This window comes from Muscardinus avellanarius (genome assembly GCF_963383645.1).
Source record: "Muscardinus avellanarius genome assembly, chromosome: 10".
Classification (NCBI taxonomy): domain Eukaryota; kingdom Metazoa; phylum Chordata; class Mammalia; order Rodentia; family Gliridae; genus Muscardinus; species Muscardinus avellanarius.
The window spans coordinates 58,664,439-58,735,424 of record NC_137796.1 but is presented as its reverse complement, the minus strand read 5'-3'; the positions used below and the strand labels follow the sequence as shown (position 1 = coordinate 58,735,424).

At 48.5% G+C, this 70,986-nt stretch overlaps 1 protein-coding gene across 3 annotated transcripts; it reads left to right on the top strand.

Annotated features, from left to right (window-relative positions):
- Positions 1-16,405: 16,405 nt before the first annotated feature.
- On the top strand, positions 16,406-65,360 carry ZC3H4 (zinc finger CCCH-type containing 4; the record flags this gene model as incomplete). Of its 3 annotated transcripts, XM_080704268.1 has the most annotated exons (14): positions 16,406-16,566; positions 36,919-37,138; positions 37,425-37,535; positions 41,601-41,823; positions 44,515-44,666; positions 47,742-47,838; positions 47,922-48,061; positions 49,495-49,602; positions 51,034-51,172; positions 51,836-51,945; positions 56,251-56,603; positions 56,773-57,116; positions 62,132-62,383; positions 63,844-65,360. In XM_080704268.1, 14 exons carry the CDS (start codon positions 16,406-16,408, stop codon positions 65,358-65,360), a joined length of 3,927 nt encoding a protein of 1,308 aa, XP_080560394.1. The 3 variants fall into 3 exon arrangements, with proteins under 3 accessions (XP_080560394.1, XP_080560395.1, XP_080560396.1); XM_080704269.1 differs by lacking the exon at positions 62,132-62,383; XM_080704270.1 differs by lacking the exons at positions 16,406-16,566; positions 62,132-62,383 and adding an exon at positions 18,023-18,060.
- Positions 65,361-70,986: the final 5,626 nt, after the last annotated feature.

The following is a 70,986-nucleotide window of genomic DNA, read 5'->3' as shown; positions in this document are numbered from 1 at the left end:
TTATTTATTTTGCAGTACTGGTTATGTAACCCAGGGGCATTCTACCTCCAAGCTACACCCCAGTCCTAATTTTTTTTTTCTTTTTTGCAGTACTAGATATCGAACCCTGGGGCATTCTACCTCTGAGCTACAACCCCAGACCTATTTTTTATTCTTTATTTTGAAACAGGGTCTCATTAAGTTGCAAAGGACCTCACTAAGTAGGTGAGGCCGTCTGTGAACCATGATCCTCCTGTCTCAACTTCCCAAATGCTGGGATTATAAATCTGTACCACCACACCTGGCTCCCAGTCCTATTTTTTGTTCTTTATTTTGAAACAGGGTCTCACTGAGTTCTGAAGAGACTTGCTAAGTAGCTTGTTGCAACCTATCCAGGCGAGAGTAACTGTTGTCCACAGCCAATTATTAGTCCATCAAGCCACACTTTCTTACAGGTTCAAACCTGGACCCAAGCACCTCTGGCACAGCAGAAATGTCATGGGCCCTGATCGCCATTTGGGGGGAATTTTTATACAATTGTATAAATATCTTGGAAGTCATTCTGTACATCATTGATGACGCTTTTTGGTGGTACTGGGGGTGGAACCCAGAGGCTTTCTACCTCCGGGCTATACTCCTAAACCTTTTTTATTTTTTATTTTTTTTATTTGGAAACAGGGTCTCACTAAGTTACTGGAAGCCTCCCAAGCGCAGGGATTACAAGCGTGCGCCACCACGCCCGGCTTCATTGATGATGCCTTTTGAATTTACAGCTTCCATCCAATAAGGTAACTTGTACAGTTTTTAAGATAACAGGGTAGCAGTTGGGGGTTTAGCTAGGGCAGATGTCCTTAGCTAGGGCTTTTAAGATAACAGAGTAGGGGTAGGGGGTTTCTTATCTATGGTATTCGACCCTGATTCCAGCAGATGCTCTTAGGTAGGGTGGATGCTCTTAGCTAGGGCAGATGCCCTTAGCTTTTCCAGGAATTCTCCTGTGAGCCTTTTCCCACCTAGATGCCTGCCCTGCAACTGATAGGGAGACTTAAGGTTTAAACTTATTTAGGACTATTTAACTTAAAAAAATACTCTTGTAACTATTTATTTTATTATTAATTACCACAAACTTATTATTTAAGATTTTGACTATTATTGACTTATAATTATTACATACAATATTATTGATCAACATTATTTTTTTAGCTTGAAGAGCTTTATTTTTATTTTTTATTTTTTATTTTTTCCTTTTTCTTTTATTTTTCTATTAATTTATTTTTTAAATTGGTGCATTGTAGTCATATATCAATCACATTGGAGTATAAGACTTGAGAGGATATACAAGCACACATCATCCAATTAGCCCTCCTCCAGCCCCCATCCCATCCCCTCCCCCTCCCTCCATCCCACGCTTCTTTGGTGATTTACTTAGATACATTTGTTTATGTACCTCCTGCATTTTAAAGAGGCTCCGTCCTCCAGTATTACATACCCTCTGATTGGTCACATTAGTGGCTTCACTATAGGGCCCTTTCTATAGCTCAACCTCTTCCTGTTGCCCTTTTCCTCCTAGTTGTTGCTGATTAAGAGAAGCGTCTGATTTATATTTTCTGCAATATTTTTCTGTGCATGCTGCGTTGCAAGTACCGATCCCACTCTTGATGGTTCCAGTAGTGGCCTGGCTACTCAGTGGACTGATCCAGACCTCGCTGGCTCAAGCAGCGGCCTTGCCCATTGGGAGGCCCCAGTTCTGGTCTCGCTGGCCCCTGCACCGGTCTAACCCCTAAGCTGGCTTTGGTCCCGGCCTTGGAGGCTGCAGGAGTGAACTTGCCTCACACCAGGCTCCGATGCCAGGCTTGCTGGCCCCAGCACCAGTCTAGCCCTTCGGCAAGTTGTTATCCTGACCTCGGAGGCCCCAGTACCGGCCTTGCCTCATGGCAGGCTCCGGTGCCGGCCTCGCTGGCCCCAGCACCGGCCTAACCCCTTGGCCGGCTCCGATACTGGCCTCGGAGGTCCCAGCACCGGCCATGCCTCACGGCAGGCTGCGATGCCAGCCTCACTGGCTCCAGCACCGGCCTAACCCCTCAGGAGGCTCTTATCCTGGCCTCGGAGGCCCCAGTACTAGCCTTGCCTCATGGCAGGCTTCAATGCCAGCCTCACTGGCCCCAGCACTGGCCTAATCCCTCGGCAGGCTCCAATCCCGGCCTCGGAGGCCCCAGCACTGGTCATGCCTCACGGCAGGCTCCGATGCCAGCCTCGCTGGCCCCAGCACTGGCCTAACCCTTCGCCAGGCTCTTATCCCGGCCTCGGAGGCCCCAGCACTGGTCATGCCTCACGGCAGGCTCCGATGCCGGCCTCACTGGCCCCAGCACTGGCCTAACCCTTCGCCAGGCTCTTATCCCGGCCTCGGAGGCCCCAGCACTGGTCATGCCTCACGGCAGGCTCCGATGCCGGCCTCGCTGGCCCCAGCACCGGCCTTACCCCTCGGCAGGCTCTTATCCTGGCCTCGGAGGCCCCAGTACCGGCCTTGCCTCACGGCAGGCTCCGATGCCGGCCTTGCTGGCCCCAGCACCAGCCTAACCCCTCGGCAGGCTCTTATCCTGGCCTCGGAGGCCCCAGTACCAGCCTTGCCTCAAGGCAGGCTCCAATCCCGGTCTCGGAGGCCCCAGCACCGGCCTTGCCTCACAGCAGGCTCCGATGCCGGCCTTGCTGGCCCCAGCACCGGCCTAACTCCTCGGCAGGCTCCGATCCCGGCCTCAGAGGCCCCAGCACTGGTCATGCCTCATGGCAGGATCCAATGCCGGCCTCGCTGGCCCCAGCACCGTCCTGACCCCTCGGCAGGCTCTTATCCTAGCCTCGGAGGCCCCAGTACCAGCCTTGCCTCACGGCAGGCTCCAATGCCGGCCTCGCTGGCCCCAGCACCAGCCTGACCCCTTGGCAGGCTGTTATCCTGGCCTCGGAGGCCCCAGTACCAGCCTTGCCTCAAGGCAGGCTCCAATCCCGGCCTCGGAGGCCCCAGCACCGGCCTTGCCTCACGGCAGGCTCCGATGCCGGCCTCGCTGGCCCCAGCACTGGCCTGATCCCTCGGCAGGCTATTATCCTGGCCTCGGAGGCCCCAGTACCGGCCTTGCCTCACGGCAGGCTCCAATGCCGGCCTCGCTGGCCCTAGCACCGGCCTAACCCCTCAGCAGGTTCCGGACCCGACCTCGGAGGCCCCAGCACAAGCCTTGCCTCATGGCAGGCTCCAATGCCGGCCTCGCTGGCCCCAGCATCGGTCTAACCCCTCGGCAGGTTCCAATCCCGGCCACGGAGGCCTCAGTAGTGGCCTTGCCTCACAGCGAGCTCCGATGTCGGCCACTGGCCCCGGCGCCCGCCTAACCCCTCAGCAGGTTCTGATCACTGTCTCTGTGGTTATTATTTCAAAGGTTCCAGGTGTAATGTATCAGATCTCTGACTCCCCTGAGTATTGGCCACTGGCATTGCCACTGCCTCCACCATTTCAAATCCTTCCCAGGCTCTTTTTCCACTCTGAATGTTGTCCAGTGTTCCTAAGCATGCGTGATGGTAGCATTCGACATTTGGTGTAATTTCTCCAAAAAAAATAAGGTTGGTAAGATCCGGTTTCTGCTTCTCTTGAATACAAGTCTCCACCACCATCGCGGAGAACTCTTTCAACACCGCATTTCTCCTTGGTCTCCGCTAAACTCTCTCCTTACAGGTGATGTCTGAGATTCTTAACAATATAGAGAAATAGCAGTCCTCTTTCACGGCGAATTTTTCCATAAGTTCCAGTGCATTTAGATAAGTTTTGTCTGCATCTCCAGAGTCCTGGCATCCATAACGGCTTTCTTACCTCCTCTCCGATATTTTTCTTTATCTTTTTCTTTTCTGGGCCCGGTTTCTCCAGGGGTCTGGCATGCTACTCGCAGTTCGGCCGGGGCCCAGAGTCCCGCGACCCGGGCCCCAGCTGGCGTGCCCCGCGCCCGACCCCCGCCCAGAACCCAGCGTCTTACTGGGCCAGGTTTCTCCAGGGGTCTGGATATCGAAGGACTCACAAGAGATGTAAAATGCAAGCGAGGTTTATTGTGCTGCAGCTCTGTCCCGGCAAGCCAGGGGTCGAGACCAAGACACTAAATGGTCGAGGTTCGACCCCTCCCCACTCCACGCTCTGAATTTTATAACCCTACGAGGGAGTGGTTACACACGAGAGAGTGGTTACACATGTCAGAGCCCTCCAAAAGTTCGAGCTCGCCAACCTTAGAATACAACCAATCAGATACAAGGACAAACAAGTACAACCAATAATTTTAAAACATGCATCCACACATGTCAGAGCCTGCTCTGCCTTTCCCACCCACCTTGGCTGGGCCAGGCTTATCTCTGCACTGAAGAATCTGCCTGGAGAGCAGATTAGCCTGGCCTTGTTTGCTGATCTAGCTCAGAGATATGGGGATGGGGTCCCATTTACAAAGACCTTGGCTAGCAAGCTGGAGATTAGAGGCTTTGACCTTGTGGGTCCCCTGCCCTCGTCTTTGAATCCTGCAACCTGGGCAGCTGGGCTTATGGTCTTCATTCTATTTCCAATCCTACCTTCTATATCTTAACTCTATATTTTAATACCTTATTTCTAATCCTAATATGGAAGAAGACTTCTCTAGTTAACCTCTCATACTGGGCGGAAAGCGCTTCTTCCAGCCTGCTTTCCAGCACCCCTACATACCAAAATACAACGGGGGGGGGGGGGGGGGTAAATTGCTAAGGTACAATCATAAGCAAGACAAAAAGACCTTCTGAGACATTATAAGTCTTGTGATTAAGACCATCCCCCTGCTCTCACTGGTGGGCCTTAGGGGGCAAATTCTGGCAAGGACAGGAGTCACACCCAGAGTTTTTTGGAGGATTTGACCTTTCCTAGAATCTTCTTTAACTCTTTAGGAACCTTTCATTTCTCAGGCTTCATCCATGTCCTCCGTCAACAACCGTGTGCCACCTCGCCCGGTTCCTATTTTTATTTTTATTTATTTATTTATTTGCAGGTCTGGGTTATAGCCCCTGCCCTATTTTTTATTCTCTATTTTGAAACCGGGTCTCACTGAGTTGCAAAGGGCCTCAAAAAGTAGCTGATGTACAAGTATTGGGAACAGCCTAGGAAGATTTGGAAAACTCTGATTATTACTATACTTCATAAGAAAATAATTGATATATTTCAAAAATAGCTGTGTCAAAATGGCGGCAGGCATGGATAAAGAAAGGACTTGATTTCTGCCTAAAACAGGCAGCTATTCCAATGTAAATTAACCTAGCTCAAAATAATTAACAAGTCAATAGAGGAGAGCTAGAACTTCCTATTTCTAAAGACAGATCTACATGATAATCTAGGGAGGATGGGGCAGGGTTTGACCTTGTCCTTCATGAAAGGAGACACCTTGCCACACCTTGTTGGGGGAGGTACCTTACATGGTGAGAGAAGGTACCTTACAGGGATGTTCACTATGTCAGAATTACACAAACAAGATGGAGGTCATGGGTATAAAAAGTCTGGTCCACGTGTGATGCCTTTGGTGTATTCATTTGAGTCACCCCTCCATGCCAGTCTGGTATGAAGCTGTACCTCTGTATTTCCATCTTTTAATAAACTTCTTTATCTTCAGCAACTGTCCAAGCTATGCACATTTATTCTTAGCTTAGGACAAGAATTCACGGTTTTTCTGTTTGTGGGATTGTGTTGGGGGAATTACTTCTCCACACACACACCGGACACATTTCACCGCAACAGCTGAGGCTGTCCGCGAACCACCATCCTCCAGTCTCAACCTCCCAAATACTGGGATTACAAGCATGCGCCACCATGCCCGGCTCTTTATTTTTATTTTGTTTTTGTTTTTGTTTTTTTTGGTGGTACTGGGGTTCCTGGAAGCCCTTCTACCTCCAGGCTACACTCCCAGACCTATTTTATACTTTTTTTTAAATTTGGAAACAGGGTCTCTTAAACCACGGCTGGCTTCAAACCTGCAAGATCCTCCTGTCTCCGCCTCCCAAGCGCAGGGATGACAAGTGTGTGCCACCACACCCGGCTTATTTTTTATTTTGAAACAGGGCCTCAGTAAGTGGCTAAGGCTGTTAGCCAACTGTGATCCTCCGGTCTTACTCTTTTTCTCTTTCTTTTTTTTTTTTTTGCGGGTTTGGGGATGGAACCCAGGAGCATTTGACCTCCAAGCTACATCCCTTGCCCTATTTTTTATTCTTTATTTTGAAACAGGGTCTTACTAAGTTGTAGATGGCCTCACTAAGTAGCTGAGGTGGTCCGCGAACCGTGATCCTCTGATCTAAGCCTTCCGAATGCTGGGATTATAAGCATGGGCCAGCATGCACCACCATGCCTGGCTAGCCTTTATTTTTATTTAATTGATTAATTAATTTGTTTATTCGCGGGTCTGGGGATGGAACCCAGGGCCATTTGACCTCTGAGCTACACTCCCTGCCCTATTTTTTATTCTTTATTGTAAAACGGTCTCACTGAGTGGCAAAGGGCTTCACTAAGTAATTGAGGCTGTCTGCGAACCGCGATCCTCAGGTCTCAGCTGTACCAGAATTGGGAATGGCCTAGGAAGATTTGAGAAAGCTATGATTATTAATATATTTCAAAAATTGGGTGAGGGGCAAATCTGTGCAAGGACTTGGTTTCTGCCTAAAAGCAGGCAACTATTCCAATATAAATTAACCTAGCCAAAAGCAATTAACCAGTCAATAGGAGAGGAGAACTAGGCCTTTATCTAAAGACAGATCTACAAACTGATCTAGGGAGGATGGAGCAGGGTTTGACCTTGCCCTTCATGAAAGACACCTTGCCACACCTTGCTGGGGGAGGTACCTTACAGGGACATCCACTATGTCAGAGTCATGCAAACAAGATGGAGATCATGGGTATAAAAGTCCGGTCCATGTGTAAGCCCTTTAGTGTATTCATTTGAGTCACCCCCTCATGCCATTTTGGCATGGGGCTATATTTCTATCCTCTGTATTTCTATATTTTAATAAACTTCTTTAAATCTTCAGCAACTGTCCAAGCTATGCATATTTATTCTTAGCTTAGGACAAGAACCCACGGGTTTTCTGTTTTGGGTCGTTTTGGACTTTATGTTATGGGTTGGGGGAAAGTACCCGGGACCCTCGCAGAGGTTCCTGGGGAACAATTTCCTTAAACCATATTCTCCCAATCTGTAACATCAGCCTCTCAAATGCTGGGAGTACAAGCGTGTGCCACCACACCCAGCTGTCTTTTTTATTTTTGAAACAGAGTCTCACTGAGTTGTGAAGGGACTTGCTAAGTAGCTAATGTACCAGTATTGGAATGGCCTAGGAAGATTTGGGAAAGCTCTTATTATTAATATATTTCAAAAGAAAATAATTGGTATATTTCAAAATAGTTGTGTCAAAATGGCGGCAGACATGGGTAAAGAAAGGACTTGATTTCTGCCTAAAACAGGCAGCTATTCCAATGTAAATTAACCTAGTTCAAAGTAATTAACCAGTCAATAGGAGAGGAGCCCTTTCTCTAAAGACAGATCTACATGATTGGATAAGCTAGCTAAGATGGTAGGAGGGGTCGACCTTCATGAAAGGAGACACCTCACCACACCTTGCTAGGGGGGGGTACCTTACAGGGACGTTCACTACGTCAGAATTACGTAAACAAGATGGAGGTCATGGGTATAAAAGTCTGGTCCACGTGTAAGCCCTTTGGTGCATTCATTCGAGTCACCCCTCCATGCCAGTCTGTTACGGAGCTGTTCCTATCCTCTGTATTTCTAGCTTTCTAATAAACTTTAAATCTTCAGCAACTGTCCAACCAATGCATATTTATTCTTAGCTTAGGACAAGAATCCACCGTTTTTTCTTCTGTTTGGGGTCATTTTGGGTTTTGTTATGGGTTGGGGGTAAGTGTGTCTGGGACCCTAGCAGGGGTCCCCGGGGGATGGTTTCCACAAACCATATTCTCCCAATCCGTAACAGCTAAGGCTGTCCATTAACTGATATCTTCCTGTCTCAGCCTCCCTAATGCTTGTTGCGGTTGAAATGTGTTTGGTGTGTGTGTGTAGAAGTAATTCCCCCAGCACAACCACACAAACAGGAAAACAGAGAAAAACCATGGATTCTTGTTCTGAGCTAAGTATAAATACACATTAGCCTGAACTCTTGTTGAAGATTTAAAGAAGTTTATTAAAAGATGGAAATAGAGATTACAGGAACAGCTCCACACTAGACTGGCATGGAGGGACGACTCGAATGAGTACACCAAAGGAATTACACGTGGACTCGGGCCATTTATACCCATGACCTCCATCTTCTTTGCATGACTCTGACGTAGTGAACATCCCTGCAAGTTACCTCCCCTTAACCCTGAAAGTAGTACCTCCCCCAACCAGGTGTGGCAAGGCCTCTCCTTTAAAGAAGGGCAAGGTCAAACCCTGCCCCATCCTTCCTAGATCATCCTGTAGATCTCTTTAGAAAGCAGAAGTCCTAGCTCTCCTCTATTGACTTGGTAATTATTTTGAGCTAGTTATTTACATTGGAATAACTGCCTGTTTTAGACCGAGATCAGGTCCTTGCACAGATCTGCCCCTCACCCATGTCTGCCGCCATTTTGATACAACTATTTTTGAAATATCAATCATCTTCTTTTGAATTGTATTAATAATCAGAGCTTTCCCAAATCTTCCTAGGCCCTTCCCGAATACTGGTACAATGCTGAGATTACAACATTACAACTATGTGCCATCATGCCCAGCTTCTTTTATTTTTTTTCATTTAAAAAAAATTTTTTTTTCAGTACTGTGAGTGGAATCCATGGTGATTTTACCTCTGAGCCACATCCCCAGCCTCATTTAATTTTTATTTTAAAACTGAAGGACACAGGTTTGAGGTCACCCTCAGGAATTTAGCAAGTCTTTCAGCAATTTATCTAGAATCTCTGTCAAAATAAACAGGGCTTGGAGTATAACTTGGGGGTAGAAAGCCCCTGGATTCAATCCTCAGTGTTAAAAAAAATAAAAATAAAGAGCCAGGGTTGGTGGCTCACACTCGTAATCCCAGCACTTGGGAGGCTGAGACATGAGGATCACAGGTTCGAAGCCAGACTATGTGAGGCTCTCAGCAACTTAGTAAAACCCTGTTTCCAAATAAAGTATAAAATAACCCGGGCGTGGTGGCACACGCTTGTAATCCCAACATTTGGGGGGCTGAGACAGGAGAATCCCGGTTCGCAGACAGCCTCAGCTACTTAGTGAGGCCCTCCACAAATTAGTAAGTCCCTCTTTCAAAGTAAAGAATAAGAGCTGGCTATGGTGGTGCACACTTGTAATCCCATCCCTTGGGAGACTGAGACAGGAGGATCGCATAGGTTCAAAGTTAGCCTCAGCTACTCTGATTCTCAGCAATTTGAGACTCTGTTTCCAAATAAAGTATAAAATAGGTCTTGAAGTATAGCCTGGAGGTAGAAAAGCCACTGGGTTCCACCCCAGTATCCCCCCACAAACACACTATATATATATAATAAAGAATAAAAATGCCAGGCATGATGGTGCATGCTTATAAACCCAGCATTCAGGAGGCTGAGACAGGAGGAGCACATTTTGTAGACAGCCTCAAGTATTTAGTGAGGCCCTCTGCAACTCAGTGAGACCGTTTCAAACTAAAGAATAAAAAATTGGGCAGGGGGTGTAGCTCGGAGGTCATATGCCTCTGGGTTCCATCCCCAGACCTGCAAAAAAAAAAAAAAAAAAAAAGAATTAAAAAAAAAAAAACATAGCTAGGCATGGTGGTGCACGCTTGTAATCCCAGTATTCATGAGGCTGAGACTGGAGGATCTCAGTTCACGGACAGCCTCAGCTACTTAGTGTGGCCTTCTGCAACTCAGTGAGACCCAGTTTCAAAATAAAGAATAATAATAATAAAAAAAAGGGCACGGGGTGTAGCTCAGAGGTTGAATGCCACTGGGTTCCATCCCCAGACCCACAAAAAAAAAGAAAAGAAAATAAGAAAAAAGAGAAAGTATAAAATAGGTCTGAGAGTATAGCCTGGAGGTAGAAAAGCCCCTGGGTTCCACACCCAGTACCGCAAAAATAAATAAATAAAGTAATGATGTACATTTTATAAATTGCTATGAATCTACCATGACTTTGCTAAGCAAACCATTCCAAAAGAAATTGGGGGTGGGGATGTAGCTCAGTCATCCATTACTTCCCCAGCAGGCATGAGGCCCTGCCTACAATACTCAGCACTGAAAAAAGAAAAAAGAAAAAAAAATGCAAGAAGTAATGTCACACATTACTATAATTTAGTGTAAAGTGTCCTTTCTGTTTACGGATTGGGAGACTATGGTTTGGGGAAGCCGAACCCCGGCAACCCCTGCGAGGGTCCCGGACACTTTCCCCCAACCCATAACAAAATCCAAAACGACCCCAAAGAGAAGAAAAAAAACTGTGGATTCTTGTCCTAAGCTAAGAATAAATATGCATAGCTTGGACCATTGCTGAAGATTTAAAGGAGTTTATTAGAAAGATAGAAATACAGCCCCATGCCAAGATGGCATGAGGGGATGACTTGAATGAGTACACCAAAGGAATTACACGTGGACTCGGCCTTTTATACCCATGACCTCCATCTTGTTTGCGTGACTCTGACGTAGAGAACATCCCTTTAAGGTACCTCCCCTAGCAAGGTGTGGTGAGGTGTCTCTTTTCATGAAGGGCAAGGTCAAACCCTGCCCCATCCTCCCTCGATCATCCAGTAGATCTGTCCCTAGAAAGAGGAAGCCCTCACTCTCCTCTATTAACTTGTTAATTACTTTGAGCTAGGTTGATTTACATTGGAATGGCTGCCTGTTTTAGGCAGAAAACAAGTCCTTTCTTAACCCATGTCTGCCGCCATTTTGTCACAACTATTTTGAAATATACCAATTATTTTCTTTTGAAATATATTAATAATCAGAGCTTCCCCAAATCTTCCTAGGCCCTTCCAATACTGGTACACGTTCCATACTTTCAGAACTATCAGTAACTCTCTTTGGTGATCACTCGTATGGAATGTTATATTCCAGAAATCTGAGCATCTCTGGATACAGGAATCTCATCATTGTGACTAATGCCCCCAAAAGGCATATTCCCAAGACTCCCCCTTGGGAGGAACACTATCCTGTAGAGATCCAGTCAGCACTCCACAAAGCTGCTCATTACTTCCCTCGATAATTTCCACAATGTCCTCTAGGGGGAGACAAAATCCCCAGAGAACCAGGCATATAATGCATATGAGAAATATACTTAGTTCCCACGTAAAGTTCACAATGAAGTCCTTGTACTGTGTTTTTCTAGGCATCATTAGGCTATATATTTGTCAGCAGTGGCCCTTATGTCTCTCTCCAGTGGACAGAAGGAAAGTCCAGGTAAGAAGTGAGGAGAAAGAATAACTGAGTCCATCAAGCAAGGAACAGAAATCAATCACCCACCTGGCAGTCAGCCAGTCCAACCTAATCGTGACTTTTTTTTTTTTGCTTTTAACTTTATGCTGGGATTACAGGTGTGCACCACTACACCTGGCATTTGTAGTACTTTGTAAAATGCTGTTTTCAAATAAAAATAAAATAGGGCTGGGGATATAGATCAGAGGTAGAATGCCCCTGGGTTCAATCCCCAGTAACACACACAGAGACACACAGACACACACAGACATACAAGCACACACACAAATAATAAATAAATAATAAAAATTTAATACAAATAAAAGAAAAAAAATAGGGTTAGATAGTCGTTTGTGGCGGCACAGGCTTGTAATTCCAGGATTTGGGAGGCTGAGAGAGTAGGATTGCAGTTTGCAGACAGCCTTAGCTACTCAGTGAGACCCTGTTTCAAAATAAAGAATAAAAAATAGGGCAGGGAAGCCGGGCGTGGTGGCGGACTCTTGTAATCCCAGCATTCAGGAGGCTGAGACCTGAGGATCGTGGTTTGAAGACAGTCCTAGCTATTTAGTGAGGCCCTCCGCAAATTAGTGAGACCCTGTTTCAAAAAATAAAGAATAAGCCGGGTGTGGTGGCGCACACTTGTAATCCCAGCATTCGGGAGGCTGAGATACTGTCTGCAACCGCAATCCACCTGTCTCAGCCTCCCGAATGCTGGGATTACAAACCTGCGCCACCACACCCGGCTTGCTTATTTATTTATTTATTTATTTATTTATTTATTTATTTATTTTTGTGGGTCTGGGGATGGAACCCAGGGGCATCCAACCTCTGAGCTAAACTCCCGGCCCTATTTTTATTCTTTTTTTTTTTTTTTTTTGCAGGTCTGGGGATGGAACCCAGGGGCATTTGACCTCCGGGCTACACCCCCTGCCCTATTTTTTATTCTTTATTTTGAAACCGGGTCTCACTGAGTTGCAGAGGGCCTCACTAAGTAGCTGAGGCTGTCCGCGAACCGCGATCTTCCCGATCTCAGCCTCCCAAATGCTGGGATTACAAGCGTGCGCCACCGTCTGGCTTTGCCCTTTATTCTTTAGCTCCCAGTTTCTCTCCTGAAACACAGATTATTAAGGTCCACTAGGGAAGAAATTGATTCCATCATTAGCCACAGGCATTTGGACTGTAGAAAAAGCTCATGAACTGGGCGTGGTGGCACACACTTGTAATCCCAACATTTGGGAGGCAGAGACGGGAGGGCCGCGGTTTGCAGACAGCCTCAGCTACTACTTAGTGAGGCCCTTTGCAACTCAGTCAGACCCTGTTTCAAACATAAAAAAGACTTAAAAATAAGGCTGGGGGCGGTGTAGCTCGGAGGTAGAATGCCCATGGGTTCCATTACACACACACACACACACACACACACACACACACACACACACACACAGGCTCATGTAAGCATGGAGTGAAAATCTTTGAATGCAATAAGGCTCAATTTTTTTTTTTTTTTTTTTTTGGTGGCACTGGGGATTGAATGTAGGGACCTTTTTACTTCTTTTTCTTCTTCTTTTTTTTTTTTTTTTTGCAGGTCTTGGGATAGAACCCAGGGACATTCTACCTCAGAGCTACACCCCCTTCCCTATTTTTTATTCTTTATTTTGAATCCGGGTCTCACTGAGTTGCAGAGGACCTCACTAAGTAGCTGAGGCTGTCCGTGAACCGCGATCCTCCAGGTCTCAGCCTCCTGAATGCTGGGATTAAAAGCATGCACCACCATGCCTGGCTATTATTATTATCATTATTATCATTTTTGTGTATGTGGTACCGGGACGGAACCCAGGAGTATTCTACCTCTGAGCGACACCTCTAGCCCTGTTTTTTCTTCTTCTTTTTTTTTTTTTTTTTTTTTTCTTTTGTAGATATGGGGATGGAACCCAGGGGCATTCGACCTGTGAGCTACACCCCTTGCCCTACTTTTTTTTTTTTTTTTTTTTGCGGGTCTGGGGATGGAACCCGGGGGCATTCAACCTCCGAGCTACACCCCCTGCCCTATTTTTTATTCTTTATTTTGAAACCAGGTTTCACTGAGTTGCAGAGGGCCTCACTAAGTAGCTGAGGCTGTCCGCGAACCGCGATCCTCCGGTCTCAGCCTCCCGAATGCTGGGATTACAAGAGTGCACTACCACGCCTAGCTCCTTATTTCTAATATTTATTTATTTATTTATTTATTTATCGGTACTAGGGATGGAGGCCAGGGGCATTCTACTTCTGAGTTATACCACCCCAGTCCTATTGTTTATTCTTTATTTTGAAACAGGGTCTCACTGAGTTGCAAAGGGCCTCACTAGTAGCTGAGGCTGTCTGAGAACTTGGATCTTCTTGTCTGAGCCTCTCAAATGCTGGGATTACAAGCATGTACCACCATGCTAGGCTTGAAAATCTTTGAATGCAAGTAGGGCTCAACTTTTTTTTTTTTTTTTTGTGGTACTTGGGATGGAACCCAGGGGGATTCTGCCTATTCAGCTGAGCTACCTCCAGCTGGATTTTTTATTCTTTTATCCTGAAACAAGGTCTCCCTGAGTTACAAAGGGCCTAAGTAAATGAGGCTGTCTCAGCCTCCCCAGATGCTGGGATTGCAAGCGTGTGTCACCATGTCAGGCTCTTCTAATTTTTTATTTGAAACAGGGTCTTACTAGGTTACTGAGAGTCACTATGTTACTGAGGCTGTCCTCAAACCTGCGACCTCCCATCTTGGCCTCCCAGGTACTGGGATTACGGGTGTGCGCCACCATGCTTAGCTAAAAATTTTGCTCTACTTTGATGACATTGAGTCAATTCAATTTTCATTCTTCATCTACAAGATGGGAATAAAAGCAGTCCCCCCAAAATTTTATATTTACACATAGTTTATTTCTTTATTTTTGTGGTACTGGGGATTGAACCCAGGGGAATTCTACTTCTGAGCTACCCCCAGCCCTATCTTTCTTTCTCTTTTTTGCTGCACTGGGGATGGAACTCAGGGGCATTCTACCTCCGAGCTACACCCCAGTACTATTTTTTAGTCGTGTGTGTGTGTGTGTGTGTGTGTGTGTGTGTGTGTGTTATTGGGAATGGAACCCAGGGGCTTTCCACCTCCGGGTTACACTTCAAAATCTATTTAACATTTTATTTGGAAACAGGATCTTACTAAGCTGCTGAGAACTTCACTAAGTAGCTTAGGTTGGCTTCGAACCTGCGCGATCCTCTTGTCTCAGCCTCCCAAGCGCTGGGATTACAAGTGTGCACCATCATGCCAGGTTTTGTCATTTTATTTTTTATTTTTGCGGGTCTGGGAATGGAACCCAGAGGCATTTGACCTCCGAGCTAAACCCCCTGCACAGTATTTTTATTCTTTAATTTGAAACAGGGTCTCACTGAGTTGCGGAGGGCCTAAGTAGTTTAGGCTTCCGCGAGCCGTGATACACCCCGGTGTCAGCCTCCCAAATGCTGGGATTACAAGCGTGCGCCACCACGCCCGGCTCTTTTTATTTTTTTTCACACAGAGTTGCAAAGGACCTCGCTAAGTAGTTGAGAGTCTGCGAACTGTGATCTTCTGATCCCCGCCTCCCGAATGCTGGGATTACAAGCGTGCGCCACCACGCCCATGCCGATTTTCTTCTGTTGAAACAGGGTTTCACTAAAATTACCGGAGGCTTCGGAAGGTCGCTGAGATTGGTCGCGAATCTGCAACCCTCCTGTCTTAGCCTCTCAAATGCGCATTACAAACGGGCGCCACCGCGTCCAGCTCTCAATTTTTCTTTTTGAAAGCGTCGTTATCCTTCCACATATTGCCATCAGCGCCGGACGCTGGCTACTACGCGGCGTCTGTGCAGGGTCTAGTAACCCAGGTCTAAGCTGCCTCCTGCAGACACTACCTAGCACCGCCCCTTTAGTACCCAGGGTGACGTCACCGGCCGAGTTAGCTAGTGACGTAATCTCCGGACGGCTGAGCTCCAGTCCCTCGGCTCCGGAAACCTCCGACTCCAAGGACCGGCCTCCGGCTTTCGGTTATTTTTTTTCCTCCCTCCCATTCTCCCACCTAAGGCTTTCGACTCTTCCCGCCTCCCTCCGTCTGGCAATTTCCGATTCTTCCCGCTTGCTTGGGGCGCGCGCCTCCAAGTCACTTCCTCTCCGCTAGTTACTCGGCCCCGGCTGCGCTCGCCCCGCTCGGGAGCCCGTGACCCCGGCGGCGCCCTCGGCCGCTTCCGCCGCCTCCCTCCGGACCCTCCCGGGCCGGGCCCACGCGCCTCGGCCACTTCCGGCCGCCCCTTCCCTCTCCAGCCCCCCGCGGCCGGCCCGGCTCGCGGGCTCCGCCGCCCCGAGCACCCCCGGCTCTTCCGGCCCGGCCGCCCGCCACTGCCTTCGGCTCTTTCCGCCCGCCCTCGGCCTCGCCCTGCCCTCGTCCTTCCGCCGGCCTCGGGGCGGCGGCCTCGGCGCCTTCCCTCCGCGTGACGCGCCCGGGCCTCCGCCTCTCAGCCCCCTCCCTCCTCGCCCGTCCTCCCGCACCCGTCTCCGGGCTCGTCCCGCCAGCGCCGCCATTTTGTGTGAATTCCCGACCGCGGCGGGGGCCGGGAGGCCGGGGAGCCGAGGTCGGCCGTCCGCGCCCTCTCCCCCCGAGACCCTCTTTCCTTTTTTTTGAACTCCTCTCGCTCTCCCTCTCCCCCGCCCCTCGCTTGCCGCACCGCGCGCGGCCCGCGCTAATCACACCAACACCCACAGTGTCGGCGCCCGCCGGGCCGGCCCCGATGAGCGGCCCGCGCCCCTGAGCGCGTCCGCGGTGCGAGCCGCCCGGGCCGGGCCGCGCGGCCTGCGCCGAGGTGACGCCGAAACCCAGAAAATATACACCCAGCTCCGCCGGGAGCCCCCCGAGCCCGAGTGTGCCCCTCCCGCCACGCCCAAGCAGTCCTTCTTCGTGCATTAACACCCCCTCCCCCCCAAGGAACTATGGAGGCCGCGCCCGGGACCCCCCCGCCGCCGCCATCAGAGTCGCCGCCGCCGCCATCGCCGCCGCCGCCATCAACGCCTTCGTCTCCTCCGTGTTCCCCCGACGCCCGCCCGGCCACCCCGCACCTCCTCCACCACCGCCTCCCGCTCCCTGACGACAGGTCAGGCCCCCGGCCGGGCCGGGCAGCGTCCCCGGGGGGAGGAGGAGGAGGAGGAGGAGGAAGGGGGCCGCCGCCATGTTGGGCCGGGCCGCGGAGGAGGAGGAGGAGGAGGAAGGGCGGGGTCGGTGGGTGTCTCTCGCTCGCTCGCTCTTTCTCGCTTGCTTTCTCTCCCGGCCTCATGCGTGTCCCCCCCCTCGCGGCGCTCGCCCGCTCTCCCTCGCTCTCGCTCTGTCTTTTTTGGGCGCCATGCTGAGGGGAAGGTGAGGAGGCGCCCCCGGACCCCCCGCGCCCGCCCGCCCGCCCGCCCGCCCGAGGAGGGGGCGCCGGGGGGCGCTGCGGAGGCCCACGGGGGGCTCGGCCGCCCAGCGCCCGGGGCGGGCAGCCGCCGGCCCTGCGCCCGCCCGCCGCCGCCGCCGCCGCCGCCGCCGCCCGGCTCCGGGGAAGGGAGGGGGAGGGGCCCCGGACCCTTTTTGGGGATCACGAGCACCAGCCCCGCTCTAGGGGTCTCCCAGCCCCCGGCAGTATCCTTTCTCCTGGGGGAGGTGTGCCCTGCCCTACTTGGATAGATACCCGAGCGTCTTTAGGCAGACAGTGGGGATTTGTAGAGTCATTTCCCATCATGGAGGGGTCCTTTGGATGGGCTCTTTTGCACCCCCCCCCCCACCTCGGGAGGAGTTTTCTAGCTACTCCCCAGAGGGCAGGATGGAGGGGGGGGTGCATCTAGTCCTTTTGATGAAAAAGCTCCGTCTTTCGGGGAGAAGCCCTTCCCCGTGCTTCGCTTTGGAGGGAGGGGGTCCTTTGGTATTTCGTAGGTAGGTGAACATGGGAGAGGGTCCTCAGTCTCATTTTGGGGGGAAGTAAGGTTTGGGTTCCCTGCTTTAGAGGGAAGAGGAAGTTGGTCCCTTCCTTTCTCCTGGGGCTCTCTCCTCTTTCGGTCTAAAATGGGGCGCCATCTCTTCCGGGAGAGAAAAAGGAGGTTCCTTGTGCTTTGGCAGGGGATGAAGGGACAGGCCGTGTCCTCAAGTACGAAGTGGGGTCCCCCCACGCCCTTCTCTGGAGGGTGATAATCTAGCCAGCCTGAGCCTTTCTGGGCGAGGTTGGGGCCCGGTTCCCCCTCCCTGAGTAGAAGGCCTTGGGGTCCTGGACTCGCTCACCCTTTCTTGGTGGGGCCGGGGGAAGCGGTGTCTGGAGAATGGGTTTGAAAATGGAAGGTGGGTTTCAGCCGGCAGGAACGAGTCTCCGAGTGAGTGGGGGTGGGGAGGAAAGAGAACGCGCTGGACAGATGGCTGGCTGCCCTGTCGCAGCCGCGCTGGGGAGCAGCCACTGACGACCCTGCCACCCCAGACCGGGCTATCAGCCTAGGGCTTCTCCACCAGGCTCCATGGCCCCTTTCTCCCCACTCCCACCTCCCTTCTCCCTTTCTCCTTCACAGACCATACTTTGCCTTTTAAAAGAAATGCCACCCACATTCAGAGACACAAGTGCAGCAGTTTGGTGAGCTTTTACAATTTTTTTTTTTCTGTTCTAATTAAATGTATCGTCCTGGGAATTGCAGCCCTTCGCAGCCCGACTCCAGTTCAAGGAAATAAACAGATTATCAAAGGTCTGTTGGCTAAGCCCATGTTGGGCTTCCGGGGCCCCCTCTCCAGGGGCAGGTGCATTACTCAAAGGTGCTTACACGCTCTATTCGACCTCTAAGGAGTTCTCTTATGTCAGAAGTGTATGTCTTACAATGGGTTGGGATGGTAAGTAGCCTCTTTTATTGAGTAATTCAATTATCTCCCTCTTTGTCCCTTTCCTGCCTGCCTTCCTCACCTTTAGACCAGAGTGTTGCTTGAGAGAGTAAATTTCTTTGTTCAAATCAGGATTCTCACCCTGTTGAGCCCTTTTAGACTTGCACATCCTTTCAAATGTTTGATTTTTGAAATTTGACGTACACAGTTTCTCAAAAAAAGTATTACTGTAACATGACAAAAATCGATGTAAAAGGCCCGTTTGTTTTCAGACCCTTGGCATCCCTCTATCCATATCAATCCATTGCTTTGTCTCCAGCCCTCATCTCTGAGGAAAGTGGATACTTCTGACTAGTACACGTGTAGGAGACAAGCTTACTGAATTTGGTTTATGGTACTTGAATTCAAGTTAAAGTTCTTCTCCCCCCAAAAAAACAAAAGATTGTGGTTCGGGCAGATCCATTTTCCTCATTTTACTCCAATGTCTTTTATGGTGATGGACATTTAAATTGAGCAAGTCATTTGTAAAGTACTGTTTAAGCACCAAATCTGTAAACTGTGTCAAGCCCCAGTCTCAGCCTGTCTCCACTGCTCTTTGTTTGAAAGCACATGTCTGACTGTGAAAAGTTGATGCAAACGTGTTACACGCCCAGTCATGTTGGAGAGAACACTTCCAGCCCTCAGTTCCCCCATCCTTCAAGAACAAGGAAAAAACAGCCACAGAAATGACTTGCAGAACCAAACACTGCTTCTCATGTGTTTTACAAGCATACGTTTTTCTGTTAAAAGACAAAACATATTGAAGTTCCATTTTCCCTTTAGCCCACTTTTGGTCCCTGACATTGTCAGAGAAATCTATAACACATAGCCCTGATCCCTTCAAAAAGACCCTTCCCTTTTTTCTATTCTAGGAGAAACAACGTCCACTCACATTTAGAGGAAACATGTAAGCCGTAGTTCAGTTGGCCACTTGTTTACTTTTTCCTCATACTGTGTTCACAACTTAACTGCCCTACGGTGGTTGTCTTAGGCGTATAAAATCAGTTATGGGAGGAAGAAGTCTCCAAAGTGTACGGTGTCCTCAAAACAAAACAAACCAACCAAAAAAACGTCTGAAGCACAAACTGAACACACTTTCCAGTGCAAGAGGTTTTTCTGTCCTTTTAAAATTCCTTCTCTGGGGGCTAAGTGCAGCAACTGGATGTTCACTGATGACCCATCCAAGTTTTTAGGATTACTAAATTGTAGAAGAATGCTTATTTAAGTTTCCTTTTAAAGCGAAAGGTTAAGGAAATAACAATTTTATTTGTAAGTGAAAATTTTAGCATTCATTAGTTGAATTTGAAAATATTCCCCCCCCCCCAAATATTTAAAAAGCTCTCAAGGATATCCACACAAGGATTTAATTTTTGTTCTGAAAGGAATGTTATCCATCAAGTCCAAGAAGTCCCAATGATTAATTCAGACTGCATTTTGGTAATCCTTTTCAGAATGTCACAGTACTACCTTTTTTGTCCCCCTCAAACTGATGTACCAGTATTAGTTTAAAATGAAATTAATGGATGTTGCAAAAGAAAAAGGAAAGGGTGTCACTCAGAATCCCTGATTTAACAGCAATTCGTAAACACTTGTAACTTTTAAGATTTTTGTTTTTTCTAGGCAAGAGGTTTAATTTGAAAGCAAATCACAATTCCCCAGTAGAAACAAAAATAATTCTGAACATGAAAATATGGGTGTTCTAGATCTAGAACCCCTTTATATTTTATTCCTTTCAAATTAGCTCTTTACGGGGGTAAAAATGATTCCCCACAGAGCTTTCTAATTCCCAGTATGTCCTATTTCTCACATGGGGTATCCATTTGCTCTGAAGGTTAACATTTTTTGATTCTTGACAAACCAGAATTTTCTTTAAGTAGAACCACTTCTTTTAGAAAGCCACTGTTGTAGTTTTGCCTTAACCAGGAAGGCCAGTCCCAAGGGAATATTGCTTTGCACCATGGAAACAAAGGTTTCCCTGTGTTTTTACACCTGATAATGGTAGAGGTGAACATTGGCCTTTAAGTTTGTATATTTCCATCCAGTTGAATATAGGACAGCTTCATATTGGGCCTAGTGAGTAGTTCCTCATTTGATAATGCCTCTGCATTATCTCCTTCTGCTCCTTGCTCTTAGATCTTTTACCTTCTCCCTGATGGGAACAAAACGGCAATCTCACAGTTGCCTTTCACTTCTCTGCTGTTTCTGTGGCTATTAAGTCCTTAGAAACATCTCTTCATAGAGGCCAGATCCAGTTTCAGGAAATACCTCTATGGTGAAAATTGCTACTGATACTATTTCCAAGTCTCTGGATAGCTTTAAAATTATGTATTCCAGAGAACATAATTTTGGTCCTTGGGGACAGGATCTTCTGTGTCATGGTGACTGGTTCCGACCTGCTTTTGGGAGGTTGAGTGACAGCAAAAGAGCTTGAGCAAATAGCAATTGAAGCAGTTGAGTTGAGCAAGACATTTAACCTATACTTGGCAGCACAGCTACTGATAAAATAGAAGAATAAAGGAAGCTCCCATGCTTTCTGGCAGTGGGATGCAGCCAATCCGAGGACTGTAGGAACGGTCTTGTTGGAGGGAATCCTGTCTGGATAAATGGTTTGAGGCCAGTTTCATAATTAAAACCTAATACATGGAAAAGCTGCCGGTCTGGGTGGCAGGTAAAGTTCATTGGATGAGTTAAGGTAAAAATGGACTTGTCCAAGGGAAGCCAGGCTTCATGGATTTGGCTTCCCAAATTTCTTAGCCTGATCTGTGCTGCAGAGTTCTTTTGCTTTCCGTAGAAGATGCAGTCTTGACAACCTTTGTGCAATTTTTTTTTATGTTGACTTAGTAATGATGTCAGGCGAGGTAGGCCATTTTTAAATAGATGACGGCACATCACCCAGTGGGGTGATTTTTAATCAGATGGTGACAAAAATGAGGGCATGGCCTCTTGGGTGCTAGATGTAGTTGCATTGTTGGAGGAATAATTTTTGTTTTGGCACAATGCAGGATATTTGTAGGGAATGTAGTTTCTCTTGCTCTGATTAGAGTCTTGTGAATATATTTTGGCCATGTTGCAACTGTGTGAATTGGTGACTCAGCTCCCTGTTTGTCAGGCAAGTGGTGATACCTTTTTGAAACTGGAGGTGGCATCAGGAGGCGGAGAGTGTGGGCTTTGGTGCCAGCTGAGGCTGTTTAGGCCTGGCCCTCCTTGCCAGTGTACGGTGGCCGCTGAGCATAATGCCTGCCCCTCAGGGTCACTGGTCAGATGGATACGGCACGGCACCCACACAATGCCTGCATTCAGTGACTGTTCCTACTAAGGAGAAATTCTACATAGAACTCTATAGTTGGTCGTCTAAACAAAAATAAGAAGAGCATCTGTAGCTTTTTATATTTTAAGAGTATTGGGGATTGATCCCAGAGGTATTCTACCTCCAAGCTATTCCCCCAGCTCTATATTATTTTATTTGTTGAAACAGGGTTTCACAACATTGCTGAGATTGGTCTTGAACCTGCGATCCTCCTATCTCAGCCTCCCAAGTACTGAGATTACAGGTGTGTGCACCCATGCCCAGTGGTTATTATTTATTTATTTATTTATTTATTTATTATTTTTTTTATTTTTGCAGTACTGAGGATGGAGCCCAGGGGCATTCTAACTCCAAGCTACACCCCTAGCTCGATTTTTTTTTTTTCTTTGCAGATCTGGGGATAGAACCCAGAGGCATTCGACCTTGGAGCTATACCCCCTGTCATATTTTTCATTCTTTCTTTATTTTGTGGGTTTGGGGATGGAACTCAGGGGTATTTGACCTCCAAGCTACACCCCCTGCCCTATTTTTTTATTCTTTATTTTGAAACAGAGTCTCACTAAATTGCAGAGGGCCTCACTAGCTGAGACTGTCCACGAGCTGCAATCCTCCGGTCTCAGCCTCCCAAATGCTGGGATTACAAGCGTGCACCACCACGCCAGCTTTATTCTTTATTTTGGAACAGGGTTTCATTAAGTTGCAGAGGGTCTCACAAAGTAGCTGAGGCTGTCCTCACTAAGTAGCTGAGGCTGTCCACAAACTGTGATCCTCCAGTGTCAGCTTCCTGAATGCTGGGATTACAAGCGTGCAGCACCATGCCCGGCTCTGGCTCCGATTTTTTATTTTTTATTTTGAAACAGAGGCTCACTTAGTTGCAGAGGGCCTCACTAAATAGCTGAGGCTGTCCACTAACCACAGCCCTCCTATCTCAGCATCCCAAGTGCTGGAATTACAAGTGTGAGCCATCATGCCTGGCTGATTTTTTATTTTGAAACGGGGTCTTGCTAGGTTGTTGAGGCTGGCCGTGAACCTGTGATCCCCTTGTCGCTACATCCCAAGTACTAGGATTATAGGCATGTATTATCATGCCTTGCTCTGTGTTTTTCTTTTCTTTTTTTTTTTTTTTTTTTCTTTTTTGGTGCTGGGGATTGAACCTAAGGCAGTCTGCCTCTGAAGTACACCCCCAGTCCTATTTTATTTTTTTCCTTTTTTTTTTTTTTTTTTTTGTGGTACTGGGGATTGAACCCAGGGGCCTTCTACCTCTGAGCTACACCCCTAGCTCTATTTTATTTTTTTGTGGTACCAGGGATAGAACCCAGGGACATTCTACCTCCTAGCTACACCCTCAGCCTTATTTTTATTCTTTATTTTGAAACCGGGTCTCACTGAGTTGCAAAGGGCCTCACTAAGTAGCTGAGGCTGTCCGTGAACTGCTGCTATCCTCCTGTCTCAGCCTCCTGAATGATGGGATTACAAGCGTGCGCCACCACACCTGGCTCCTATTTTATTTTTTATTGGGTCTCACTATGTTGCTGAGAGCCTTAGTTACTGAGGCTGCCTTGAAGCTGTGATCCTCCTGTCTCAGACTCCCAGATACTGGGATTACAAGCGTGTGCCACCACAACCAGTTTGTGCTTTTCTTTGGAGTATGCAGGGATCCCTTCTGTTCTTCAGAACTTAGATTGGGCTAAAGTTGTTCCTGCCTTTTCCAGGCCTCACATTTCCTTCCTCTCTGACCTACCTTCTGCAGTTTCTGACCTCCTTAATGCTGTTTCTGTAACAGCTCACTAATTCCCAACTGGGAAATAGATCCTATGAAAATTAGTGGTTAGATTAGGCTCAGTGACCAGATGTCGGCAGTCTCAGGACTGGTAGAGTGTGCTCCACGGCCGTGAAGCCTATTATACCTGAATGCTGCCCACTTCCTTCATGTGGGGTTGGTCCTCAGCTGGTGAAGAAATGAGGAGAGTAATGGGCAGCTGACAAATGGGATGTGACTCTTGCATTATTTGACTTTAAATCAGTCTCCTTTGTCTTCCCAAAGGGGTGACATTGCCACTTCAGCAATGGGCAAGTCAAAGATATCTACGAGGGCCCTGCTGAGTGCTTTTCTCAGTAGCTTGATTAACTTCAGCATAAGCTGAGAAACTGAAACAGAAAGGTGATGTCCCTCATCCTGGGTCGCAGAGCTAGTGTGCTGGAGGGAGCAATGGAACCTGACAGCCCATACCCAGACTCCATCTCTGTACCTGTTACCTCGTCCTAGATGTGATACAGTAGTGTTCAAACTGCAGGGTACAGTTATTAGAGGGATATGAAGTCCACTTTTTGATTTGTCTTTACACTTGAAAAACTGCATCAGAAGAGGATAGAAAAGGCAGAATATGCTGGGCATGGTGATATATGCCTACAATCCCAGTGCTTGGGAGGCTGAGATGGAAGGATCTCAGGTTCGCGGCCAGCCCAGCTACTTAGTGAGACCTTATTTCAAAATAAGGAATAAAAACGAGGGCTGAGGGTATAGCTCTGAGGTAGAATGCCCCTTGGTTCCATTCCCAGTACAAAAAAAAAAAAGAGAGAGAGAGAGAAAAGGCAGAATACGGTGGTACATGCCTGTAATGGGAGGGTGAGATAGTAGGATCACATTTTTGAGGCCAGCCTGGGCAACTTAGTGACACCCTGTCTCTGTAAAATTAAAATGAGTAAACCAGGCATGGTGGCGCACACTTGTAATCCCAGCACTTGGGGGGCTGAGACAGGAGGATTGCATAGGTTCAAAGTCAGCCTCAGCTACTTAGTGAGATTCTCAGCAACTTAGTGAGGCCCTGTTTCCAAATTAATTATAAAATAGGGCTGGGGTGTAGCCTGAGGTAGAAAGCACCTGGGTTCCACTCCCTAGTACCACACACACAAAAAAAAATTATAACGAGTAGCCAGGCATACATCTGTTAATCCCAGTACTTGGGAGGCTAAGACAGGAGGATTGCAGATTTGAAGTTAGCCTCAGCAATTTAGTGAGACCCTATTTCAAAATAAAAATAAAATAGGGCTGGGGGTATAGCCTGGAGGTAGAAGGCCCCTGATTCCCACCCCGTACTGCAAAAAAAAAAAAAAAGAACAAAAACAAAAACTTGTGACTGATTTCAGCTGGGACAGGGGTGGCTCTCTGCCATAGCCAGTCCACTAGGCTTCTACTTATAGGTAAAATTGATGCACACGCCACCATACCCATTCGTTTCTATCCTCAGTAGCATATGGCAGAGTTGAGTTATTGGGACAGAGACCATATAGCCTGCAAAGCTAACAATATTTACTCTGTGTCCTTGACAGAAAGTTCTCTGGCCTCTGCATTTTAGTATGGTGACCATTGTTTTTGTGGTAGGAGGGGATGGAGAATACAGATATTTCATTTAAAGTTGTCTTCGAGCCGGGCGTGGTGGCGCACGCTTGTAATCCCCATGCTTGGGAGGCTGAGACAGGAGGATCGCGCAGGTTCGAAGCCAGCCTCAGCTACTTAGTGAGGCTCTCAGCAACTTAGTGAGACCCTGTTTCCAAATAAAATATAAAAAAGGTCTGGGAGTATAGCCCGGAGGTAGAAAGCCTCTGTATTCCACCCCCAGTACCACCAAAAAAAAAATAAATAAATAAAATAAAGTTGTCTTCAGAGAGGGTAGGTGGTAGTACCCCACGGCCCAGTGTGTAGCAGTCCTGCATTCCACACCTTCAGTGAACGTAGTAGCCTACGCCCAGGCTTTCAAACCTCCACATGGGATTTTCATTCATCAGAAGTGACTGGAGATGTGTTGGGGCCCAGTGTGTAAATGGATCATATCCAGCACATCCCTGCTATGGACTGACCCATGGGAGCTGGGCCCAGATGCTCAACGACCATTGCAGGTGGCTTGGATTACTGCGCTCCTCCTTTTCCTAACAGACACCTCGGCTTGGGTTTCCCAACAAGTCATGCCGCAGCGCGGGGCCCCAAAGCAGCCATAGCAGAAGCCAAACTGTGACATCAGCCAGTCGTTTCTCTGGGAAGGCCACACTATCTGCTCAGCCTGCAAATCTGTCACTTTCTAGCCAATTAGGCAGCCCTTAATAAATCAACACTCAGAAGAAGCGTGTGCCTGAGGACCCCCTCATTGGCCTCATCAGAGAGTATTTAGGTTTTTTTTGTTTGTTTTTTGCAGCTTGGGGTATGGAACCCAGAGGTATTCTACCTCCGAGCTACACCCCCAGCCCTGTTTTTTATTTTTTATTTTGAAACCGGGTCTCACTGAGTTGCAAAGGGCCTCACTAAGTAGCTGAGGCTGTCCGCGAACCGTGATCCTCCTGTCTCGTCCTCCCAAACGCTGGGATTACAAGTGTGCGCCACCACGATTGGCTATTATTGTGTTTAGTGATTCAGGTTGCTAGAGGAGCTTCATGCGAAATTCCCCATTCTCTGTGGTCAGGAAATTGAGTGAAAGGGTGTGAGTAGCTGCGGCTGAGGCTGTGACACTTGTGGAATGTCACAGCACCAGGTACTTCAGGCTGTACCTGGCCCAGTGCTGGGCCCTTGGAAGCCTGGGGTGACTGAGCCTCTTTGTCTGCCCTAAGAAGGCCACAGGCAATTGGAAATTATTAGTTGTATACAGATAATTGCAGCTCTTTGTGAGAAATGCTTTAGTGGTGTCTGAACAAGAAATTCCAAGATTCCTCAGCCCTAGTCTTTGTTTTAGAGAGAAAGAGTAATACTTTGTCTTGGTTAGCTGTATGTCACATAGAACCAAATCGATTCCCCTAAAAATGTCTTTGTTCATAAGCTAAATAATTAGCTTTTTTCCTCTGGAGTAATAGAAATTGGGCCACCTTGGATGTGAGCCACCATCTTTACACCATCTGAAGCTGGGTTGGCGTGAGAATGTGGGTAGAAAACTCTTTATTGCTGAGAAGCAAATTCCAGAGTTCATCTGGCAGCAGAAACTTAGATCTAAGAGGCTCATTTGCTCATGAACACAAGCTGTTCAGAGCCCCGTTGGGGGGACAGAATGGTTTCCTAGGCAGAGCAAATGGCAGCTTTGTCTCCGTGAGGTTCCTTTATCAGCCTGGGTATTTTCTTGGTCACCTGGTTTGAGGCTTGTTTCAAGAAGGTCTGTGTGCGTGGGTAAACTCCAGTGTGGGTGCCACACACTGTGGGTAAAGGCATTTCATTTTCTGTTAAGATATTTTGGGATTTTCCCTCTTGTAGATCTGCATTGGTTTCTGTCTTGGAATGAGTCCTGTTTGTTTTTCCACTAGGATTCCTTAGATTTTTCTTTGTAGTACTACTTTTTTTTTTTTTTTTTTTTTTTTTTCGGGTCTGGGGATGGAACCTGGGGGCATTCGACCTCTGAGCTACACCCCCTGCCCTAGTTTTTATTCTTTAATTTGAAACTGGGTCTCACTAAGTTGCGGAGGGCCTCACTAAGTAGCTGAGGCTGTCCACGAACCACAATCCTCCGGTTTCAGCCTCCTGAAAGCTGGGATTACATGTCTGCGCCACCACCCCTGGCTTTCTTTGTACTTCCTAGTTTCTAAACCAGATATCCTTGGTTATTATTTTTTAACATTTCACTGAGAAAAAATTTATATTTTTGCCACTAGGGATGGAACCAAGAGGCATTCGCCTTCCAAGCTACACCCCAAGTCTGATTTTATTTCTTATTTGGAAACAGGATCTCACTAGGTTGCTGAGAGCCTAAGTTGCCAAGGCTGGCTTTGAACCTGAGATCCTCCTGACTCAGCCTCCCAAGTACTAGGATTACAAGTGTGTGCCCTGCTTCTTTTTCTCTTTCTTTCTTTCTTTCTTTCTTTCTTTCTTCCTTCCTTCCTTCCTTTCTTTCTTTCTTCTTTCTTATTTTTTTTTGTGGTACTGGGGATGGAACCCAGGGGTATTGTACCTCCAAGCTCCACCCTAGCCCTATTTTTCTTTATTCTGAAACAGGGTCTCACTGAGTTGCAAAGGGTCTTAAGTAGCTGAGGCTGACCGTGAACTACAATCCTGTCTCAGCCTCCTAAATGCTGGGATTACAAGCATATGCCACCAAGTTGGCCTGTCTTTTATTTTTTTGTGGTACTGGGGTTGGAACCCAGGGACATCGTACCTCTGAGCTACACCCCCAGCCCTATTTTTTAGTCTTTTTATTCTTGAAACAGGGTCCTACTGAGTTTTGAAGGGCCTCACTAAGTAGCTGAGGCTGTCCGTGAATCACAATGCTGTGGCCTCAGCCTCCTGAATGCTGGGATTACAAGTATTCTTTTTTTTTTTTTTAATGCTGAAGATTTAAAGAAGTCTATTAAAAGATAGAAATACAGAGGATAGGTACAGCTCCATACCAGACTGGCATGGAGGGATGACTTGAATGAGTACACCCAGCATTCATCTTTTGATTAATAGCTTTTTTGTGTGTGGCATTATGGATTGAAATAGGGCATTCTACTTCTGAGCTACACCCCCAGACCCCCCCCCCTTTTTTTTTTTTTTTTTTTTAGTTTGAAAGTGGGTCTTGCTCAGTTGAGGAAAATCTCACTATTTGTTGAGGCTGTCCGCGAACCTGTAATCTTTCCGTCTCTTCCTCCCAAGTGTGTACCATCTCAATTGGCTTTGACTAATAGTTTTTTTTTTTTTTTTTTTTTTTTTAGTACTGGGAATGGAACCCAGGGGCATTGTACCTCTGAGCTACACCCCCAGCCCTATTTTTTTTAGTTTTTTATTCTTTATTTTGAAACAGGGTCTCACTGAGTTGCAAAGGGTCTAAGTAGCTGAAGCTGTCTGTGAACCTCAATCCTCTATTTCAGCCTCCCAAGTACTGGGATTACAAGTGTGCGCCACCATGCTTGGCTTCCCAGCCCTATTTTTGAAATGGGATCTAAGTTGCAGAGACCCTCACTAAGTTGCTGAGGCTTCCCATGAACCTATGATCCTCCTGTTTCACCCTCCCAAGTACTGGGATTACAAGCATGCACCACCATGGCTGGCTTAAGGACTTTTAAATGGCCAGAAAACTACCGTCATTACTAACAAAATTAATAATAAACAGTAATAAGCAGTAAATCTCTAAAATACCAGTCCAGGTTCAAATTGCTCCAGTTTCTCCTGTGTCACACCTGTTGGTAGATGCTCTGGATTGGGGTGCTGGCAGTTGAGCCTCTCTTTTTTCCTGATTGGTTTGTGCCTGCTGCTCAGCCTGGGTGCTGCGATATGGCCACGTTACCATGGAAATAGTGTGACATCACAAAGCAGGTTATGACCACACCTCAGAATACTGAGGGGCAGGGAGACACAGAGCCCATTTGCTCTTGGTTTCTGGTTGATGACCTAGGTAGTAAGGACACTGAAAAACATGTGCAAGACCCAGAGGTTTATTTTGAGAATTTCCTGGCTCTGAAAAGCCCTCAGTGAGGTTCTCTCAAGGCTGCTCCAACACTTCATAAGTCAAGGGAAGGTTGTGGGGACCTTTCTTAGGGACAAAGCTCTGAGCTGATGTAAGGGAAAGGCCTGTGCCTTCACTCCTCATGAACGACTGCCTTGCAGGGTCAGGCTGGGATCCTAGACTTCTGCACTTAGGGTGATCGTTAATCATTTGAAGAGGTGGAGCGTCCTTGTAATTTCTGAAAATTTGTCCCTAGTTAATGGGTCAATCAGGGCCTACCCAGGCAATTTATTGAAAGTCTGGGCAGTTAATGGTCATAACCCTGACCTTCACATTAACCTGGCCGCCTCATGATCTTCAGGTAACGGCCACTGCTCCCATGAGTTTCCATCCTTGCTTTTTTGCTTCCTTCTTCCCCTGTAAACCAGGTAGAGCCACAGGCCCCCTGGCCCCTTCCAACTCTGCCCAACCCTGCCTCATGCTCCCCTTCTGCTGGGTTTCAGCTCTCCCGGTCTTCTCTTTATCAGCCTCTCAGTTGCTTTCTGGTACCATGTAGATTAGAGCTGAGGAAGGGGCAATGTTGATTTTGTCCATTTTGTTGGCATGATTGGTTGGGAGAGGACAGTCATGGACAGTGGGGTCAAGTAGAATGAGCTTAATTGGCCAGCATTGTTTCCCAGGAGGAGGTGGCTGTCGCCTCCCCATAGAGAGCCGGCTTCCCATTTGGCATGCCAGCCCACATAGGGTTAACCATTTTGAGGAATACATACTGGATTTATTTAATACTTTTTTTGGTATTGGAGATTGTGCCCAGGGTTATTTTATTTTGTGAAACTGGGAATTGAACTCAGGTTCATTCTACCTCCGAGCTTATACCCCCAGCCCTATTTTTTAGTCTTTTATTTTTTGAAATGGGGTCTCACTGAGTTGTGAAATGCCTCGCTAAGTAGCTGAGGCTGTCCGTCAACCAAGATCAGATCTCCTCCTCCCAAATGCAGGGATTACATGAGCGTGTGCCACCATGCCTGGCCACCACCAGCCCGATTTTTCATTCTTTATTTTGAAACGTGGTCTTACTAAGTTGCAGAGGGCCTTACTATTTAGCTGAGGATAGCCATGCACCTGCAATTCTCCTGTCTCGGCTCCCAAGTACTGTAATTACAAGTGTGTGCCACTACACACAGCTTTTTTTTTTCTGGGTGTTGAACTCAAGGGCATTGTACCTCTTGCCATATTTTATTTTATTTTGTAACAGGGTCTCACTAAATAGCTGAGGCTGGCCACAAGAACCCAGGGTTATTTTACCACTGAGCTACATCCCTAGCCCTTTTTGTTTTTTTTGGTACTGGGGATAGAACCCAGGGGCATTCTACCTCCGAGCAACACCTCCAGCCCTATATTTTATTCTTTATTTTGACACTGTCTCACTGAGTACCAAAAGGGCCTCACTAAGTAGATGAGGCTGGCTTCAACTGCACAGTCCTCCTGTTTCAGCCTTCCAAATGCTGGGATTACAAGCATGCCCCACCATGCCTGGTTGTTATATTTTAAATTTGAAACAGGGTGTTATTAAGTTGCTGGGGACCTTGCTAAGTTGTTGATACTGGCCTCAAACTTGTGATTCTCTTATCTCAGTTCCCCTATTACTGGGATTATAGGCATAGACCACCACAGACCACCACACCCAGCTCTTATTTTTTGAGACAGGGTCTTGCTATGTTGCCTCTGCCAGCCCTAGACATGTGGTCTTCCTGTCTCAGCCTCCCAAGTAACTGGAATTAGAATTGTATGCCAATATACCCAGCATGCTAACTGGTTCTTAAAACCAGTACCTAATATTTATCCGGTACTTACTCTGTCCTTGCCCCCTACATTAAGCATTAAGGTCTTTCTCTACTGATGTTATCTCACTTTATTCTCATACTCCTGGAGGGAGGGTGTTGTTATCTGTGTGTGTGTGTGTGTGTGTGTGTGTGTGTGTGTGTGTGTGTGTGTAAGAGAGAGAGAGAGAGAGAGAGAGAGAGAGAGAGAGAGAGAGAGAGAGAAAGAGAGAGATAGATAGATATTGGAGATTGAACCCAGGGGGATTCTATCTGTGATATACCCCTATACCCCAGCCCTATTTATTTATTTATTTATTTACTATTACTGGGGTGGAACCCTAGCTACACCATAGTCCTATTTTATTATTTGTTTTAAAACAAGGTCTCACTAGGTTAATGAAAATCTCACTATATGCCAAGGTTGTCCTCAAACCTGTGATCCTCCTGTCTCAGCCTCCCAAGTACCTGAAATAACAGGTGTGTGCCACCATGCTTCACCTTATTTTTTGTTTTGAAACAAAGTCTCACTAGGTTGCTGAGAATCTCAGCTGTGTTGCTGAGGCTGTCCTTGAACCTTCGGCCATCTTGTCTCAGCCTTTCAAGTACTGGCATTACAGGCATGCACCTCTCTGCCTGGCTGTTACACTATTCTTTAGATGAGAAAACCAAAGCTTAAGTTACATATCAAGAGCACATGGTGGGGAAGAGGCAGAGAGATGGCCGGTTCTTTGTAGGAAGAAGCATGTTGTCTCATCTGCCAGCCTGCTTTGGAACATGAGATCTCTTTTCCAAGGATCATTTTTGCCAGGCCCATGTTATGTGATGAACCCTGCCTGGGCTCTGTGGAGTTGGCTCTGTAGGTATTGCTTAAACTAGGCATCTAGCTCTATTTTTTTACCCAAGAGGACCAGCAGCCAGCTCTGAAAATGGAAACGTGGCTGCCCTGGAAACTTTGTCCAGAAGGTTCAAAGCAAAGCTGCCTTCCTCTCAGGGAGTTGTTGGCTTCTCCTGGGGGCCAGTTCCAAGAGTCTCTCAGTGTGGCTTGGTTTCTGGTCCCTGATGGCTTGGGCAGTTGACTCAGCTGGAGACATGCAGGGGTGCTGCCAGTCCAGGCCTGGGACTAAGGCAGTCTCCACACAGGCCGGTGCAGCAGGGTTTTCTTCTGGAGGCTGGTCTCAAGAGGGTTTGGCAGCTCTATATTGAAATGATTAACGCAATGGGGCTTCCCCCACTTTTCTTGGGGGATTTATGTCACAGTCTATTAAGCGTGCTCCCTCGGTATTTAATCCCACTCTGGCAGGGATTTTGCTGGCAGCCTGTTAAGTGGCACTGCTTAAACCTGGTTGCCGATTTGTGAAGACTGCCTTTGTGCAATTATATGGCTGGGCCTCAGGGTTTCTCCTCCTCTCCCAGTCAGCTCTGTTTCCTTTCTTTCAGTTGAGCAATCTGAAGGAAATAGTCATTAATATTTATACAGGCCATTTAGCTGGGAGGGCATCTCTTGGTGTAACCTGCGGAGGTTAGCTTAGGGCTCTGGGGTTTGAGGGCATGTCATAGCTGGATGGCACTGAGGATATATAGCAACACATCCAGTGTCCTTGTTCCATTACTCCTTCATAAATCACCAGTGACTTTTTATTTATTTATTTATTTGGTACTGAGGAGGGAGGGAACTCCAGCATTCTACCTCCAAGCTATACCCTAGCCTTTTTTACTTTTTTTTTTTTTTTTTTTTTTTTTTTTTGGTGGTACTGGGGTTCCTGGAAGCCCTTCTTCCTCCGGGCTACACTCCCAGACCTATTTTATACTTTTTTTTTTTTTTTTTGGAAACAGGGTCTCTTAAGCCAGCGTGCGCGGCTGGCTTCGAACCTGTGTGATCCTCCTGTCTGTGCCTCCAAAGCGCGGGGATTACAAGCGTGCGCCACCACGCCCGGTCTTGCTAAGTTGCTGCAGGTCTCACTAAATTGCCGAGGCTGGCCTCAAGATCCTCCTGTCCTAGCCTCCCAAGAACTGGGATTATAGGTGTGGACCACCATGACTGGCTCACCAGTGAATTTCTGTTTCTGTTTTTTTTTTTTTTCTTCTGGGTATGGGGATGGAACCCAGGGGCATTTGACCTCTGAGCTACACCCCCTGCCCTAATTTTTATTCTTTATTTTGAAACAGGGTCTCACTGAGTTGCAGAGGGCCTCACTAAGTAGCTGAGGCTGTCCGCGAACCACGATCCTCCGGTCTCAGCCTCCTGAATGCTGGGATTACAAGCGTGCACCACCACGCCCGGCTCTGCTTTTTATTTATTTATTTTTTTTAGGTATCAGGAATGGAACCAGGGGCATTGTACTTCTGAGCTAAACTCCCAGCTCTATTTTTTAGTCTTTATTTTTGAAACAGGGTCTCGCTGAGTTATGAAGTACCTAGCTGTTGGCATGCTGGAATTACAAGCATGTTTTAAATTTCTGTTTATTTTTCAGCTTCTCTTAGCTCTAGGTATATAAAATTTCAAATTTCTATTACCTGCTTTGTGAAAAGTTGCACAGTTGGTTCCCATTCTGCCAGATGCAACTAGGTCTATTAGAGTAGGAAAAAAAAAAAAAAAAAAGAATAGGTAGCATGTCTGTGGAGAATCCTTTAGCTAAAGCCTTGTAGGGTGGATCTGAATTCTGCACTCTACCTTGGTAAGACCTTTGGAATGAAAAGGCTTTCTTCCAGAATCGTTCTGGATAATGGTTTAGGACTCTCTAGTTTCCTGGATGCCCCCCCCCCAAGTCAGGTTTATAACGTCCCTCGCCTTTGCCCTGGCCCGCCGTGGCCTGGGGATGGTGGAGCCTGCAGCTAGGCCCTCTGTGTCATGGAGCTTGCTTGTGGACTCTGTCTTGTCACTTGTATCTTTCTTCTACAAGGGAAATGCAAGATAAGAGGTATCTGTGGAGCCTGAGAGCAGTCATGCCCCCTCAGCTTTTCCCTTTCCATACGGCTTTTCCTGTGCTGGGTGGATAGGGGTACTTCTTGGCTTTCCTTCCTCGAGTTTCTCAGAGGTGTGGCCCTGGCCCGCCCGCGGTATTCCCATCAGGGACACGCCAGTTGGGTTTTCTCCAGTCCCCACCTCCCAGTAAGTACATAGCAGGGAGTTTGCCTTGTCACCGAGTCACGGCTTCTCCCGCAGGATAAAACCAGTTTTCCCAGTCAGGAAAAACAAAGCATCGGGTGGTGCTTTGTTTATTCTTCCCTTTTGTGGTGGTGGGGTAGAGCCCAGGGTCTCACCCAGGCCGCAAGCTCTGTACCACCTAGTGACGCTCCCAGGCTGAGGTGAAGCGATCCTGGCTGGTTTTGCAACTGTGCTGGAAGGAAGGCGCCTCATTCGTTAGGAATGCCACCCTTTCCCCGCCCCGAGTTTGCTTAGCGTCTTGATGGGGTAGCCAGGGACAACCTGCATTTTGAGGAGGAAGCAACATGAGGTGCACATCATCACCTGTCAGTGTCGTTTGCTTTGGAACACAAGACAGAGTTTTGTGTCCTGCAGTCTGTTTGGAAAGCTGCCCTCCATCTTTGCCTCTAGGATCTGTTGGGCTGGGCTGCTTGGGTGTTAAGCCAGACTTGCCCACTTTGAGTTGAGCGTGAGATTAATAGAAAATTCCCTCCTGACGGGTTCCTTGGTGTTTGGGGAACAGCCCCAGGGTGGACAAAGGGAGTATCTTGAGTGGAAGGGCTGTGGAAGGGTCCTCAAGAAGTTGTGGTTTGTTGCTTCCCCAAGAAAGAAACTGTGGCTTTGGGCTGGGCTCACCTAATAGGCCCCCAATGCCTTTCTGCTCAGAGCCTCTGCTGAGAGAGATTTGTTTTCTTTTGGGTCCAGTTCCCTCCTTCCCCCTTGCCACCCATCATGGTGCTAGGGATTGAATTCAAGGACATTCTATCTCTGAGTCCAGCCCTATTTTAGTTTTTATTTTATTTCTTAAATTTTTTAAAATTTTTTGTATTAGGGATTGAACCCATGGGCATTACCTCCAAGCCATGCCCCTAACCCCATTTTTTTTTTCAGTACTAGGAATGGAACCCAGGGCATTCAATTACCTCCAAGCTATATCCCCAGCCCTATTCTTTATACTGAAACAGGATCTCATTGAATTGCAAAGGGCCTCACTAAGTAGCCAAGGCTGTCTGTGAACCGCCATCTTCCTGTCTCAGCCTCTCAAATGCTGGGATTAAAAGCATGCGCCATCACACCAGGCATTTATTCTTTATTTTGAAACAGAGTCTCACTAAGTTGCAGAGGGCTTCACTAAATTGCTGAGGCTGGCTGTGAACCTGCAATTCTCATGTCTCAACACTTGGGATCACAAGTGTGTGCCACCACATCTGGTTTAAATTTTTAAATTTTATTTTTTCTTTACCAGCTTCTGTACTTGTGAGAACTGTGTCTGTGGGTTTGGCCTGAACACTGTTCTTCTCCTACCTGTTTCCTCCTTGACCCTATCTCTTCTTCACCCCCTCCCTGCTTGTACATATTTAGATGGCAAGTGTCCTGCTGGCAGGGACTGTCATATTTGGGGAGCCTTTTTAAAGTACTGGGCATTGGGATGACATATGGATGACATATGGGAGTCGACAAGGCCAGGAGAACTATAGGAGGGGAGCCAGTAGGGCTTTCTGGGAGTGAGATGAGTCAGAAGGGAGAGAAAGCAGGGTCAGCCATCAAGTGAGGACCTCAGCTGGGGCCTGGGGCCTGGGCCTGTCCCTCCTCCTATAGCTGCTCAGTGTCCCTGTCAGTCTGTGACCCCCAGCCCAGTAGTGTAGGGCCGATGGGGTTAGGTTCAGCCCGGAGACCCAGGGCCCAGAGCCTCCGCAGCAGTGGCTGTGGGCTTTCTTTTTCTTTTTCTTTTTCTTTTTTTTTTTTGGTGGTACTGGGGTTTCTGGAAGCCCTTCTACCTCTGGGCTACACTCCCAGACCTATTTTTACATTTGTATTTGGAAACAGGGTATCCTAAGCCAGCGTGTGCTGGCTTCGAACCTGCGCGATCCTCCTGTCTCTGCCTCCCAAGCGCGGGGATTACAAGCGTGCGCCACCACGCCCGGCTGGCTGTGGGCTTTTATAGCGCACATCCGTGTTCTGGGGCCCGCCTGGAAGCTAAGGGTTGCCCTGGTTTAGCATCATGGCCCTCTGGCCCTTGTCTGCGTTCACCACTGATGACCCTGGTGGAGCTGATGCTCAGTGGGCTGGGCAGCTCCAGGGGCCCTGGGCCACTGGGTCACTTTGCTCTGGGAGGGTGGCAGTTGGGGTTCCCAGGAGTGGATGATTCTGTGGTCGAGTGTGTTTTGGAAATGCTCCAGGGTAGAGCTGGATGGGTGCTGGACAGCAGGCTTCTGGGAGGCCTCTGACAGCACTCAGGGTGGGTCTTTGCTTGACTTATGGGACCACAGAAGCTGCTACTTTTCTTTTTAGAACACTCACTCTCTGGGGAATTGCAGTGCAGACTTGTTCCTCTTAGTAGTAGTATCTTTTCTTTTCCAGCGCTGGGGATTGAATTTAGGGGCACATGCTACGCTAAGGCTCTCTCCCTCAGCCACATCCTGATTCACTAGTGGCTGTATTATTAAATTCTAGCGATTCTTCACCTACACCTCTCCCAGCCATGGCAGATTCCTGAGCACAATCTCTTCTGGGAGAGGATGAGGGTTGACCTCTACGCCCTCCCAGGGCCTGACTTGGGTTCCCTGTTCCTGCCCACCACACTCAGGCCCTCCGCTCTTCTCAGCCTGTGAGCAGCCCTGAGTCTTTGGTGTTGGCTCCCAACCCCCCCCTTTTTTTTTTTTTGGCAATTCTGGGGATGGAACCTAGGGGCATTCAACCTCCAAGCTACACCCCCAGCCCTATTTTTTTTTTCTTTCTTTATTTTGAAACCAAGTCTCATTGAGTTGCAGAGGGCCACACTAAGTAGCTGAGGCTGTCAGAGAACCGAGATCCTCCAGTCTCAGCCTCCCAAATGCTGGGATTACAAGCGTGCGCCACCACACCTGCCACCAACCCCCATCTTGACCCTGACTTTGGGGTTGGTTTGTAGGGAAGATGGTGAGCTGGAAGAAGGTGAGCTGGAAGATGACGGGGCTGAGGAGACCCAGGATACTCCAGGAGGGACAGAGAGGAGCCGGAAAGACAAGGGGGAGAAGCACCACAGTGACTCGGATGAGGAAAAGTCTCACAGGAGACTGAAACGGAAACGGAAGAAAGAGCGGGAGAAGGAGAAGAGGAGATCAAAGAAGAGGAGGAAATCCAAGCACAAAGTAGGTCCTGGAAGACTCACACACTGTTGCTGCTGGCGTGGGGCCTGTCCTGCCAGCCTGCAGGGTATTCTTAATAGTGGTATTTTTTTCCTGCCCTGAGGTAGATAAAGGCGTTTCTCTTGAGAAGCTGTTAGCTTATGCTCCATTGCCACTCATTGCCCCTAGGTGAGATGTTTCAGGTAGAGCATAGAGCTCTTCCAGCACATTCCAGCATTGTTTGTCCTGGGGCTGACTGTCAGTACGGCCAGCAGCAAAATTGCTAACTCTGCTTTCCCTGTCATTGCAGCGCCATGCTTCTTCAAGTGATGACTTCTCTGACTTCTCAGATGACTCCGATTTCAGCCCCAGTGAAAAGGGCCACCGCAAGTACCGGGAGTACAGCCCTCCGTATGCGCCGGTGAGTGACACGCAGGGCCTCGCTGGGCCAGGGCCAGGACTGGTGCAGGCCGTGTTTACCCAGCTCTTGCCATGCGGGCGTTCCTGAGTGTGGGGTTTTAATCCTGAGATGCCAGGTATTCTCTTCACTCCCATTTATAGGTGAGGGAACTGAGTCTTAAGAAAATTTCAGGAAGGCTGTCCAGCTCTGAAGTGGAGAGGCTAGGACTTGAACCTAGGCAGTGGCTGATTTCCATAAGGCTGGATGCTCTTGAGCCTTGTGTGCTACATCTCCCCACAACCTCAGTAGGATCAGTAGCTCACTAGTTCCCTGTTTTCCATTGTAAGTGATCTAGTGGAAAGTTGGCAATCAAATGAAATGGCCAGGAGAGTAAATTTTCTCAAGGGTTGTGTAGTCAGAAGTTAAAAACTCCATTAGATTTTTGAGCTTAAGCATAAATAAGTTATTTTTTAATAGGTGTGTGTTTTTTTCTCCCAGAAAAAAAGAAGAAAAATAAATCAGTAGCTTTGCATGGTGGCACATACCATAATCTCAATAACTCAAGAGGCTGAGATGGGAGGATCATAGGATCAAGGCCAGTGAGTGCTAATTTAGCAAGACCCTGTTTCAAAATAAAAAGGGCTAGGGGCGTACCTCAGAGATAGAACACCTGGGTTCAAACCTCAGTACCACACACACACAAGAAAAATTAGTTTGGATTTTCAGATTCTAATAGGAAATGTTTGCCTTGCATGGTGGCACACGCTTGGGAAGCTGAGGCAGGAGGATCACAGGTTCACAGCCAGCCTCAGCTACTTGTGAAGCACTCTGCAACTTAGACCCTGTTTCAAAATAAAAAATAAAGCCCGGGGTGGTGGCACACACTTGTAATCCCAGCATTCGGGAGGCTGAGACTGGAGTATCGCGGTTCGCGGACAGCCTCAGCTACTTAGTGAGGCCCTCTGCAACTCAGTGAGACCCTGTTTCAAAATAAAGAATAAAAAATAGGGTGTAGCTCAAAGGTTGAATGCCCCTGGCTTCCATCCCCAGACTCGCAAAAAAAAAAAAAAAAAAAAAAAAAAAAAAATTTTTAAAATAGAGCTTAGGGTGTAGCTTAGAGGTAGAACACCCCTAGGTTCAATCCTCAGTACCACCAAAAACAAGAAAGACAGAGAAAGAGAACTGTTGAAAATTTAGTAGCTGGAAAAACAGCACCATCCTGTGACTCAGCATTATTTATTAGAATGAATAATTTATTGCTGATACTATAGTTGAGAGTAATGTACTGTTGAAGGTTCAGACATCATGTTTGAGAGAGGCCAGAAATGGAGAGGATGTTGCTTGCCTTGACTGAATGATGGCTTGAAGCATTTTGAATTTTTTTTTTTTTTTTTTTTTTTTTTTTTTTTTTTGCAGTACCAGGGATGGAATACATGGGTACTGTACCTCCAAGCTACACCCCCAGCCCTAGTTTTTTAGTTTTTTTAATTTTGAAACAGTGTCTCACTGCCATCTTCTGGTCTCAGCCTCCCAAATGCTGGGATTGCAAGTCTGTGCTACCACACCTGGCTTAGATCTGTTTCTATATGAGTGTATATGTCTTTTTTTTTTTTTTTTTTTTTTTTTTTGGTGGTACTTGGGATTGAACCCAGAGGCTTTCTACCTCCGGGCTATACTCCCAGACCTATTTGTATTTTTATTTGGAAATAGGGTCTCAATACGTTGCTGAGAGCCTCACTCAGTAGCTGAGGCTGGCTTTGAGCCTCCTGTCTCAGCCTCCCAAGTGTGGGGATTACAAGCATGCGCCACCACACCCGGCTTGTCTTTTTTTTTTTTTTTTTTTTTTTTTTTGGCGGTTCTGCGGATGGAACCCAGGCTTGTTCTACCTCTGAGCTACACCCTCAGAAGCGTGCGCCACCACGCCCAGCCTAGCCCTATTTTTTTAACTCTTTATTTTGAAAAAAGTCTTGTCGAGTTGCAAAATGCCTCACTAAGTAGCTGAAGCTATCCGCGAATCACGGTCCTCCTGCCTCAGCCTCCCAAATGCTAGAATTACAAGTGTGCACCACCACACTCAGTCTATATATCTGCTTTTTTTTTTTTTTTTTTTTTTGGTGCTAGGGGTGGAAGCCAACATTTCTACCTTTGGGCTATACTTTCAGACCTGTTTTATACTTTATTTGGAAACAGAGTCTTACTAAGTTTCTCAGAGCCTCACTAAGTAGCTGAGGCTGGCTTTAAACCTGTACAATCCTCCTGTCTCAGCCTCCCAAGCACTGGGATTATAAGCATGTGCCACCCCCCCCCCCCAGCTCTGTGTATCTGCGTTTTGAGTTTTTGTTTAAAGAATATAGGTTTTTTTCTTTATTTTTTTGGTACTGGGGGTTGAACCCAAGGACATTTTAACTGAGTGGTACTCCCAGCTCGTGTGTGTGTGTGTGTGTGTGTGTGTGTGTGTGTGTGTGTGTGTGTGTGTGTGTTTGTGTGTGTGTGTGTGTGTGTGTGTGTGTGTAAGGAACCCAGGGACATTCTACCTCCAAGCTACACCCCCAGCCCTATTTATTTATTTATTTTATTTATTTTTTGGGGTACTGGGGATGGAACCCAGGGGCATTCTCCCTCCGAGCTATACTACCAGCCTTATTTTTTATTCTTTATTTTGAAACAGGGTCTCACTGAGTTGTAAAGCACCTCACTAAGTAGCTGAGACTGTCCATGAACCCTGATCCTCTAGTCTTAGCCTCCCAAATGCTGGGATTACAAGTGTGCACAACCACACCTGGCTGACAAGTTAGTTTTGTTAGTGTCTTATCATTTAGTAGGGTTCTGTAGTTGTTTCAGTTTTGTTACAGTATCAAACAGTAGTACTGTTCCTATTCATCCCCTGGTAACCACTGATTATAGTGTTATTATTTTCTTGGTAGTCGATATTGAACCCAAAGACATTCTACCTCTGAGCTACATCCCCAGACCTTTCTTTTACATTTGGAAAAAGGTTCTCACTAAGTTGGTGAGATCCTCCTTGGCCTTCAAGTACTGGAATTACAAGTGTGTGCCACTGTGCCAGGCTCTTTTTTTTTTTCTTTTCCTCTTGTTCATCTCGCCCAGCCTTCGGCTCCTGGGTTCACCTGATCCTCCTGCCTCATCTTGAGTAGCTGGGTCCACAGGCATGCAGCATCAGACCCAGGTTTATCAATAGGCACTTAAGCTTTCTTCATTGCTTTTCATTGCTTTATAGCTCATTTCTTTTCAAAATTGCAAAATAATGCTTCATTGTCTTTTCCTTTTCTTTTTTATAGTACTAGGGATTGAACCCGTGGGCGTTCCACCTCTGAGCTACACCTTAGCCCTATTTTTTATTCTTTACTTTGAAACAGGGTCTCACTAAAATGCAGAGGCCCTCACTAAGTAGCTGAGGCTGGCTGGGAACCTGCTGTCCTCCTGTCTCAGCCTCCCAGATACTGGGGTTACAGGCATGTGTCACCACGCCCGGTTCCTAGGAACATTTTGACTGAGGAGCATCCCTCCTACCTACAGGCCCCTCTCCAAGTGTGCTTGTCGTTTGTCCTTGGTTTGTCAGGGATTGTGGCATTTGTATTTCTCAACTTCCTTTGAAGCTATGGTCTTTTCATTTTCTTTTTCTTTTTTTTTCTTTTCTTTTTTTTTTTTTTGTGGTACTGGGGGGTGGAACCCAGGGGCTTTCTACCTCCGGGCTACACCCCAGCCCTATTTTATATTTTATTTGGAAACAGGCTCTCACTAAGTTGCTGAGAGCCTCACTAAGTAGCTGAGGCTGGCTTCGAACCTGTGTGATCTCCTGTCTCAGCCTCCCAAGCGCGGGGATTACAAGCGTGCGCCACCACGCCTGGCTGAAGCTGTGGTCTTTTCTGAAGGACAGAAATATGTGGGCCCACTGCTACCTCAGTCTCTCAGGATACCTGTCCCTAACGTGGCTGGTGCCCAGGAACACAACTCAGGGACTATAGAGACACCCTAACATAGTTTAGGGAACCATGGGGAACTTGGTCCTGACCCCAGGCCATGTGGTCTGCTCACCCCCTCTCCCCGGCTCTCTCTGGGACACAGTCCCACCAGCAGTACCCCCCATCGCACAACACGTCACTCCCAAAGAAGTCCTACTCCAAGATGGACAGCAAGGGCTACAGCATGTATGAAGACTATGAGAACGAGCAGTATGGCGAGTATGAAGGGGACGAGGAGGAAGACCTGGGCAAGGAGGACTACGATGACTTCACCAAAGAGCTGAACCAGTACCGGCGCTCCAAGGAGGGCAGCAGCCGTGGCCGAGGTGAGCCCTTCCCTGCAGCCTTGGCAGAGCCTCGAGTCTGAGAGAGACAGGCAGTTGTTGAGGGCTGAGGACGTGTAGGAAGAAGGTCGAGAGCTGCTCATTCATGGCACAGGGCTGGTATTGGCCATGCGAGGACCCCAGCCAGGCCATGGCTGGCACAGCACTAGGCTGGCAGGAGGCAGGAAGAAGGCTAGCCAGGCTAAAGGGCAGTTTTTAAAAATTCTATATTAGTGAGGCCCTCCACAACTTAGTGAGACCCTGTTTCAAAATAAAGAGTAAAAAATAGGGCAGGGGGTGTAGCTCGGAGGTCGAATGCCTCTGGGTTCCATCCCCAGACCTGCAAATAAATAAATACATAAATAAATATTCTCTATCTGGGGGAATGGGGCACGAATTGGGTAAGGGCTAATTGGGTCATGTGTGTATGTATACCTCAACCATCTTATACTCCATTAAGATGTATGACTACATTTCACCAATAAAAAAATAAAAATAAAAAAATAAAAATTTGAGCTGGGCGTGGTGGCACACTCTTGTAATCCCAGCATTCGGGAGGCTGAGACAGAGGATCGCGGTTCGCGGACAGCCTCAGCTACTTAGTGAGGCCCTCTGCAACTCAAGTGAGATCCTGTTTCAAAATAAAGAATAAAAAATAGGGGAGGGGGTGTAACTTGAAGGTTGAATGCCCCTGGGTTCCATCCCCAGACCCGCCCCCCAAAAAAAAAATTCTCATTCTGGTTAGATGTAGGGAGATAGAGAAGGAACATCTGTGTCATGACAACTGGCTGCCCCTCTTGCAACAATACCCAGCCCTAGTCCTCCTGCTTCCATCACATGACAAGATAGCTGCACCCCTAGTAACTGCCACCGCCTCTGAACCTTGAACCTGCTGCTTGCTGCTGGGAAGATGGTGGGGGAGGGCTGAGCACCTGAGAGAGCAGAACCCAGCCTGCTTGCAGAACTGTCTCCAGCCACAGAGACAGCCCAGCCCCAGGGAGTTCCATAGTCCTCCTGCTCAGAAGTTCCTAGACTCAGGAGACTGCCTATGGCCCAGCTTGTTGCTCAAGGGGCCTTTTTTTTTTTTTTTTTTTTTTTTTTTTTTGCAGGTCTGGGGATGGAACCCAGGGGCATTCAACCTCTGGGCTATACCCCTGTCCTATGTTCCTATGTTTTTCTTTTTTCTTTCTTTCTTTTTTTTTTTTTTTTTTTTTTTTTTTTTTGTAGTACTGACTAAGGGTGGAACCCAGGGGCTTTTCTACCTCTGGGCTATACTCCCAGACCTATTTTTTGTACTTTATTTGGAAACAGGGTCTTACTAAGTTGCTGAAAGCCTCACTAAGTAGCTGAGGCTGGCTTCGAACTCCTGTCTCAGTCTCCCAAGCGCTGGGATTACAAGCATGTGCCACCACGCCCAGTTTATTCTTCATTTTGAAATAGGGTCTCACTAAATTGTGGAGGGCCTCACTAAGTAGCTGAGGCTGTCCGCAAACCATGATCCTCTGGATTTAGACTCCCAAGCACTGGGATTACAAGCATGTGCCACCACGCCTGGCTTCCTTTGTTTTTTTTCTTAGGCACCTTCCTGGGGCAGGTTTTGGTCTGGGGTGATCCTAAACAAGTGCTGTCTGGCCAGAGCAGAATCTAAGCTACCGCATCATTCTACACCTTCTAGTAGCCATGTTAACAAAATGAAAGGAAACAAGTTCGTCTTTAACAGTCGATGTTATCAGCTTGTAAGCTCAAAATCTTATTTCAAGACAGGATGGTTGTGCGTACTTATAATCCCAGTACTTGGGAGGCTGAGACAGGAGGATTGCAGGTTTGAGGTCAGCCTCAGCAATTTCATGAGACCCTGTACAAATAGAGCTGGGGGTATAGCTCAGAGGAAGAGTGTCCCTCAATCTCCAGTACACACACACACACACACACACACACACACACACACACCTTTTTTTTTTCAGCTTGTAATAAAAATAAATGAGACATCTCTTTTTTTGTTGTTGTTTTGATGCTAGGATTGAACCCAGGAATGTTCTACATCTGAGCTACACCCCCAGCCCAATTTTTATTTTTTACTTGTTATTTTTATTTATTTTGCACTACTGGGGATAGAACCCAGGGACATTCTACTCTGGGCTATACCCCCAGCCCTATTTTTATATTTTTATTTTGAAACAGAGTCTCACTAGGTTGCTGAGAGTCCCCTACTTGACGGTGCTATTCTCCAACCTGTGCAACCCCTGGCTTCGTTTCCCAAGTGCTAGGATTACAGGCATGCACCACTACACTTAACTCAAATTAGACATCTTATATTTTCTTTTTTTTTTCCTTCTCCCCTCTAAGTCTTTGAAATCCAGTGTGCATTTTGTATACATAGCATCTCTTAGTTTGGACCAGCCACGTTTCAGGTACTTATTAGACACTTGTGGCTGGTGGCTGCCATATTGGCCACTGCGGCCCTAGATGGACAGATAACCTGAGGCCGAGCATCGAGTGTTGTGGTAGGTGTCTAGAATGCCGAGGGACATCCTTGGTGCCCGGGGCAGCAGTAGAATGCCTGGAACAGCTGGAAAGGCTTCCTGGAAGAGAGGATGCAGTGGTTGGCTGAGGGACAGGAAATGAATGGGCTGTCTTCTCCTTGCTGAGGGGGTTGTGGTCCCCTTCGAGGCTCACTGTTCCAATGCTCTGCAGGTAGCCGTGGCCGGGGCAGGGGCTACAGGGGCCGAGGAAGCCGTGGAGGATCCCGAGGCCGAGGCATGGGCAGGGGCGGCCGTGGCCGGGGCAGAGGCTCTGTGGGAGACCACCCGGATGACGAAGAGGACTTCTACGAGGAGGAGATGGAAGTAAGATGTTCTGCAGTTTGGGGGTGACAGGAGGACGGCTGGTGGGCTCTGTGGAATGCAAATGCTAGCAGGGGAGGCCTGTAAGAGTAGGCTGGAAGAACACACAGATGTTCGGAAGGAAAGTAAGTCTTGGGTGGCTGGCTGGTTTATCTGTTTAGAAGTATTCATGTCTAGCTGGGCGTGGTGGCGCACGCTTGTAATCCCTATGCTTGGGAAGTGGAGACAGGAGGATCGCGCAGGTTTGAAGCCGCGCTGGCTTAAGAGACCGTGTTTCCAAATGAAAATATAAAAACAGGTCTGGGAGTGTAGCCCGGAGGTAGAAGGGCGTCCAGGAACCCCAGTACCACCAAAAAACAAAAAGTAGTACTCGTGTCTAGCCGCATTGGCGGCGCACGCCCGTCACCCAGTGCTGGGGAGCTGAGGCTGAGGAGAGCCTCAGCAGCCCTGAGACTGTGCAGCCTGCGAGGCTTGGTGCAGAAGAGACAGGATATAGGGTGGGGGCGCTGCTCGAGGGAGGACGCCCCTTTGCTCAGTCTCCAGTTCCCCAGTACCACACGCAGCACGCACGCTCACTTCTGGACAGATAAAACCTTAATTCGAGTCAGATGTGTCAGTGCACAGCTGTAATCCCAGTAATTGGGAACCTGAGACAGGACTGCAGGTGTAAGCCAGTCTCAGCAGCTGTTGTCATGAAGCCCTCCACAACTGAGTGAGACCCTATTTCTTCATAAAAAATAAATTAGGGCTGGGGTGTGCCTCAGAGACAGAATGCCCCAGTGTGCACGCGCGCATGCACACACACACACACACACACACCCATATTTATATGGTTTGAAATATAAAAGGTATCAAATAATTTTTTTCATAATGCTGTGGAAAAAATTCTGTCCCTAGTCGGGCGTGGTGGCGCACGCTTGTAATCCCCACGCTTGGAGGCGGAGACAGGAGGATCACACAGATTCGAAACCAGCCACTCTGGCTTAAGAGACCCTGTTTCCAAATAAAAATATAAAATAGGTCTGGGAGTGTAGCCCGGAGGTAGAAGGGCTTCCAGGAAACCCAGGACCACCAAAACAACAGCAACAAAAAAATCCTCCATCGAGACAAGTTTCCTAAATGTCCTCTAGAATAGTTTATGCCTTTACAGTCAGGTACATATTTATTTACACACATTCCTCTCCTGGAAAAGCCTACTTCCACTGTTCCGTTCTGCTTTTCAAGGTTACTGTTGAATGATCATTCTGTGTGGGTACCTGATGAGCCTCCTGTTGTGTGTGTGTGTGTGTGTGTGTGTGTGTGTGTGTATTCAACCCAGGGTTATTCTACCTCCAAGCTACACCTCCAGCCTGATTTTTATTCTTTATTTTGAAACAGGGTCTTACTAAGTTGCAGATAGCCTCACTAATAGCTGAGGCTGGCCATGAACCTGGATTCTTCTGTCTCAGCCTCCCAAATACTGGGATTACAAGCATGTGCCACCAGTCCCAGCTCCTCCTGTTCTTTATAGGCAGGCACATGGGTGTGTGTGTGTGTGTGTGTGTGTGTGTGTGTGTGTGTTACTGGGGATTGAAATAGGGACATTCTACCTTTGAGCTACAATCCCCAGCCCTTTTTAATATTTTATTTTGAAACAAAGTCTTGCTAGGTTGATATCCTCATTACTTGCTGAGGCTGTCCTCTAACCTGTGATCCTTCTGTCTCAGCCTCCCAAGTACTGGAATTTCAGGTATGTGTCACCATGCCTGTCTTTTTTTTTTTTTTTTTTTTTTAGTGCTGGGGATGGAACCCAGGGGCATTCTCCTAGCTCTTTTTTTTTTTTTTTTTTTTTTTTTTTGCAGTCCTGGGGATGGAACCCAGGGGCATTCTACCTCTGAGCCACGCCAGCCCTATTTTTTAATCTTTATTTTGAAACAGAGTCTCACTGAGTTGCAAAGGGCCTCACTAAATAGCTGAGGCTGTCCATGAACCCAGATCCTCCTGTCTCAGCCTCCCAAGTGTGGGGATTACAAGCGTGTGCGCCACCACGTTGCCCCCCCCCTTTTTTTTTTCTTTTCTTTTCCTTTTTTTTTTTTCCTGTAGTACTGGGGATGGTGGGGCATTCTACCTCCAAGGTACACCCCCAGCCCTAGTTTTTATTCTTTATTTTGAAACAGTGTCTCTCTGTCTCAGCCTCCCAAGTACTGGGATTACAAGTATGTGCCACCACATCTGACTTTTTTTTTTTTAAATTAGGGATTGAACCCAGGGGCATTCCCCTAGCTCTTTTTTTTTTTTTTTTTTTTTTTTTTTGGTGGTACTGGGGATGGTACCCAGGGGCATTCTACCTCCGAGCTATACCCCCAACCCTAGTTTTTATTCTTTATTTTGAAATAGGGTCTCACTGAGTTGCAAAGAGCCTCCCTAAGTAGCTGATGCTGTCTGCAAACTGCGATCTTCCTGTTCCAGCTTCCCAAATGCTGGGATTATAAGCATGCTGGCTTCTATTTTATTTTATTTATTCTTTTGCAGTACTGGGGATGGAAACCAGGACCACTGTACCTCTGAGCTACACCCCCAGCCCTATTTTTTATTCTTTACTTGGAAAAAGAGTCTCACTGAGTTGCAAGGACCTCACTAAGTAGTAGGTGAGGCTGTCCTGGAACAGCAATCCTCCTGTCTCAGCCTCCCACATGCTGGGATTACAAGCGTGCGCCACCATACCTGGCTTCTATTTTAATTTTTATTTGAAAACAGGTTCTCCAAATTGTTGAGATTTTACTGAGCGTTTGTCTCACTGATGGTTGCTGAGACTGGTCTCAAATCTGAGATTCTCCTGTCTCAGGCTCCCAAATTCTGGGATTACAGGCATTTGCCAACGTGTCCAGTTTACAGCTGTGAATTACGTGAAGAGGTGCTGTGCTGAGTCTTTGTAGCAAAGGCGGCCCTAGAAGGGATTAGGAGCACACACCCTTCAGGCAGTCACACTTGTCCCTAGTTTGTTCCCCTGCCCTCCATGAGGGCACAGAGTATCCAGTTAGAGGGTATTTATTGCTTCCCTCTGACCTTTCCTGGCCTTTCGTTTTTCTGGAATTTCAGTATGGTGAAAGTGAGGAGCCAATGGGTGACGATGATTATGATGAGTACTCTAAGGAGCTGAACCAGTACCGCAGGTCCAAGGACAGCCGCGGCCGAGGTAGGCAGGGGCCTGGGGGTGCTGTGCAGGTGGGGGCTCTGAGTCTGGGGAAGGTGAGCAGGCTAATGCCCCCTTCTCTGCAGGGTTGAGTCGAGGCCGTGGCCGTGGTTCTCGAGGCCGAGGGAAAGGGATGGGCCGGGGCCGTGGTCGAGGTGGAAGCCGAGGAGGAATGAACAAAGGCGGAATGAATGATGACGAGGACTTCTATGATGATGACATGGGCGTGAGTTGATTCTGCTTTGATCAGATGTTTGTGGCCAGGAGCCCTTCTGGGATCTTTCTTTCTTTCTTTCTTTCTTTCTTTCTTTCTTTCTTTCTTTCTTTCTTTCTTTCTTTCTTTCTTTCTTTTAAATGCTGGGATTGACCAGGCATGGTGGTGCACACTTTTAATTCCAGTACCTGGGAAGACAAGATAGGAGGATTATAGGTTCGAGGCTAGCCTAAGCTACTTGATGAAACCCTCTGGAATTCAGTGAGACCCTACTTCAAAATAACGAATAAAAAATAGGGCTAGGGGTATACCTCGGAGGTCGAATGCCCCTGGGTTCCATCCACAGACCTGCAAAAAAATATATATAATAAAAAATAGGGATGGGGGTATAGCTCAGAGGTAGAAAGCCAGGCACAGGGGTATGCATTTGTGATCCTGGTTATTGAAGAGACTGAGATAGAATTGCAGGTTTGAGGTTAACCTGGACAGCTCGGCAGAACACTGTCTCAAAATAAAAAATGAAAAGGGCTGAACTAAGTATAGTGGCACATACCTATAATCCCCGCACTTGGGAGATGCTCAGCAACTTAGCAAGACAAAAAAAAGGGTACAGGGCCAGGTGTGCCACTGAGCGGCAGAGGTAGGGTACCCCTAAGTCCAGTCCCAGCATTTATTTGTTTTTGAATAAAAAATTGGGCTAGGGATATAGCTCTGAGGTAGAGTGCTCCTTATTCAATCCCCAGCACCGTAAAAAGAGTAAAGTTTTTCTTTAAGGAGTTAGTGTATGAGGTTAATCCAGCCCCCTGCCTCTGCTCCCATTTGCCCTTCGCCAAGGGATTGGTCATTGTTGTCTCTTGGAGGTTACACTGCTGGTGAGACCCTTAGTGTTTAAATCCATGCCTTTAGTAGACACCTCAGTGAGTCTCTAAGGCTCGAAAGGTTCTAGGTGACCTTTTCCGATAGTCTGGGAAGGGTATGTGTGTGTGTGTGTGTGTGTGTGTGTTGCTGGAGTTCCTGGAAGCCCTTCTACCTTCGGGCTACACTCCCAGACCTATTTTTACATTTTTATTTGGAAACAGGGTCTCCTAAGCCAGCGCGCGGGGCTGGCTTCGAACCTGCGCAATCCTCCTGTCTCCGCCTCCCAAGCGCGGGGATTACAAGCGTGCGCTACCATGCCCGGCTAGTCTGGGAAGATTTTACAGATGGCCATGTTGCCTCTTGTCTGAGGTGGACAGGTTCCTGCACAGGCACACAGAACTCACAAACTCCGCTTCCAGCATGTCCAAGTGTCATAGATTTTTCTGTCTGAGCCCGTCTCCACCCTGGGTGGCAAATCCCACAGTGGACCTCTGTGCAGACAGAGCTGCCCTTCTATTGCTCTCCTCGCTCAGAGCCTCTGTCCCCTCCTTTCACTCCCCTTCATACCCACACTGCCTTCCCCGCAGGATGGTGGCGGGGGCTACCGCAGGAGTGACCATGACAAGCCCCACCAGCAGTCTGACAAGAAAGGCAAAGTCATCTGCAAGTACTTCGTGGAAGGACGGTGCACCTGGGTAAGGGCTGGTGGGCGCCTCGGGGTGCAAAGCGTGTGTGTTCTGAAGGCCACAAGCCTGCGGGCTGTGTGCGGATGACTGGGTGGCAGTCTTTCTCCCTGTGGGCACATACTGGTGCTAAGAGACGCCTGGGCAGGCCTGGAGACTTGGTTCCTTTCTCCCTGAGGAGCACCCAGGGCAAGACAACATGGGAATGTTTTTGGTTTTGGGGATATTTTTTGGCCAAAATTCCCATTCATCCATATGGCTTTAGATTTCTAACAGTTGACACTATTGCAAAGATGTGACATATCTTCAGCATGTCATTAAGCTTTAGGGTTGGGAAGGGAATTATTAATGCATCCAGATAGACAATGGGGGAAGGGGGATCCAGGTTAGCCTTAGACTTCAGAGCATCTTTTAGTGCTAGAATGCTCTGAACTTCTGTGTTTCAGACTTGGGAAGACATCGGTATTTTAGATAAATATCATGTATAAAATATTCCTCATCATAACCCAATTTGTATTGTTTTTTAGAAACTTGAGTGCTTAGAAGAAGAATGAGTAGCCATTCTTAAGGGTGAAGGAACACTGGTGCAGGACAGCCTGTCTCTAGTTCCTAGTGACAGTGAATGACTTTCAAGGGAACTGGGCGGGACAGAGAACACAAACCGTAATTCCATCTGGGGTCCTTTTGTTCTGCTTGTATTTGACTACAAGAAAAGGAGAGCCCAGTTCCACTGGCTTCAGCACGTGCATGTTCTGCTCAGGATGAGGAGGGGAGCAGCCCGAGGCTGGGCCTTGATCGGCGGCACCCTGGGGTACAGGGGCTCCCTACTGCTTCCTGTTCTACCACCTTTGGCATGTGGCATTTGTCCTTAATATTTATACAGTGGCTGCTCTGCCTCGGAACATCGTATCTCAGGTCTAGGAGGAAAAAAGAAAATAGATGAAAGAATTGTTTTTTTCCAGGAAATATCCTCCCTAGATGCTTTTGCCTCTGTCTGATTGGCTGGATTTGTAAGGGAGGCAAAGAAATGACGTTTTTTTAGCCTGAAAGAAATGCAGTCTTTTTAGCCTGGTACATTCTTCCTCAAACCAAATTAGGCTTTTGTTGGGGAAGAAGTGTGGGACTGGATGGCAGATAGGTGAAAAGCCCTCTGTGCCACACAGCAAACTGTAAAAATAAAAACCGAGTAGTTGAGAGAGGGAAAGAAGAAAAAGAAGAGAGCTGGAAAGCAGCAGAGGCAGCCCCTGGGGTCAGGCGGTGCACAGCGGCTGAGGGCTGGCACTGCTGTTGCAGAACCATCAAGGCTGTGTCTTGTCTGAGCTGTCCTTTCCATGGCAGAGTCGCTTGTGCCACCAGCAGGACAGAGCAGATCTGCCCTCTGCAGGCAGGAGTGAGGCGGGGCCTGCACGGCCCCACCTGACCCTCTCAGAGCTTCTTTTCCAGGGAGACCACTGTAACTTTAGCCATGACATCGAATTGCCAAAGAAGCGAGAGCTGTGCAAGTTTTACATCACCGGATTCTGCGCCAGGGCTGAGAACTGCCCCTACATGCACGATATCCTTTGCCACCCGCATCTGTATGGTAGTAATAGCTGACCTCTTCATCTCCTTCAGCCCTCACCTCTGCCCACGTGGCTGGCTCTGCTGTCCCCATTCTTGTGAGTAAGCCAAGGCATAACTGCCATCCTGTCTCTTTGACATGTATTCTCAAGACCAGCAAGTACCACATGGCTTTCTGAGATTTTTTTTTTTTCCAACCTAGCTTTGTAACCTTAGGCAGTCCATTTAATTTTCCCACCCCCATTGAGGATCTAAGGACTCCCACTCCAAGACCAGCTTGGAGAGACAGAAATGGCTCTGGCAGCCCGGCTTGGTGGTGCACGCCTGTAGTCCCAGTACTTGGGAGGCTGAGACAGGAGAATCACAGGTTTGAGGTTAGACTCGGCAAGTAGTGAGACTCTTCTCAACCTAGCGAGACCCTGTTTCCAAATAAAAATAAAGTAGACTGGATGTATAGCTCAGAGGTAGAATGTTCCTTGGTTCAATCCCCAGTAAAAGGAAAGAAATGGCTCTGGAACAGGACTCTTGAGATCCACGTCTTGGTTCAGCTGCCAATCCACTGTGCAACCCTGAGAAAGTCACCTGACCTCTCTGGCTCAGGTTTCCTTATCTTCAAAACAAAGAGGGTGAATTCTCTCCTTAGGTGGGGATGTGATATGAAACATTTACCTTAATTCTCTTGAACGTGACTTTCCATGTAAGTTATATCATACAACTGGGAACTGCATCAATGGTGATGACTGCATGTTTTCCCACGACCCTCTGACTGAAGAGACGAGAGAGCTATTGGATAAGGTAATGTCTTTGGGGTAATGTGGGGCTAAAGGGAACCAGGAAGGGCAGTGTCTGTGGCCTTGGCCCACCGCTGGCCCATCTGGGCTCTGCAGGAGCAGGACTCCCATTTGCATTGCTCTGGAGCTGCCCCACAGTTAGGAGGCCACGGTGCCTGCCTGCCTTTGTGCAGGACAGTTGGGTGGGCACACAGGTCTTGCTCTGGGCTGGTGTAGGCTGCTGCTGCATTCCCTGGGGCCATGGCCTGGGTGTGTCTCCAGAGTCTCATGATATCTTAGTGTCTTGTGGAGAGAGTCCATGACACACAAAGAAGAGGCATTGGAAATGCCAGTGTTTCTTCCCAGTTCTTAGGGATTCTGATGCAGAGTAGAAGGTAGGGGTACTGTGGGTCTCTGGAGGAGGAGACCTCAGGTGACGTGTCATGTGGTCTCAAGCCAGGTGACATTTGAAACCCTGGTGACCGTTCTCCCTGAGGAGTCAGGATTTGGACTTCAGGGGCTCCAAATTCTTGTCCTCATTCCCTAATACATGATACATCCCAGAATGAAGTGAGAAGGAACAGGTATCCTTTAAGTGACCCTTCCTAAACTGAGTGGGGTGGTACCTGCCTGTAATCCTAGTATTTGGGAGGCTGAGACTGGAGGATCATGAGTTCAAAGCCAGCACGAGCAATTTAGCGGAGGCCCTCAGTAAAGTGTTAAGACCGTTCCCAAATAAAAATAAAATCAGTCTGGGTGTGTATATCAGAGGTACACACCCAGAGGTAATCCCCAGCACCACAAAAACAGAAAACAACAACAAAATGACCCTTCTAGTTCACAAAGATTTTAGAAGATTGGCTATTATTTGAGATTGAGAAGGATGGATAACATCCATCCGACAGGAACTGCCCTATTAAACACTAGCAGGGGGCCTGGCATGGTGTGTGCCCTACCCATAATCCCAACATTAGGAAAGCTGAGACAGGATATCAGGGCTAGCCTCACCGACATAGACTCTCAGCAACCTAGCAAGAACCTGTTTGCAAACAAAAAACTAAAAGGGTTGGTGGGGGAATTCCAAGGGAGAAAGCTCCTAGATTCAATCCCCAGTAGCGCGCACACACACACACTCTTAACAGGGTCACAAGAGGAGTTCAGGGGAAGCCTGCATAAACAAAACAGGACACAAGGGTCTGCAGAAAAGTTCACTTAGCTCTTCCCTTTGGGGAGACTGTACCCTAGGGCTGTGGATTCAGCAAATACCTAGAGGTAAATTATTTTATACTGTAAAAAAGCCTGGGAGAAAATAATGGCAGCCCCATTTCTCACTTGAAGAATTACAGGATATCTGGCTGGGGGCTGCCCCCTGCTGGTGACTCAGAGTTTACATTCCCAGAAAGAACAATCAAGCCAGATAGTTCCTTTTAATTTTTCTATTAGCTGTGTTTTATTTTTATTTATTTTTATTTTTTATTTTTGGTACTGGGGTGGAACCCAGAGGCTTTCTACCTCCAGGCTATACTCCCAGATCTATTTTATACTTTATTTGGAAACAGGGTCTCACTAAGTTGCTGAGAGCCTCACTAAGTAGCTGAGGCTGGCCTTGAACCTGTGCGATCTTGAACCTGTGCGATCCTCCTGTCTCAGCCTCCCAAGTGCGGGGATTACAAGCGTGCGCCACCACGCCCGGCTATTCTACTAGCTATGTTTTAATTTTAATTTAATTTTATTTTTGCGGTACTGGGGGTGGAACCCAGGGTTATTCTACCTCTGAGCTACACCCTTGACCCTATTTTTTCTTTTCTTTTCTTTTTTTTTTTTTTTTTTTTTTGAGGGGCTGGGGCTGGAACCCAGGAACATTTGACTCCAAACTACACCCCCTGCCCTATATTTTATTCTTTACTTTGAAACAGGGTCACACTAAGTTGCGGAGGGCCTCACTAAGTAGCTGAGACTGTCCGCTAACCGCCATCCTCCAGTCTCAGCCTCCTGAATGCTGGGATTAGAAGCGTGTGCCACCACGCCCCGCTATGACCCAATATTTTGTTACTTTTTAAATTATTTGTTTATTTATTTTGTGTGGTACTGGGGGTGGAACCCAGGGGCTTTTCTACCTCCGGGCTATACTCCCAGACCTATTTTATACTTTATTTGGAAACAGGGTCTCACTAAGTTGCTGAGAACCCCACTCAGTAGCTGAGTCTGGCTTTGAACCTGTGCGATCCTCCTGTCTCAGCCTCCCAAGCTCTGGGATTATAAGCGTGCACCACCACTCCTTGCAAAAAGCCTCACTAAGTAGCTGAGGCTGTTTTCAAACCGTGATCCTACTGTCTCAGCCTCCCAAATACTGGGATTACAAGTGTATGCCACCATGCCCAGTTTGTGGCTGTTTTTATTTTGAAATTTTTTTTAATCCCTGCTCACTATTTTTGAAATAAAAAAGGAACAAGTGAGCTTGATTTTAGCAGTATGTCTTATTTGGCCCAAATACCATCATAACAAGTAATAATAATAATAAATAAATAATTGTCCCCAGTACCACCACCAAAATAAAATAACTTCCAGAATTGTGAACTAAATAAACCTATTGTCTTTATTAAAAAAAAAAAAAAAAGAATTGAGACTTTTTTTTTCTTTTTTGGTATTAGGGATTAAACCCAGGGGTATTTTTGTTTTCGAAAAACAGGGTCTCACTAGTTTGATAAAAGTCTCACTACTGCCACGAGTGGTAGAACATGCTTGTGATACCAGTACTTGGGAGGCTGAGACAGGAGGATTGTGGTTGGTGGCCAGCCTCGGCTACTTAGTGAGGCCCTTTGCAACTCAGTGAGACCGTTTCAAAATAAAGAATAAGAACCGGCATAGTGGCACATGCTTATAATCCCAGCATTAAGGAGGCTGAAACCTGAGGTTCGCTGTTCATGGACAGCCTCAGCTACTTAGTGAGGCTCTCCTCAACTTAGTGAGACTCTGTTTCAAAATAAAGAATAAGCCTGGCATAGTGGCACATGCTTGTAATCCCAGTACTTGGGTAGCTGAGACAGGAGGATTGTGCAAGTTCAAAGACAGCCTCTCCTACTTAGTGAGGTTTTCAGCAACTTAGTGAGAACCTGTTTCCAAATAAAATATAAAATAAGTCTGGGAGCATAGCCTGGAGGTAGACGGTCACTGGGTATCATCCCCAGTATCACAAAAAATAAAATAAAGATTAAAAAATAGAAAATAGGGCAGGGAGTGTAGCTTGGAGGGCAAATACCCCTGGGTTCCATCTCCAGACCTGCAAAAAAAAAAAAAAAAGTTAATGCCGGGCGTGGTGGTGCACACTTGTAATCCCTGCGCTTGAGAGGTAGAGACAGGAGGCAGGTTCAAAGTCAGCCTTGCTGGTTTAAGAGACCCTGTTTTCAAATAAAAAATATAAAATAGGTCTTGGAGCATAGCCCGGAGGTAGAAGTGTTTCCAGGAACCACAGTACCACCCAAAAAAAAAGTTAAAAATAGGGCTGGGGGTGTAGCTCCGAGGTAGAATACTCCTGGATTCCATCCCTAGTACCACACGCACACACAAAAAAGTCTCACTACTTGCTGAGGGTATCTTTGAACCTGTGATCTTTCTGTCTCAGGGCCCAAGTACTGGGATTACAAGTGTGCACCACCCTCTCAATTTGTATCAACCGAGTTTCAAGCGCTTTTTTTATGTGTGATAACTGGCGATTGAACTCAGGGGCCTTCTACATCTGGATTATAGCCCCCAGGCCTTTTTTTTTTTTTTTTTTTTTTTTTTTATCTTCAAACAGGTCTCACTAGGTGGCGAGTCTCACTACTTGCTAAGGCTATCCTCAAACCTGCTATCCTCCTGTCTCAGCCTCCCAAGTACTGGAATTATAGGCAAGCGCCACCATGCCAGCTTTTATTTGTTGCTCTGTAGAAGCACAGTGTTGCAAATATCATATTGCTGTTGCTGCATCACAGTTGAGAATGCAGCACAGAAGAATGACCTTGGGTTCAATCCCAGTGTCACTAAGTAAGTCAATAAGCAGTCAAGTGGCCGGGCGGTGTACTTGATGTGATGTGCGCTTTTACCACTGGATAGGAATGGCTCCCCCTACCAGCCAGTCCCAAAGGGTAGCTGTAGAGTAGTGTCTGATGTGGACTTTTGTTGCAGAAAGGAATTTCGGTCATTGGCCCTATACTGTAAGGTCCTGTGAATACTTGTGTTTTCAATTTTTCCTTGGAAAATTCTTTTCTCAACACTGGAGCGGTTCATTCCAGTCTAACTCCTGTCGCAGCCTTCTGATGACTCCTTTCCCTGTTCCCTTTCTCACCTGTAGATGTTGGCCGATGATGCAGAAGCGGGTGCTGAGGATGAAAAGGAAGTTGAAGAGCTGAAGAAGCAGGGCATCAATCCGCTGCCCAAACCGCCCCCGGGTGTGGGCCTCCTGCCCACCCCGCCCCGGCCCCCCGGCCCCCAGGCCCCCACCTCTCCCAATGGCAGGCCCATGCAGGGTGGCCCCCCGCCCCCGCCCCCACCCCCTCCTCCGCCACCTGGGCCCCCTCAGATGCCCATGCCAGTGCACGAGCCACTGTCCCCACAGCAGCAGGATATGTACAACAAAAAGATCCCCTCCTTGTTTGAGATCGTGGTGCGGCCCACAGGACAGCTGGCTGAGAAGCTGGGTGTGAGGTGAGTGGCCTGGGCAGGGTCCTGTCTCTCTGGACTTCTTGGAGTCACCGTCTGGGGCGAATGGCCTGGGGCCCAGACGCTCCATATGGAGCCCTCTGCACGTTCTGGGCTGGGGGCGCTGCCATCTTTCCTCAGCAGCTGCCTTCACAGGCACTGTTTCCTCCTCTAGGTTCCCTGGACCTGGCGGACCCCCAGGGCCAATGGGTCCCGGTCCCAACATGGGGCCCCCAGGGCCAATGGGGGGCCCCATGCACCCTGACATGCATCCGGACATGCACCCAGACATGCACCCCGACATGCATCCGGACATGCACCCAGACATGCCGATGGGCCCAGGCATGAACCCTGGCCCGCCCATGGGTCCTGGTGGCCCCCCAATGATGCCCTATGGTCCTGGAGACTCCCCACATTCTGGAATGATGCCCCCCATCCCGCCAGCCCAGAACTTCTACGAAAACTTCTACCAGCAGCAGGAGGGCATGGAGATGGAGCCGGGTCTCGTCGGGGACGCAGGTACGTGGGGCTCCTGACGGGACTGCCTGGGCACGGGTAGTGCAGGATGGAATCGAAGGTGAGACTTTCTTTCTTGTTCTGAATCTGTCTGAAAACAGGGTTCCATCTCCCATCCCTGTTCCATTTAATGGTTGGATATTTTTGGTGATGGGTTCATTGTCTTAAGGAGACCAAAAGGATTATTATGTTTACTATCACAAGGTTTGCTTAGTGTTTAAGAAATTTCACTCAGTGTACCTGGCCATGCACCTGATTCCTTCTCAGAAGTCAGGTATCTTGGACAAAGCTCCTTTTTCCAGACACTTCCGGTCTTAGAGCTGACAGTGTTGGCCCTGTGGCTCTGTTTGTCTTGTTCCCATGACTGGCCATTTTTCTTCCTTCTTTGTTTCTTCTTGTGCATTGGTAACATCTCTAGTGTTAGTAGGAGCTAGATGATATGTGTGGCCTGGGAGATGTGTGTTCAGCCCTCCAAAAGGAGGAGGAGAGGGCTGGAGGCATAGTGTTTGCTTACCAAGTACAAGGCTCTGGGTTCAGTCCCCAGCACCATCAAAACAACAAAAAAGAAAAGAATATATGAAAGGAGGGGGAGATTGCTCCTTGCCCAAGCTCTGAGATGGCAGGCTGCTGGCCTTGCCTTGGCTCATCTGAGTGGAGAGGAGCAGACTTCAAACGTGTACATAAGCCAATCCGCTCATTTCAATACTGGCCATTGTTAGAAGACAGTGTGGGAAGATGTGGGGAGAGGCTGGGTGGGAACGATTATTACAGTGCATTGAGATGGGTGGAGAGGCGGCAGCCGGGAGCAGTAGGCTCCAAGCTCAGCACCTGGAGATGGAAGAAGACCCAGGGTGCACAGGGCTGTCAGCGTGGCAGCAGTGACCTCCTGGCTGGGAAGAATGGTAGGGTCAATGAGGGTGAGGGGTAGGCATGGAGGCAGCTTCTGGGTGGCTATGGACTTGTCTAGGGTGCAGGGAGCAGGCAGTGGTTGAGAGGTGGCTCAGAATAGCTGTGTCAGGCCTCATGGTTTAGACACAGTGCCCTGGGGCCTTTGTGGTCCCTGAACCCCCAGGCAGAAGCAGCATGGAGGATGGGGTGCTTGCTGCACCCTGGTAGTCCCTGGCACAGCCAGGCCCCAGGAGTGGCAGCAGCACTTCTGTTTTGGCCATGTGAAGCATGGGTACCCACTTGTCAGTTGTACAGACATTTTGAGACAGTGGTTGGAAGAGCAGCCTGGCCATTTCCAGGCTGGAGGTGGAAATGTGTCCTTGGTGTGCGGATGGTGTTGGAGTGAGGAGCACAGCCTTCAGAAAGCCGCGAGGGGCAGGCTGTCTAGAGCAACTCACCATCCTCAGCAAGCTTAGATAGATGTTTTTCAAGAGAAAGAGTCCAAAAGTCAGCCCTTCTATTAACAGTGGGCATTTTTAGAGTAATTTGCTTTTTAAAGAAATTGAGCTGTAACTAGGCTTAGAGAAGATTCAAGGCCAGCTTCAGCAACTTAATAAAACTTTTGGCCACCTAGTAAGACCCGGTTTCTTTTTTCTTTTCTTTTCTTTCTTTTTTTTTTTTTTTTTTTTTGTGGTACTGGCATTCTACCTCAGAGATATACCCCCAGCCCTATTTTTTTATTCTTTATTTTGAAACAGGGTCTCACTGAGTCGCAAAGGGCCTCACTAAGTAGCAGCTGAGGCTGTCCGTGAACTGTGATCCTCCTGTCTCAGCCTCCTGAATGCTGGGATTACAAGCATGCACCACCACGCCCAGCTCTAGTGAGACCCGGTTTCAAAACAAAAAATAAAACAGGCTAAGCCAGGCATCGAGGCGCATGCTTGGAGTCCCAGTACTTGGGAGGCTGACACAGAGGATCGCAGGTTTGAGGATAGCCTGAGCAAATAGTGAGACTCTCATCAACTTACTGAGACCCTGTTTCCAAATAAAAGTAAATTAGGTCTGGGGACATAGCTTGGAGGTAGAATGCCCCTGGGTTCAATCCCCAGTAACACACACACACACACACGCTTGGGATATAGTGTGGAGGTAAAATGCTCTGAGTTCACTCTCTACTACCACAAAAGACAAAACAAAAAGCCAACCACTTACTGTTGTACGGTTTGCAGTTGTATTTGGGCTTACACAGCCATCGCATCATTCTCTCCTGACTGTTGTGGGTAGGAGGAGCCTTGGCTATCTTGTTCACTGGGGTCCCCAGCTCCTAGTGGGCATGGATTAGAGCGGCCCTGTCAGCCCCGGCGTGATCAAGTTCAGGCGCTAGGTGCAGTGTGGGACCTTTCTTCTTTCTCCTCCCCCCCCTCCTCCCCTTCTTTTCCTCCTTCCTCCTCCTCCTCCTTCCTCCTTCCTCCTTTTTTTTTTGTGTGTGTGTGATACTAGGGATTAAATCTGGAGCTATCTACCACTGAGATACCTCGGTGCTTTTATTTTTTATTTTGAGACAAGGTCTGGCTAAGTTGCCCAGGCTGGCTGTGAACTAGCAACCTCCTGCCTCAGCCACTGGAGTCACTGGGATTTCAGACACACGTCACCACACCTAGCTGAATCTTTTATTTATTTATTTATTTTTTTGTGCGTGTGTGGTACCGGGGTTTGAACCTGGGGAATTCTTCCTCCGAGCTACACACCAGGCCCCATTTTTGAGACAGGATCACACTAAGTTGTGCAGGGCCTCACCAAGTAACTCAGGCTGACTGAGAACTTGTAACCTTCTCGTCGCAGCCTCCCAAGCAGGGGAGTAGTGGCATGCGCCACTATGCCCAGCTCGCTCTCCTTCCTTCCTTCCTTCCTTCCTTCCTTCCTTCCTTCCTTCCTTCCTCTTTCCTTTCCTCCCTCCCTCCCTTCCTTCCTTCCCTCCTTCCTTCTACTGGGTTAAAGCCCAGGGGCATTCTACCTCCAAGCTATACCCCCAACCCTATATTTTATTCTTTATTTTGAAACAGGGTCTCACTAACCTGCAGAGGGCCTCACTAAGTAGCTGAGGCTGACCTTGAACCTGTCATCCTCCTGTTTCAGCCTCCCAAGTACTGAGATTGCATAGATGTGTACTTCCATGCCCAGCATTCATATGCTTTCTTTTTTTCTTTTTTTGGGAGGAGAACTAGGGATGGAACCCAGAGTCATTCTACCTTTGAACTATACCCCCAGCCCTATTTTTTATTCTTTTTTTTTTTTTTTTTTTTTTTTTTTTGGTGGTACTGGGAACGGAACCTAGGGGCCTTCTACCTCTCGACTACACTGCCAGGCCTATTTTATATTTTTTACTTGGAAACAGGGTCTCTAAGCCAGTGGTGGCTGGCTTCAAACCTGCACGATCCTCCTTTCTCAGCCTCCCAAGTGTGGGAATTACAAGCGCGCGCCACTATGCCTGGCTTTTTTTATTCTTTATTTTGAAACAGGGTCTCACTAATTGTTGAGGGCCTCACTTAGCTGAAATTAGCCACGAACCTGTGCTCCTCCTGTCTCAAACTCCCAAATACAGGGATTACAAAGGTGTGCCACCATGCCTGGCTTTCGTATGCTTTATATATTAAAGATTTGTCAGCTCTTCAATTTATAATTCTATTAGTTTAAGCTAAATTACAGATTCACTTTATTTTTGGAGGGTACTGGGGATGGAACCCAGGGGCATTCTACCTCCAAGCTATACCCCCAGCCCTATATTTTATTTTTTATTTTTTGGAAACAGGGTCTCTTAAGCCAGCGCGACTGGCTTTGAACCTGTCCAATCCTCCTGTCTCCGCCTCCCAAGCGCGGGTATTACAAGCGTGCGCCACCACGCCCAGCGCTATTCTTTATTTTGAAACAGGGTCTCACTGAGTTGTAGAGGGCCTCACTAAGTAGTAGTGGAGGCTGTCCGCAAACCGTAATCCTCCTTTCTCAGCCTCCCAAATGCTGGGATGACAAGTGTGCGCCACCACACCTGGCTTACAGATTCACGTTCTTAGCATTGACTGCATTTCCATTGCTCGGAAGTCCCAGAAAGGTAGAAGTGGCCATGTCACACTTAGGAAGGACAGCTCTCACTGTCCTGGGTTCTCACACACATTCACTCACTCTCACACACTCATTCTCTCCATTGCGTGAGGGTAACAAGGTGTGTCGCAGCCCATACGCTCTCTGTGGCTCTGGGTAGGTGGGGTGGGTAGAAGGAGGGAAGGCTGAACTGTCAGCCCTGTGCCTCTCCAGGGGCTTTGGGAACCCCCTCCCCCCACCCCTTCATGAAGCCGCACACTCACACATCTGTGGATTCTGAAGCCTGAGGAAGGAGGGAGGGAAGAGAAATTGCCCACCAGTGTCTGGGCTGATGTGAGGCTACGCAGCATTTAGATGTATTTTCACTCTCTTTTTCCTGGTTTTGGTAGCATCACCAGGATATACAGGTTTTGTTTTGTTTTGTTTTTATCACAAAGAGCCAGGTGTTGTGGTGCACACTGGTAATCTCAGTACTTGGGAAGCTGAAGCTGAGACAGGAGGATCACAGGTTTGAAGCCAGCCTCAACAATTTAGTGAGACCCTTAGCAACTTAGCAAGACCCTGTTTCAAAACAAAAAGGGCTAGCGGTATATCTTAGAGGTAGAATGCCCCTGGTTGCAATCCCCAGTACCACCAAAAGAAAAAAATTATCACAATGAACCATGGAGCTCATGACCTTCACAGATAACTGAAGCAAGGCGAAAGCAGGTGGGGAAGGTGAAAGCCCCAGCCAGCCTCTCTCCTGTCCTCATCCCAGAAGGGCCATTTCCTATCTGTCCTTTCAAAGCCTTTCCTTGCATCTTACAAACATGCACATGGTTCCATCCTGTCTCATTCATACGCATTTGCCCGCATCATCGAGCACTCAGTGTCATCCTTCCCAGTTGCCTCAGTGATGGTGCCCAGGCCTGGGGAGGGCTGGACGTCCACAGCCATCACCATCCAGGGTCTGCTTTTCCAGTGAAGGGCTGGTGGGTGGCATTGGCACCTTGAGGCCCTTCCCGACGTGAACCCTTGGTTCTTCCCTGCCACAGAGGACTACGGGCACTACGAAGAGCTGCCGGGGCAGCCTGGGGAGCCCCTCTTCCCTGAGCACCCTCTGGAGCCTGACAGCTTCTCTGAGGGAGGGCCCCCAGGCCGGCCGAAGCCGGGCGCCGGTGTCCCCGACTTCCTGCCCTCAGCCCAGAGGGCCCTGTACCTGCGGATCCAGCAGAAGCAGCAGGAGGAGGAGGAGAGAGCAAGGAGGCTGGCTGAGAGCAGCAAGCAGGACCGGGAGAATGAGGAAGGCACGTGTCCCCCCAGGGGCAGGGGCTCAGGCCCCGGCCGCCTTGCAGGGGAGAGGTGGGGACACCTAGGTCGCGTTTCCAGCGGGAAAAGAGCCTGTGGCCAGGGAAGACTCCTGTCCGGGGCTGTGAAGCCAGGCCAGGCTGCTGCATGTCCCTGAGAAAACTGGAGGTCATGACTGCCCACCTGTGTCTTGGGGTTTTGGGTGGGGGGCTTTTCTCTGGCAGAGACAGTGGCCGCAGGGTAGACCAGTCTGCCCTTCCAGAGGGGGCTTCAAGAGGCTTCATAGCTCTTCACTAGAGCATGCCCTCAGAGAGTGGCAGAGAAGCTTGAGTAGTTGAAATAACCAGGGGCATCTGGGCATGGTGGCCCACCCCTGTAATCCCAGTACTTGGGAGGCAGAGACAGGAGGAGTGCAGGTTCGAGGGTAGCCTCAGCAATTAATGAAACTCATCAACCTAGCAAGACCCTGTTTTAAAATTAAAAAAAAAAAATAGGGTTGGGGGTGTAGCTGGGAGGTAGAATGCCTTGGTCTCAATTCCCAGTACCACAAAAAAGAGAAACAAAGGGAGGGGGAGGAGGAGATGAGGGGAGGGAAGGAAGGAAGGGAGGATTAGAGGCACAGGTGCCAGGGGTGGCTCTGATGACATCCACTTCAGGGTGAAGAGGACAAGTGGTGTCTGGAGCCTGAAGCCAGAGGCCACGGGGTGCCCTGACAGGAGCCTGGGAGCCAGGGGGATGGCAGGAGGGGGGCAGGGCTGCCTTCCCTCGTGGTTTGGGTCCCCTGCCTGGGTCATTGTTGCTCCGCTTTTAGCACTTGGTGGCGCCAGCCCTTCAGGTGGAGGGCGGTGGCTGTGCATTGCAGGCCTTTTGGGCCTCAGAATCAGTGGTGGCTGACTCCAGAGAAAGATGCCCAGAGCCTGGCCTCGGCACAGGCCTCTATCTTCTCATCTTTCCCGAGGGCATGTCTGTTGGCTCCCGGTGGTCAGTGAGTTGCTGAGATGAGACAGACTTCTTAGAACAGTGTTGGCACAGGAGAACAGCTCTGCAGATGCCACCCCAGCCTGCCAGGGCCCCTTGGTCTTCTTGGCAGCCTGCTGCCAGAGGGCCTTAAGAGAAGACACTGGGTGTGATTGCGCACGCTAGTTCTTGGGGGCTGAAACAGGAGGATCGCAGATTCAAGGCCAGCCTCAGAAACTTAGCACAGCCTTCCACAACTGAGACCTCATTTGCAAATAAAAATAAGATAGGGCCAGGGAGTGTAGCTCAAAGGCAGAATACCCCTCAGTCCAATTTCCAGTATTTCCCAAAAAAAAAAAAAAACAAAAAAAAAAACAGAGAGAGAGAACACTGAGGTCAGCTGGCAGCAGAGGAGCCATTCACCTGTGAGCTGCCAGGGTCCCAAGAGCTGGCAGTGTGTGTGGCGGTCCCTCACACCTCCTGCTCCTCTGCTCCTCCTCAGGTGACACCGGAAACTGGTACTCCAGCGATGAGGACGAGGGCGGGAGCAGTGTCACCTCCATCCTCAAGACCCTGAGGCAGCAGACATCCAGCCGGCCCCAGGCTTCAGTCGGGGAGCTGAGCACCAGTGGGCTAGGGGACCCCCGCCTTCAGAAAGGACACCCCACGGGAGGCCGGCTGGCTGACCCGCGCCTCAGCAGGGACCCCAGGCTCTCCCGCCATGCTGAGGCCGCTGGCGGGTCTGGCCCAGGGGACTCGGGGCCCTCAGATCCACGGCTGGCTCGCTCCCTGCCCACTTCCAAGCCTGAAGGCAGCCTTCATTCCAGCCCTGCTGGCCCTAGCAGCTCCAAAGGTTCTGGGCAGCCCCCCACTGAAGAGGAGGACGGGGAGCGGGCCTTGCGGGAGAAGGCCGTGAACATTCCCCTTGACCCCCTACCTGGACACCCGCTGCGGGACCCACGGTCACAGCTGCAGCAGTTTAGCCACATCAAGAAGGACGTGACCCTGGGCAAGCCGAGCTTCGCCCGCACGGTGCTGTGGAACCCGGAGGACCTGATCCCTCTGCCCATCCCCAAGCAGGACGTGGTGCCTCCTGTGCCTGCCGCCCTGCAGTCTATGCCTGCCCTGGACCCCAGGCTGCACCGTTCCACCCCTTCAGGGCCCCCCAATGCCCGGCAGCGTGCGGGCACCTCCACAGACCCCAGTGCGTCCGGCTCGAACCTGCCTGATTTCGAACTCCTCTCTCGCATCCTCAAGACTGTCAATGCTACCGGCTCCTCAGCGTCCCCCAGCCCGAGTGACAAGCCCAGTGACCCCAGGGTGAGGAAGGCACCGACTGATCCTCGGCTGCAGAAACCAGCAGACTCCACGGCTGCCTCCCGTGCCAAGCCCAGCCCCAGCGAAGCATCCTCTCCAACGGGCAGCCCTAGCGGGGAGTCATCCCCACCGGCCACGGCTCCCTATGACCCCCGAGTGCTGGCGGCCGGTGGGCTGGGCCAGGGCAGCGGAAGTGGGCAGAGTAGCGTCCTGAGTGGCATTAGCCTATACGACCCAAGGACTCCTAACGCAGGTGGCAAAGCTGCAGAGCCGGCCACAGATACAGGCACCCAGCCAAAGGGCCCCGAGGGCAACGGCAAGAGCTCGGCCTCTAAGACCAAGGAGCCCCCGTTCGTCCGCAAGTCCGCCCTGGAGCAGCCAGAGACTGGGAAGGCCAGTGCAGATGGGGGCGCGGCTGCCACCACAGACAGATACAACAGTTACAACCGGCCCCGGCCCAAGGCTGCTGTGGCCCCAACTGTGGCCACAGCCACCCCACCACCCGAGGGTGCTCCACCCCAGCCTGGGGTGCACAACCTACCTGTGCCCACCCTCTTCGGGACCGTGAAGCCAGCACCGAAGTCAGGCTCGGGAAGCCCATTCGCTGGCAACAGCCCAGCCCGAGAGGGCGAGCAGGATGCAGGGTCCCTGAAAGATGTTTTTAAAGGCTTTGACCCCACGGCCTCCCCCTTTTGCCAGTAGTGTTAGACTGGAGCCAGCGTCCCTCCTCTCTATCCCTTCCCAGGACGATATTTAAGGGCAGCAACCCAAGTTGGAATTGTGGGTGAGGGAAGGGGTCTGGGTATTCTTTATTTTTCTCCCCCCACACACACACCTTTTTTTTTTAAAGTAGTACTTTGTTTGAGACATAAATTGTATATAACCATCTTCAGTTCTGGTCAGTGCTGCAGGGCTCCTGGACCTCTGGACTTGTGCACATGAATCACTGCGATGGCCGGGCCGGAGCTCATTGGCAGGACCCAGCCGTCACCAGGGATTCAGGGGGGTTCTGGGCCAGGCTTGACACTGCCCCAGGACAGAGGAAACAGTAGGTATGTGAGGAGGCAATGAAGGTCACTTGCACCAGGCTGCTGGGCAAGGTGGCGCCAAGTCTGCAGCAGGCCCGTGCAGATGCAGCTCCAGTGTCCCAGAACCGCAGAGCACCCTGCCTGCCTACTTCAGAAGGCGAAAGTGAAACGGTGTCACAGACGAGGAGGAGGCCTCCAGGGTGCCCTGGGCACTCCCTAGCCCTGGCCTGCCCCTGTCGCTTTGAATTCACACTCGGGGACCCCTCTCTGCCCCTGCCCTTCGTCCAGAGTTCTGAAAGTCATTGCCCTCCAGCTGGCATGGGAAACTCCGGGGTAAGAGTTGGACCTGGAGGCGGCAGCCCCTGGACAGCGGCCCCGGAGGAAGCCCCTGGAGCGCTGTTTCCGTCAGTATTACCTGCCTGGCCTCTGAGCCGGGCCCCTGGTCCTCAGCAGCCACAGCAGCTGGCGCTCCTGCACTGCCCACCCACCCCTGGAGACAGCTCAAGGATCCGTGGCTCGGCCGCTCCACCAGGCTCCTGGCGTGGGAGCCCGGGGGGCTCTTTGGCAAAATGTTTCTGCTTTCCTGCTTTCCTCACTCCTCAGGCTGCGTTATCTGTAGGGCATGAGGTATGATTGTGTTTGGGTTTCTTCTCCCCAGCAGAGAGATGCATGAGCTCAGGGGTTGTCGTGGTGTCGGGTTTGTGGGCACTTCGCTGCATGAAGAAGGGTGCACTGGGCCCTATCCAAGAGAGGGACCCGGACCCCACCAGGGCACGGGGACCGAAGGCTGAACCAGGATAGAGCAGAGATGTCTGCACCAGCCTCTTTCCTCAGCCCTCCCATCCTGCCCACGCTCTGTCCTTGGCCTCAGAGCCCCAGGGCACCCACCCTGTGGACAGGACAGGCAGATCCCCTCTGCCTGGGATCGCTTCCCAGACCAAGGGAAGTCCGGTTGCTGGCAGGTCCACCTCCTGTGCCCAGCACCTCCACGACCTGGCTGAGGCCCTTACTTACTAGTAGTGAGACCCAGCCAAAGGATGAATTCCCCTCCCTCCTCCTCAAGGTGGGAGGCTAACGGGTCTCCTGCACCACCCCCTATAAAGGAAAATCATAGCAACTCGTCAGTTTGGGGCCAGAAGCCAGCGTGGAAGAGGTCAGGCGCCTGCAGGACTCCACAGCCCCATGGGGCCAGTGCTCCGTGATCAAGTTGGTTTGGTTCTGTCTTTGTCTTTTTGTTTTCTATTGTTTTTAAACGATCATTAATGAGATTTGTCTTCTGCCGCCAGCGCGGGCCACAAAGCAGAAGTGGCCGCGGCGTATTGCAGAAGAGTATACAGTGTGGCAGGGCTTAGGGTTTGTTTGGGAATTTTTTTTTTTTTCTTTTTTCTCCTCTGAGAATTTCTTTTGTAAGGAAAAAGTAAATGCTTTTTTAAAACCGAAATCTGTGGATGAAATAGAAGCTGGAGCTCTCCTCTTGGAAAATCCAGCCTGAGAACCTCATGGGACTATGAATTCACCCGGAATTTCTATTCGCCATCAGGCCGAGCTTTTAAAGAAAAATTGTTCTCTAACCAAGATTGTAACAAACGTGTAAATACTATTTCAGAGTTGAAAGTTGATGGTGCAAATATGTATATAATGTACTGTATTTTTACAATGATTGTCGCATGACTCTATCCCACCCCCTTTTGTATTCCGTATCTGTCTTCCAGAAACCTTACCTGCCTTTTCTCCTGTGGTCTCAATCCAATAATTGTATTACTGCCATTAAAGGATGCAGTTATTTTAAAAACCCTGAGCGATCATCTCTGCACTGCCTAAACCCCCTCGCCTTGGGAGGAAACAGGAGGGAGGTGGGAGGAGGTGGGAGTGAAATCTTTGCAAACCTACTGGGCGGTTCTGTTTTGTTTTAGTGGCAGTGGAGACTGAACTCAGGGGCATTCTGCCTCTGAGATACACCCCCGGACTTATTTATTTTGAAACAGGATCTCAGTTTGCAGTCTTGTATCAGCCTCCATATGGTGGGATTACTGGGATTAGGCATATGACACTACACCAGGCTCTATTGGTTTTTTGGTTTTTGTGGGGTTTTTTTGTGCTGGAGCTCAAACCTAAGAGCCTCTTATATGTGCTCTGCCACTGAGCTACACCTCCAGCCCTATTGCCTTTTTTAAAAATCGAATTACAGTCCCATCTACTGAATACATTTTTCTTCAAAATTTTTGAGCTGGGGCCCTCCGCAACTCAGTGAGACCCTGTTTCAAAATAAAGAATAAGCCGGGCGTGGTGGCGCATGCTTGTAATCCCAGCATTTGGGAGGCTGAGACCAGAGGATCGTGGTTCGCGGACAGCCTCAGCTACTTAGTGAGGCCCTCTGCAACTCAGTGAGACCTGGTTTCAAAATAAAGAATAAAAAATAGGGCAAGGGGTGTAGCTCGGAGGTTGAATGCCCCTGGGATCCATCCCCAGACCTGAAAAAAATAAAATAAAATAAAATAAAATAAAAATAAAGAATAAAACATTGGGTACTGGGTGTAGCTCAGAGGTCAAATGCCTCTGGGTTCCATCCCCAGACCCGAAAATTATATATATATATATATATATATCAGTCTGGGGGTGTAGCTCAGAGGTAGAATGCCCTTGGGTTCAATCCCCAATACTGGGGGGGGGGGGAATTATATATATATATATATATATATATATATATATATATATATCCTACAGCAAAAAAGTTATTTATTGTGGAACTGAGAATTGAACCCAGGGACATTCTACCTCTGAGCTACACCCTCAGACCTATTTTTTCTTATCTTGAGACAGGGTGTCACTAAGTTGCAGAGGGCCTCACTAAGTAGCTAAGGCTGGCCACTAAACTATAATCCTTCTGTCTCAGCCTTCCAAGTACTGGGATTACAAGCATATGCCACCATGCCTGGTATCATGCCTGGTTTTTATTTTAAAACAGTCTTGCAAAATTGCTAAGGGCCTCTCCAAATTGCTGAGATTGGCTCCCAAGTACTGGGATTACAAGCATATGCTACCATGCCCAGTTTGGAGAGTCATATTTACACAAAATTACTCCTTCAGATGTTCATGTCACCTAAACATCCCCACAGGGCTGAGGATGTAGCTCAGTGGTAGAGGGTTTGCCTAGCAAGCAGGAGGCCCTGGCTTTAACCATATGATAAAAAGAAAATCCTCATAGAACTAAAATGAGGGGTGGTGCACACCTGTAATTCACTGCTGATTCACTGAGTAGAGTTCACAGTCATGAACAGACCAGAAAGAGAGCCAGGTGTGGTGGTGCACACCTGTAACCCCAGTACTTAGGAGGCTGAGACAAGAGGATCACAGGTTCACAGCCAGCCTGAGCCTCAACAATTTAGCAAGATCCTCAGGAACTTAGCAAGATCCTATTTCAAAATAAAGAATGGCTACAGATGTGTTCAGCCGGCCATGGTGGCACACGCTTGTCATCCCAGCATTTGGGAGGCTGAAATGGGAGGATCTGGGTTTGCAGCTATCCTCAGCTACTTAGGCCCTTTTGCAACTCAGTGAGATCCTGTTTCAAAATAATTAAAAAAAAATAGGGTTGGGGGTGTAGCTCAGAGGTAGAATGCCCCTAAGTTCTATCCTCAGTGCTGGAAAAAAAGAAAAACAAAGTCTGGGTTTAAACTCCAGTACCAAAAAATAGATAAGTATGCTAAAAAGTCACTAGGCCCAAATCAAGAAACAAACATGAGGTGACCTCAGGGCGCTTGGAGCTTGGTCACACATGTTGTCCTGAGGCTGAGCCCCTCCTCAGCCTCCAATCCTACATATCAGTGTAGGTTTTGGCTATAACAACAAAAGTTTTTTTTTTTCTTTCCTGGTACTGGGAGTGGAACCCAGGAGCATTCTATGTCCGAGCGACACCCACAGCCCTATTTTTTATTCTTTATTTTGAAACAGGGTCTCACTGAGTTGCGGAGGGCCTCACTAAGTAGCTGAGGCATGCCACAAACCGTGATCCTCCTGAAGTCTCGGCCTCCCAAATGCTGGGATGACAAGCGTGTGCCACCATGCCCAGCAAAAATAAACATTTTTTTTTTGTTTTTGTTTTTTGGTACTGGGGATAGAACCCAGGACCATTCTACCCCCAGCCCTATTTTTTATTCTTTATTTTGGAACAGGGTCTCACTGACTGGCAAAGGGCCTCACTAAATAGCTGAGGCTGGCTGTGAACCACGATCCTCTGGTTTCAGCCTCCAAATCCTGGGATTACAAGCGTGCGCCACAACACCCAGCTAAGAAATCCATTCTTTATAGTTCTAAAGAGAAGCTGTTGAAGCCCAGCTTCTATTGAAGCCCAGCCTCCTGTGGTGGTGCACTTAGGGGCTGAATCACAGGCACTTTGACCCCGGACTTCTAGTCAGCATCCAGTATGTTGAGAAAATAGGTCTCTGTTTTGGTGTTTTTTTATTTTTGTTTTTGTTTTGCAGGTCTGGGGATGGAACCCTGGGGCATTCTACCTCCAAGCTACACCCCCTGCCCTATTCTTTATTCTTTATTTTTATTATTTATTTATTTATTTATTTATTTTTGGTGGTACTAGGGGTGGAACCCAGAGGCTTTCTACCTCCGGGCTATACTCCCAGACCTTTTTTATATTTTATTTGGAAACATGGTCTCGCTAAGTTGCTGAAAGCCTCACTAAATACCTGAGGCTGGCTTCGAACCCGTGTGATCCTCCTGTCTCAGCCTCCCAAGCGCGGGGATTACAAGCGTGTGCCACCACGCCCAGCCTTATTCTTTATTTTTAAACCGGGTCTCACTGAGTTGCAGAGGGCCTCACTAAGTAGTAGCTGAGGCTGTCCGCGAGCCGCGATCCTCCAGGTCTTAGCCTCCCGAATGCTGGGATTGCAAACGTGCGCCACCGCGCCTGGCTTTTGGTGGGTTTTTATTTATTTGTTTTGTGGTTCTGGAACTGAATCCATGGGCTTTCTACCACTGAACTACACCACCAGTCCTTTTAATTTTTTATTTTGAAACAGGTGCTAGCTAAATTGCTGAGGCTGGCCTCGCCTCAAACCTGTGATCCTCCTTACATGGCTTCCCATGAACTGGGATTTCAGGCGTGTGCCACCATGCCAGGTTTGTCTCTGTTATTGAAGCCACCCAGTCTGCAGTTGAATAACACTATAGGCAGGGATTCTTGCTTTGCATTATAAACTCTTTTACACCATTTTATTTATTTATTTATTCCTGGGTGTGGAATCCAAGAGCATTCCATCTTCAAGCTATACCCTCAGCCCTATCTT